General features: G+C 36.3%; 2 protein-coding genes and 2 long non-coding RNA genes across 4 annotated transcripts in view; 3 read left to right on the top strand and 1 right to left on the bottom strand.

Moving 5' to 3' along the window:
• The window catches only part of LOC127984234 (desmocollin-2), an 11,809-nt gene extending 10,852 nt beyond the window's left edge, over positions 1-957 (top strand). Inside the window, exon 16 of the mRNA XM_052586790.1 lies at positions 1-957. This exon is cut by the window's left edge and continues 296 nt beyond it. The gene's annotated coding sequence lies outside the window, so the exon portion shown is untranslated.
• A 2,592-nt stretch (positions 958-3,549) lies between these two features.
• si:dkey-5n18.1 (uncharacterized protein LOC570444 homolog) lies at positions 3,550-5,158 on the bottom strand (the record flags this gene model as incomplete). The annotated part of the gene is made up of 2 exons (XM_052587250.1): positions 3,550-3,845; positions 4,538-5,158. Coding segments are annotated over 2 exons (801 nt in total), but the record flags the coding sequence as incomplete, so codon positions are not given.
• Positions 5,159-28,786: 23,628 nt separating this feature from the next.
• LOC127983583 (uncharacterized) lies at positions 28,787-66,229 on the top strand. The gene is made up of 3 exons (XR_008160456.1): positions 28,787-29,072; positions 63,405-63,504; positions 65,884-66,229. It is a non-coding gene; the product is annotated as an uncharacterized LOC127983583 (long non-coding RNA).
• Positions 59,648-61,212, top strand: LOC127983582 (uncharacterized). Its single transcript, XR_008160455.1, has 3 exons — positions 59,648-59,702; positions 59,831-59,895; positions 60,604-61,212. It is a non-coding gene; the product is annotated as an uncharacterized LOC127983582 (long non-coding RNA).
• Positions 66,230-72,089: the final 5,860 nt, after the last annotated feature.

Below are 72,089 nucleotides of genomic sequence, written 5' to 3'. Positions count from 1 at the left end.
TATCAAAATGTCCTTAAAATTAAGCAAGTCTATTTTATGATTGTTTCAATGTAAGTCTCACTAAATATTATATAATCATGTTTCACAATAACCTTAAGATCCATGATACATATTCTCTAAAATGAGTCTTAGCATCTCAGTTTTGCTTCTTATGTAAATTTACCAAGGACATTTTGAGGATATTAAGCTATTTTTACTGGAAAAACGAGACAGAAATGCTGATTTAGAAAACTATTTTAGCAGTACGTGCCTTTCTGATGGATTAATCAAGTGCCTGCGTTTGTTTGTGTCTGTTAACTTTTGTAAGTTGAGTTTTTAAGTGTTTGAACGATGCAAATAAGCTTTTCTGTGATTGTTTTGCTTTGCTTTGCAAACCTCTTCCTCACAGAGCTGAGGAAGGACAGTTTCAATATAAGTATACAGAAGAGACATTATTTCCTCCCCGATCGATTGTAATTCTCAGCCGTGTGAAGTATTAACTGAGTCTATATTTACCAGACCATGATGAAGTGTGCTCATAAACATTTTTTTTTGAGGGCGTGTGGAATTTAGAGCGCTCTTCAGCTCCAAAAGCACTTACACATGACATCAACTCTGGACATTGAACTCATCCTTAGGCCATGATGTATTACTGAGATTTTGTGTTATTTTCTTACAACATTTAACAGTATAGTTGCTGAAGGGATTTTTCATTTCAGTTGAAAGAAACCAAATATTTTGTATGTAAGTCACTTTATGCTTTAAATGAAGATAGAGGTGAAAGGGTGAAAGAACAGGTAAATTTGGGGAAAAATATGTTTTGATATTAGTTTTGGTCTGACAGCACATTTTTGTTTAGGTTTTTTTTTTGTATTTTTGGTAAATATTACCAAAATAGATGTTTAGAGGATTGTTCTGATTTTACACTTAAAGGGATGCTCTTTGTAAATATTTGAATAAAAGTGATTACAGACCCTACTTTGTCATTTTGTGAGTTTGTATGAACTGGAACGCCGTCTTAAGCTGGAGTTCCAACTCAGAATCTCCAAGGAATCACAACAACTCCCAACTTCAGAATCCAGTATGGCTGCTCATCGCATCAGCAGAGGAGAAACAATAGAAATACATTGTAAATTAGCACATGTTGTTGTTGTTGTCTCAAAGTGAGTGATGCACACAGTTCTATCAATTTGTATGGCCTGCATGGTCCTGTGGCGTTATCTGTGCAAAATAACACTTTTTATGTGCTTTTATGTTGTTGCTAACAATGGACACGTCTATCTTGGTTTTATGACTTCTCTACGGGAACATGGTACACTTGGGTGAGTTTTCATTCACAGCTCTGGCATCCGACTTACCCAACACTGACCTGGTCTGAACAAGTCTCCAGTTAACCCTCTCTAGGGCCCAAAAACACCCTCAGATCTCAGAGGGTTAGTGAATTAGTTAGTGAACTCTGCTTCCAAATGAGCCATAAACCGGAAGCAATTATAACAAATGCACACAGGAAATGAGAGATCCAATTGCAGTGTTTCAATGGGGTAATCCAAAATCAAAATACCAAAAACACGCTAGAGGTCAATAACAAGAAAAGCAGTCCAAAAACAAAAACGGTGACTTGACCTTGCCCATGAAGAACACTGGTGACTTGACTCCTGAGGTCTAACTGTGGTAGTACTTGACTCATGAGTGTAAATGGTGACTTGACCTGACTAGACTCTGGAGGGTCCACGGGGACCTGACTCGACTTGAGGGTCACCTGTGGCTGCCATCTTGTGCAGTGGCGCTGTGCCGACGGCCACCTTGTGCTGTGGCGCCGGGCTGGCGGCCACCTTGTGCTGTGGCGGCGGGCCGGTGGCCACCTTGTGCAGTGGTTGCCACTGGCCCGGCGGCCAACTTGTGCAGTGGTGCCGGGCTGGCGCCCAAATTGTGCTGTGGAGCTGGGCTGGCGGCCACCTAGTGCTGTGGCGTTGGGCTGGTGACCATATTGTGCAGTGGAGATGGGCTGGCGGCTATCGTGTCTGGAGAGATGGGTGTGGTCAGTGTATCCCTTTGACTCTGATTGTGAAGGTAACTGGTGAACCCCCAAAAGTCCAGGACCTCCAGCCCCTTCATCTCCCACCCAGGCACAGGATCATCCAGACCATTGTTAAACAGGTCCTTTAGTGCTTCCTCATTATACCCCAGCCCTACTGCCATTGTCCAAAAGATCTGCGCAAACTCACCCACCTCACTCCCCTTTTGACAGAGGTTGATTAGGTTCAGGAACCTCCCCCTCCGCTCCTCCATGCTGGCTGGGGAATGGATACGAAATCCCACACTGCTGGATTTGGGCATGATGGAGTCCTTCTTTAACGAATGTACACAGGAAACGAGAGATCCAATTGCAGCGTTTTAATGGGGTAATCCAAAATCAAAATCCAGGCTAGAGGTCAAAAACAAGAAAAGCAGTCCAAAAACAAGAAACATAAAAAAAAAATACAAGGGAGCACGAGAAAGCTGGGTGACGGAAAACAAGGACTCCATGAAACAGATAGAAACAGAGCGGTTTATATAGACAGGTGAAAACGCTGAAAGTCGAGACATCTGAGTGCAATTAACAGATGTGCAATTAACCGTGATGAAAGGGACACAGGCTTTGTAGGAAATGTAGTGCCTGCAGTGGGTTGACTATGGGGAAGTGAGACCACTACTGGACACCCAGGGAAACACAGACCAGACACTGTGACAGGAATATCTGTAATATAATAAATAAATATCTTATAATAAAGTTATAAGGCTGATTTTTAACCATGTGTAAGAAAATATCTTTTGTTTTCACGTGTATACTGCCAGTCTTTTTTTTTTAATTATCTAAAAATAGGCTATTAGGCAGCTATAAATGATAATTGATGATAATCAGAAATGTTTCTTGAGCGCCAAATCAGCATCAGGATCATGAGGCACTGCAGACCACAGTAAAGGCAGCTGAAAATTCAGCTTTTTATTCTAGGAATAAATAACATTTTGAAGTATATTAATATATAGAACATTTTTATTTTACTCTTGAACTATTTGAACTATTTCACAATATTACTGATTTTGTCTTTGTGTAAGACTTCTTTCAAAAACATAAAAAAAAAATATATAATTATCATTAAAACTTTTGACCGATAGTTTAATAGTTAGGGAACAAAAAAAAAAAAAAAAACTTAGATTTAATTATATTTGTCTGTAGTGCATTGCACTTCATTTTTATTTAGCGGTTAAAGGATGTAAAAGTATTAAGTGTATTACTTCCTGCCTGCTGTAGGTTAAGTGAAATCAATAATCCAGGGCTGGATTTGGTCCCACTAGTCTCTTACAGTGAATCTGATCTGAAGCCCTTAGCTTTGTGTGAGACAGGGCTGTTAAAGCGCTGTGACTGAGCTGCTGTTGCTGAGTGTATATGTCTGTTGTGTCATTCTCAATCTCCCTGAAGTCCAAGTCTAATATTTGTGCCAGTGCCCTGTGAAGTATCTCGCCAAGGTCTCGGCCTTTGAAAATGGAAGAATTAATTTGATATTCAATGAAAAGTCATAGGCAGGCAAATTGCCAGAGAATTAATTCTTTATTCAAGGAAACGCCCACAGTCTGAATGCAAAGAGGCCTCTTTAAACTAACAGAAAGAGGTTGAAGCAGCAAGAAATTATGTTTGTCTGTTGGTATCAGATCTCGTAGAGCAGGTAACCAGAGAAGATACTGAAGCGGCTTTGTGACTCCCTCTTGCTTAGTTCACTGTTGCTCAGCCGAATAAACAGCCGATCTCCAGCTTTAAGCTGCAGGACTACATTGTTGCTTGCGGTGTCTGTATGAAGAACATCCACTGCCACCGCACTAGCCACAATCTACAACACACGACAGTGGAAATGAGCAGATTTATCAGACTTAAAGTATAATGCTGCAAAAGATGTGAGTCCTTAATATTTTATTATGTAGCAGCTGTTTTATTAAAGCAAAAAAGCAGTTGTTTATTTATTTATTTTAATCAAATCTTATTTATTTATTTATCTTGATCAAATCTATGAAATTGTAAGGCTTACAAATTAATGTGTTAATTTAAAATTTAATTAAATATATTCAATCCAACAATTTCTGCCTGGTTTCATAAAACCAATTATAAAGGTTTACTTTTAAAATTATTGAATAAATAAACTTTCAGTTGATGGATGTATTGTTATCATATATAGATACAATAGATACATCTATTAAAAAATCTGGAACTTTTTTTTTTTTTTTTTTTGCTGGCTTTGTGGTCCAGAATCACATAAATAAATAAATAAATAAATAAATAAATAAATAAATAAATAAATAAATAAATAATGTTTCCTTTTATATTCTTGTCAAAAATTAAGGGATTAATTACAGTTATACTAATCCCAGTTAGCTTTATTTTTTTTTTTTGCAGAAATAAATACATCTGCATAAGCTTTTGTAAAAAAAAAGAAAAAAAGAAAAAGAACAAAAAGAAAAAGTCATCATACTTAGATGTTTTTGTTTGAAAATCCTTGCAAAAAACATCATTTTGAGGTAAACTCACCGTTTGGTCATTAAGAATCAAGTCCCCTCGTAGGTTTTGGCCGGTCTTCACAATGCTAAAGATGAAGTAGTACACTCCCGCTGTCTTACAGGTGAAAGTCCCGGTCGAGGGCTCATAACCTCCTCCCAGATTAGTAATCACGTCGTTAAACTTTATCACATCATTCCTGCTGGAGGCGTCCTGCACCGCAGCACTGAACGCGACACCTCCCTTACTCGACGAGCCTATACCTGAGGGGCCGGCTGGGCCAGGAGGACCTGCTTTACCTGGAGGTCCAGGTGGACCAGGAGGTCCTGCTGCAGATGAGGTGAGAGGGATGACTAAGCCATTGCTCTGGTCTTTAGAACGATCTGAGGAAGGGTCACACACGATCCTGCAGGAGCCAGGGAGGGTCTCGCAGATGCCTGCCCTGGTCAGAGACAGAAGTGTGAGGAGAACTGCTATCCAGTGCTTGGTCATGGTGAAGTACCAGTTCAGAGAGGTGAAGGGACTCAAATGTAAAGCCCATGGTAAGAAGTCACACAGATTTTGGGCTGTGATTGGTTGAGTTAGCTGGTAACGTGATGAAGTTGAGAAATTGTTTGTCACCTGACATTTTAAAGCATCAGCAAAAAAATAATATCATGCTTCTTTAAAATGAACTTATGCTTCCCTATGAGTCTTACGAAACTGTTGTTGTGCAACTATGCTGTCAGAATATTAGACCCCTGAACTTCATGTGATCAACCAACAAATATTAAAATAATGTGAGTGGGTAAAAGCTTTGCAACAATCCAAAAGTAATCGATGAAAAGACTTGAAAATGGATTGTTTTTCTTACAAACATGCAGCTTTTCATTTCATAAGGCGTTAACTGATGAACTGGAGTCGTGTGGATTACTTTTGGATTATTGTGATGTTTTTATCAGCTGTTTGGACTGTTTGACGGCACCCATTCACCGCATCCATCCATCCAATGCTAAATTTCTCCAAATCTAATCTTGGATGGCCTGAGGGCGATACATTATTATATAGGTACATATGTTGCACAAGTGTCAGACTATTGCAGTGATAATTTTGTCAGGGATGTAAATGTTGAGAATCCTTACGCTCAGATTCACAGGATATACCCTCAACACATCTTTCAGGAAATGTCACTGCAAATAAAAATTCCCCAAATGTCAACTTGAATGTCAAGATCTACAGTTAACGTATTCAAACACCTCCGCACACACACAAACCAACACAGTTACGTCTATGTCTATTACAGCTGCATGGGTTATGTATATGAATGAAAGGTGCCTTAGACCTACCAGGGTGTCTCTTTATGACCAGCAGTCCCACGCACAACCACCAGAGGTCTGACAGGCCTCATCATCAGTTACCCTGAACACACACACACACACACGCACACACACACACACACACACACACACACACACACACACACAACTCCATTTTGAATGAGTTAACAGCTTGTTTTGTTTTTTTCCTGGGGAACAAAAAGTGTCCTCACAAGGGATTTGGATATTGCCATCGTTGTTTAACGTTCAGAACAAAACTTAAGGTTGGGGTTAGGGTTGAAGTTGTGTTCATTTTCCACTAAGGGTTTTAAAGTGCCTGACATTATTTGGATCATGTTTGCATTATTTATTTATTTATTTATTTATTTACCGGTTGCAAAGTTTTTGAAGTAGATTATAGGCTTGCAATTTATAATATACATAAAACTAAAGCTTTTTGAGCTTAGCTTTGTCTAAAAAAAAAATGTATGAGAAAAAAAGAATACGCCAGTGGGTCAAGAAATATAACATAACAATTGTAATATAATAAATATAATATAATATAATATAATATAATATAATATAATATAATATAATATAATATATACAAATTTACACTTATTTGGTAACAAATTAATTATTTAATAATTCCTTTCACAAAAAAAAAATCTGCTCTGCTTTCAAAGAAATAAAACTATACATCCATACATAATCTTTTTTTTTTCACCCATATTTAATTCACTAGGGAAGCAAAATTGTTTTGGAAAGTTAAACCTATTTATCTTGAATTAAATCAATTTTTAACCCATTGAAAAAAAAATGTTTTCATTTTAAATATTACTATGTTGTAATAAATAAATAAATACATTATAATAATACTAAAAATAATAATAATAATAGTAGTAGTAATAATAATAATAATAATATAATAATACTAGGGACTTTAAGCAACAGCTGCAAATGGAACGGCTACAGCAACCGGAAGTTTGCTGTCACACCATTGTAGCCAAGAACGTAAAAATCACTAAGCAGCGGTAAACAGGACAGCGCAACGCGGCATTAATTCACTTATTGGGATACAAAAAAAAAAAAATGCAATTTAAAAAGCAAGAGAAGGATTGCTTTTGGCGTTAATTGACAATCTTTTGTCAGAAGAGGAGTTTCTAATATTGTATGATGTAAATAAGTATAAAAACCTAGATTTACCATGTAAGCAATACTTGCCTTTTAAGCTTGAGTACATGGAGGAAGACGAATGCTTAAATGAATTTCATGTCAGAAAATGTGACCTACCAATTCTGGTAGATGTTCTCGGTATTCCCAATGAGATCGTTTGTGATCAGACAATCATAAACTGATGCAAATTACAGTGTCATATGCAGAGGTGGGTAGAGTACCCAAAAACTTTACTCAAGTAAAAGTAAAAGTAATTCTAGAAATATTTACTCAAGTAAAAGTAAAAGTACTAGTCTTGAATAGTTACTTGAGTAAGAGTAAAAGAGTATTGGATAAAAAATCTACTCAAGTAGTTAGTTACTAGTTACTTTGGGTCATATATACGGAGCCTTTTTTTATTTAGATATATAGATAAAATGTATGTAATGTATGTGTGTGTGTATACATGTATATATTTCATCAGCCTTTACTCCAATTTATTATAAAACCGTCTGTTTACTTAAGTATCAGTTTTCATGCCATAACATATTTTTAATACGACTGACTTTATATTAAATGTGAATTTAACATTGAAAGTTAATGTGATATAAATATTGCTACTAATCTTTTATTGTTCAGAAAGAGAGCAAATAACATTTAAATTATTAAAGATGATTTTCACTGACAGTGTAGATTTCAATCACTCTCAGAAACTCCCATTAAAATCACTGAAACTGTTAACACTGTGAAATCAATATCTTAATTATAGATTCGTGCACACATCTGCACTTTGTTGTTTCTGATGAGAGAATTCGCCAGAAAGAGGTATTCAGTCAGTGAGCGAGTGAAGGAAGTACCGACATTTCAGCGATGACTCATCGGAACACCTCTGATTGGCCATTGCATTCAAAAGAATCGTGTGTAATTGGTTATAATGCGCAGCGCTGTAAAAACGCATCTATCTCTGGCTCAGCGCCAGCAAGCGATCACAGATCTGAATTTAACAGCTGATGATATGACTTGCTGAACGTACTCGCACCGTTGTGATTGTATTAAAATTAATAAAATTTTAATCGGCTATTTTTTGTCTTTTGGAAGCTGCATTCAACTTGACTCTCCTCTGTTATAAGCCACACACGTACAACAAACTACTGTCACAGTGGTATCGTGTACTGTAATCGAATGTAGCCCAAGTTATTAGCCTACCTGTTAAACAGTAGACAGCACACGCGGTGCTCATCTAATAAGGATCTCCATCACAAGCAAATAATAGCCTTTGCAGATTTGCTTTCAATTCAGTGCAGTTCCATATCCACGTTTTCAACGCTGCAGATATTCTTAAACGTTACAACTCTGAGTGAACCGCTTCAGACGCTCAGCGCGTGCAGCAGGGAACTGAACGACTCATTCAAACTGATTCATGAACCAATTCACTCGTTTGCCAATTGGTTTGATCAAGCCTTTGAACAGAATTGACTCAAAGAATGAATCATAAGCGAATGGGCATCGCTCATTGCCCAGAGAAAAGTAGATGGCGCGTTTGGAATAAACTTAAGCATTTCTAACATTTATTGCATTAAAATAAAGTAACGAGAGGAGCGTCGCCCACAGTAACGAAGTAAAAGTACAGATTTTCCCCAAAAAATTTACTCAAGTAAGAGTTTAAAGTACCCATCTTTAAATATACTCCGAAAAGTATTAGTTACCCAGAAAAATTACTCAAGTAGCTAAATGTAACGAAGTAAATGTAACTCGTTACTACCCACCTCTGGTCATATGCCATGAAACATAACATTTATTTACCTAACCTCTCACGTTGTAGCGACTCCGGCAAATCAGCTGTTCTCCCGTAGTACACCGTTAAAGTAGAACGTCACAAAGTAGCAGTTAAATTTGCGCATGCGCAATACAACGCCAGACTGGCGTTGCCGTTCCACCAGAGGCTGTTGCTTAAAGTCCCTAATATCTCTTAAATTAAATGCACTGACAGTTAGGGCTACTTCTGCTTCCAAAACCCCCTCAAGCTTTCAGTTCTGTATTGCTTAATGCATTCTGTTGTATTAACTTCTCTTTGTGAGCCAAAACGGCTAAGAAATGCTACATTAGGAGAACATGCCCTTAAATATTTTCACAATTAATACATGGAATAAAAAACTAAATAAACCCAGTGCTTTGTATACATATAACAATCACCACGATTCTGAATTTTGTTTCAACAGCATTTCTCCATAAGATTTAATTATCTGCCATCGATTAAAGGCCGTTTTTGTAAAGAGTGCTTTAGGGATGACGAATTAAACGTGATCACTTTAACAAAACAGATCTTTAGTGAGGAAGAGTTTTCTGCTACTTTAGACTCCCAAAGGATCTCATTAAGAGCTTTGAAGAAGGTACTTTTAACATTCACTAAAACGTCCTGAGACAACGTGGCAGGAGAGGGAAAGTAAAAGATAGAACCTGTTTTAAAAAAGTCTTTTTGCACAGAATGTATAGTTATGTTTAATAAAATGGATATGCAGTATTGGGTCTGACAGAAAAAGCTGCAAGTTTGTCAGTAATAAAATCCATCATTAATACCATTTTATGTATTGATTGTGGATTATTGTGAAGTTTTTATCAGCTGTTTGGACTCTCATTCTGACGGCACCCATTCACTGCAGAGGATCCATGCAATGTTAAATTTCTCCAAATCTGTTCCAGTTAAGATACAAACCCATCTACATCTTCGAAGGCCTGAGGGTGATACATTTTCATGACCTTTTCGTTCATAAAAAGTAAAAAAAAAAAAATTGTGGCCATTTTGCACCTCGACCCAATTGCACCTCAATTTGGCACGAGAGTAGGGACGCATCCAGTTAAAATGGTCCTGTGAATGTCCCCTCAGTGGGATGCTTTCAAATCCCTCAGTGGGACGGCTGGATTTGTCTATAAATCTGATTTAATCATGTTCCTCTCCATCCACCCTTAGCACAGCGAGACACATCATTTTCTTTTTACTGCCATGTGCAAACATTCAAAAACATCTCCAATGGCGGCTGTTCATGCCAAAGAAATATCTGCTTCATTGAGATGATTTACACAGACACTGGGAATAAATTTGAGCGGGATGGCAACTAACTAGCATTTTATTCTCGAAAGAAGATCTTTTTTGCAGTCCATAATAAAAATGATGTAATCGATGAAACCCTTATTTAATGTGCTATTTCCGCCCCTAATGACTAAAGAGTCTTCATGGCAGCGATGCGCCTTATTAAAACAGAAATGTTACCAGAAATCTTTATTGCTTTGAGACTATGAGAGATGTTTTTCTGCATTAAAGGGAGCGAGGGAGGCTGGTGTGAGCTGTACGGAGGCATCATCAGATGAAGATCACATTATCGCTCTGCTAGTCTGAACAGTCTGCTTCAGCCTGTAGGCCTCTACTGCTGTAGGCTACAAGCTCTGGATAAATGCAAATGTTTAACCAGATTCTGGAGTCTCAGGTGTAAAGAAAGTGTTTATAAGCTTACATCTTGTTCTATAAATTGTGCAATCCTTCATAATGCTTTATTTGCACCTGAGACTCTAAAATCATATTGAACATTACACTGTGGAGTTCACTAGGTTTGTTTTTGTGTACAGTTAACAAGTAAGCTAACAAAGTACCATGGTATGTTACAGTTTTATTTTAGTATCATTTATATGCTATTATGGTTTTTATAAAATTTTTGAATTAGATTATATTTTTATATTATCTGTTGTTTTTTTGTTTTTTTTTTTAGAAATGTTATGTTTCTCTATTCATTTGTTTGCCTCTGTGAACAGTTACAGCATATGATGATGATGATGATGATGATGATGATTATTTTTTTATCTTCTTTAAACGTTGACACGAACATTACTTTTTATTTCTAAGTATTGTATTGTAATGTGACATTCAACCTTAGGAATTTTGCTGCCACTGTAAAACAAACAAACAAACAAACAAATAAACAAACAATAAATGATATTCTTTGAGGAAAACAGGCATGTTACCAATGTTGTTTTCACTGCCAGTTGTCCTATATTAAGGTTTATCAGTTCAGCACCTTAATATTAAAACCACTTTTTACTGTATAGGGCTTTGGAGTTGACTGTGATTTTTATTTTTAAAGTATTGGTTACATTATATGTTCACCAGATCTGTGTATTAGGGTGCTTTAAAACACTTGTACACTGATGGCTTCTGACTACATAAAAAAATAAATAATAAAAAATAAGTCGACACTCCTGATCTTCGTTATTATCAAGTGGCAATTGTGTGTTTTGGAGACAGATGTTTTTCCTTGTATGGCCACCTGATGGCACTGTTGTTCCTTCCTGCGTTTTTTTGTCAAACTGTAGTTACTGCTGTGAAAAACAGATCAGATGTGTCATGGTATGATATATTTTCACAAATAGGTGCTATAGGCTATTTATTTGATTGCGAATGAGCTTGACGTAGCACCAATGATGAAATCCAAAAACAAACCCTTCTTCCCAGCATGTGCGTCATTTGCTGTCCCTATATTCATTCTCCGTTATGCATTTCTTAATATATTGGATAAAATATTAACCATACACTTTTTAAATATGGAATTCATATTACTTAACTTTCTTTTTTAACAACTTAACCATTTTTAATGAGAAAATAATATGTGTAAGTATAGTATGGGTTTAATAAAACCTGTGATGTACTACTTAATTGGTTTGTCTCAATGTAAAACATTTTATCCTGTTTTAAAATGAAATTACAGACAACTGCTTTACATTAACATTTCAAAAGATGGTTAAAAATACATAATTGGATTAAAATCGACCTCCTTGTGTAAAATTACTCTAAATTCATTACAGACTTAATGTAGATCTTCTTTCCATCCAGGTTATAATCCTGTTAAAAGGTGTATTTCCATTTTCCTGGCAGGAATTAAATTCATTTTTTATTATCAATGTGGAAAAAAAAACACAAAACAAAACAAAACCCTCTTTTACACATACACACACAACAAAGAAAAACACAAAACAAAAAGAAGTCTGATTAAAGCATTTCTTTTAAATCTTTTAAAATATGAAATGACAACGCAAACATTCCTTTTTAAAAGTTACCATTTTCAGAAAGATAACATAACAGAAATGGCATGACTTCATCCTCATACACATCCCATACACAACATGTATCTCTCTCTCTCTCTCTCTCTCTCTCTCTCACATACCACTGTTTGATTGAGTACTCACATTACAAAAGCTAGGATGACTCTCTACCTAAGATGTCTGTTTAAACATAGCCATTTATTAAAATCAGTAGGACTGAATATGTTATTAAGTGATATCAATCAAGGTGACATCAGTCTGAAACCAAGGTACGATAAAGGCTTCCTCTGATGCTCTGTCAAGTCTATGGGATGATCTCTGCATGCGGTATTAGGATGGAGAAAGACAGTTGGCAGCACCCGGACTGCTGCCGGTGTTCACACACCATAGTTGTACATCAGATGCTTTCTCGCTACTTGAGAAACTCAGGGAGTTTATTACTCTCACTGGCTGTTCTTTTGTTTGTGTGTGTGACAGTGAGAGAGTGAGAGCATACAAGTGCTTGAAGTCACAGCACAGAATCTGTTTACTTGAATGTGTGTTTGCACAATGACACTCTATGGCAAGAATCCACAGTCAGAAACAGAAACAGTCAGAGAAAAAGACCAGCTTCAGTCTGTGCCTGTGAGCGCTGGCAACAAGGTCATGTGCTGGAATACACATTTACTATAGGAGTTCTTTATATTCTGTATGTCTCATATGCTCACCAAGGCTGCATTTAATACAATAATAATAATAATAATAATAATAATAATAATAATATATATATATATATATATATATATATATATATATATATATATATATATATATATATATATATATATATATATATAATAAAATAATAATAATAATAATAATAATAATAATAATAATAATAAACTTAATTTTTATTAAAATAAATAAATGCACACAAAAACACACAAACTCTGCATTGTTACTGTAATTACATATGCACAATATGGATTTAAACAAGATGAAATGAAACTTTAGAATTGCACTTATATTATGAATATATGCTATTTAACTCATTTGTGAGATGTGTCTAAATGAACTACTTAAATGGCTATAGTAAAGCATTAAGTTAAGTTTAGTTTAAACTAAACTAAACATTTTCCACCTACTTTCTACTACATAGTTCAGTTCAAGTTAAGTTGCTGCCTTAAATTTTTAAATAAAATCAAATTGGCTGTGCATGTTAATTCTTCTTAAATTATATTAAATTGGCTCAGGAAATTTATCTAAACCTGTATAGCATTACAATATTACATCACTCCATAAAAATTTACTAATTGCATTTGTTATTTATTTTTGTGAAAGTAATGCATTTGAAAAATAAAAAAGTAATCTGATTACGTAACTCACGTTACTTGTAATGCGTTACCTCCAACACTGCTAACCACAGACTGAGCACTGTCTCTAATTAAAAACCTGACATGTTTTGTAGTTAGTAAGCATTTGTTGCATTTATGCATTGATATTACAAGTGGATGATATCCCTAAGTGTCCCCAAAAGAGCTTTTGTCAGATTTAGCTAACTTCTAGTGACAATTTTATTTTGCCCTCACTAAAGTAACATTCACACAGTGAGGTCCACTTCATTCCTGTAAACACTGGCACTAGGACAACACTAGACAGGCCTTCAGGGACACATCTGAGAAAATAAACTGCACACACTTAACAGCATATTTAACCAGTAGAGGCTTAAAACTGGAGATTCATTTGGAAATAGCACAGGTTGGGTCGACTTTGGAAACAGTGTGTCAGTCACATGTGCACTTAAATGTTAAATCATTGCAATCTGTCCCCTTTTTTTCCAGAGTCTGACAGAGTTCTACATTATGGTCTCTGCGAGACAAATGGCAGAGAGAGCAAATCAGCAGATGAGCAAGTTTCATCGCTTGGAAAATCAGTGTGAGTAAAATGTCAAACATTTAAATCGACAGGGCAAATGTAGCCTACATCAGAAGGACCCTATAAAACCACACAATGCAAGCTACACATGTCTGGCAACAGAAATATGGGATATAGACATGTCATTTAAATCTGAATAGTCTTAGGGTACTGAACATGTTTAAAATATGAAACATTATGTAATGTAATTCATTTTCTTTCCTTGCTTATCCAATAAGCACATTTATGCCGTGACTCTTTATGTATAGAGTCAGATATTTTTGCTTACATAGATGCACAAGATGCTCTTTAGATCATTTCAGAACATGCCGGTGAACAAGATCATCAGGTGGATCTCAAACGCTGGGCCCATCAAAGAAATAGATTTAATCATTTTAACTTTTCTTATTTAAATGTTCAATATATGGGGGATATTGATAATAAACAATCTGTTGATTACTGAAGATGAAAATTCAGCAAAATAACAATGAAAAACCTTTTATTCAACAAAAATACAGAAATTCACATTTGTGTCTTTATGCACTCTTTGGCAGAAATAGCCTCTTAGGTGTTTCTAAAAGCCATGAAAGTAACCAAATGTACAGTATGTGAGATATGATTAAATATTACAGTGAATATTTTTCCCCTTGCGTTTGAGATTAATTAGTTTTATGATGTTTTTTGTCATTTTTATACCTTAACAGCCTTGTCATCCACTTTAATTGTAAGGCTATAACAATACATCATGTCACAATATATTGTTTCAAACAAATCAAATGGAATATTTATAACTTCTCAGATGCATTTAGTCAGGGACAGAGTGCAAGCACATGTATTTTTAGTTAAGCACATGAATATTTCATGTTCTGCTGTAAATCATTAACCTGTGCTTGAAGAAGGACCAGATCCAAACACATTCAAGTTTGCAGCTTTTGTAAAATCAAATTTAGCATCTAAAATCTTGTTAACTGTTTCACACACGTTGGAAATAATAATTGTAAGAATTACTCTACTTACTTAACTTTGTATTATTTGCTTTGTTCAAAGTTTCGTCAATCGTATCGTGAGATCAGTATTGTGACTTTAGTGTATTGTTACACTGTATGGAAAAAAAAAAGTGGCATGAACATTTGGCTAAACTTGTTCTAAACTTCAAACTTTCAAGAAAAAAAGTAATTTGCATTTGCAACAAACATGAGGGAGGTTAAATGAAGACAAGCAAAAGCATTACTCATACTCTCAAAACGGATCAGGGTGCGCACACAATCTCAAATACACCATGAAATCTCTCCATCAAAAACAGACATGTATGGATAAACACATGTGCAGATCCAGGGTCTACATGTAAAAAATAATTTATCTTAACACAACTTTTGAGTCCAATAGGCAAAGTCCATATTAACGATTGCAGTGCTTCTTTCCAATCCCTCACCCGCATGACAATAGGCTGACTAAATTGATTGCATTGTAAACAAGTGAACTTAATGAAAAATCTCTTATCAGGGCCAATGCACTTGCCAGCGGGGACCCCGCACCCTTAATATAGCAATTAAATTTTTGCAAATGAATTATTCCAGGCAATATTTTCTCCCAGCTCAGTGGTACATCCATTATGTGTCTGATAGCAGACGTGCTGATGCTGAGGCCACTACCTCTCTCAGTGCAGCAAAGTCAGAGAGAGCCCACACAAATTAACACAATGTAAGATTAATTAATCAAATGAAATTCTAAACACAAACATAACGACTTTAACTAAAGCAAAACTCCACAGGCTCATGCGGATACCACAGATACTGGTATATCCAACTATTGATCAGCAAATCATTTTTCATTTTATATCTTACATTCATTTGAAAGTGTACAAAGGGGAAAAGAACAACAAGGTTGGTGGCTATTTTTCTGACTCAGTATCTGTGGTAAGTGAGGAAGTCGTGGCATAATGGTTAGAGATTTTGACTCCTAAGGTTGTGGGTTCGAGTCTCAGGCCGGCAATACTACGACTGAGGTGCCCTTGAGCAAGGCACCGAGCCCCAAACTGCTCAGCGGGCACCGCAGCATAAATGGCTGCCCACTGCTCTGGGTGTGTGTTCACTGCTGTGTGTGTGTGTGTGTGTGTGTGCACTTTGGATGGGTTAAATGCAGAGCACGAATTCTGAGTATGGGTCACCATACTTGCCTGTATGTCATGTGGCTTTCACTTTATTTCTGTGAAATAATGAACACTACTTTTAGATGAACAGAAACTGAAAATAAAGACCAAATATTTATTTATTTATTTTTTATGTACATTGATCATTATTTTACGGTGAATGGGTTTCTCATAATTATGATGAACTTTCTTGTAACTATGACCAACTATCTAATCATAATGAGACATATTCTTGTAAAGTCGCATAATACTGTATATCAAAAATACCTTTCATTTTAACTTTGTCTCTCATAATATTGAGACATTCTTGCAGAATCTCAAAATATTAAGACGCATTCTTATAAAAATGAATGTCATAATAAAGAAACGTTGTCATAATGATGTAGAGTATGATCTCATGTTGACATTTTTTTTCTCACAGTAAACTTTATATCTCATAATACTGAATAAAGGTTCTTCTTATTATAACAGTATGCAAATGGAGTGCGGCCATGCAAGAATATTTATCTGCATTACAAATATGATATTAATCTTACGTATAAATAACTCTACAGAAACAGCTAAATTACTCTGAGAAGAGCAGAATCATCTAACATATGTATTTATACATTGCAAATAGAGATCTGTCTCCAAAATCCATGTAATTTCTATTCTGAGAACAGATTGCATATAGATTGCACCAGAAAACAAAACAAAGTCAGTTATTTGTCATCTGTCTTGGAGTGTAGAAGCCGTCAGTCGAGTTATTGATTTCCGCTGCTTGGTCCAAAGTTGACACAAGTCGAGTTGTGATGTCTTCCATCACGCAGAAATTTATGCATCTCTATGACATAAACATCTCTATTGCAAGATCCAGTTTCACTATAATTCGAGATCATTTAAGATTCTGAAAAGGATAGGATAACAACTACATATACAGTGTCAAGAAAAAGTATGTGAACCCAATGGAATTGGTTGGTTTTCTGCATGAATTAGTCATACAATATAATTTGATCTTTATGACAGTCACAATGTAACAACAAACAGCTATCATTTTTTTATATCTTGCATTCACAGAGTTGTGGAAAAGTAAGTAACTTTACCTGATCGTTGTTACCAGGATGATCCACAGCTGTGTTTGTGATGAGATTCATGAGTTGTTCATGAGTCCCTAGTTTGGCCTAAGCGTAAACTGCCCACCGGTCTTTCAGAAAAATCCTTGATTTTCCAGCATATTTGAAACCTTTATAACAGTATGATTTTGAGATCCTTCTTTTCACACTTTCACACTGAAAACAACAGATGGACAATGGACATTCACTGATGCTCAAGAAAGAAACACAATGCATTTAGAAAGGGGGGGGGGGGTACCTTTTGAATACTTCTGTGTGAACAATTGTGACTTTGAGAAGAATGGGAATGCTAACAGACAGCTTTCTCCAGGTATTATAGAGCTCCTGGCACACACAGATATATATGCTGCCACAGAAAATAAAAGAGCATGTCAGATGAATAGAAAGAGAGGACAGAAGCATTGCTTTCCATTTTCACCCTTCACATGCAGTAAATGGTGGGAAAAGCTTGAATAATGTATGCAGAACAGCACAACTATCCAACTGAACATGTACTTGATTAAATGTATGACAGCCCTTCACCCACACTTACTCTCTATCCTTGAATGATTAGAAGTTCCTTAAGCTATCCTGGCAAGTGAAATTTATTTTTGTTGTGACAAAAGGTGAAATGAAAATCTCACGGCTTCATTAGGCAATAGAAACATGGGGCGAAAAAAATATATATAATGGAATGTCAAAAAAAAAAAGAAAGTCTAACAATGTGACAGTCAACCATGAGATCATATCTGCCGGCCGCTCTTTTGTTTGGATTTCTTGACTTAAAAACATAAATGGTGGTGGCCTAAAGCAACAGAGAGCTGTGGTTAAGAATAAAGAAACAACAGATAATTCTCACCATTTTTCTGCATATTTAAACACCAGAGAAGATGTAGAGAAAACAACCTTGACTCAAAAACATCTATACAGGTTGTGTTCAGTGGCAAATGAAGCTTCAAGTAGCATACTACTATGGTATTAAGTGAAGTTGTACCTAAAGTGGGCCAGCAGTCACCTAAAAACACCTAAAAAAAAAAAAAAAAAAAAAAAATATATATATATATATATATATATATATATATATATATATATATATATATACAGTATTGTTCAAAATAATAGCAGTACAATGTGACTAACCAGAATAATCAAGGTTTTTTGTATATATTTTTTTATTGCTACGTGTCAAACAAGTTACCAGTAGGTTCAGTAGATTCTCAGAAAACAAATGAGACCCAGCATTCATGATATGCACGCTCTTAAGGCTGTGCAATTGGGCAATTAGTTGAATTAGTTGAAAGGGGTGTGTTCAAAAAAATAGCAGTGTGGCATTCAATCACTGAGGTCATCAATTTTGTGAAGAAACAGGTGGGAATCAGGTGGCCCCTATTTAAGGATGAAGCCAACACTTGTTGAACATGCATTTGAAAGCTGAGGAAAATGGGTCGTTCAAGACATTGTTCAGAAGAACAGCGTACTTTGATTAAAAAGTTGATTAGAGAGGGGAAAACCTATAAAGAGGTGCAAAAAATGATAGGCTGTTCAGCTAAAATGATCTCCAGTGCCTTAAAATGGAGAGCAAAACCAGAGAGACGTGGAAGAAAACGGAAGACAACCATCAAAATGGATAGAAGAATAACCAGAATGGCAAAGGCTCAGCCAATGATCACCTCCAGGATGATCAAAGACAGTCTGGAGTTACCTGTAAGTACTGTGACAGTTAGAAGACGTCTGTGTGAAGATAATCTATTTTCAAGAATCCCCCGCAAAGTCCCTCTGTTAAAAAAAAGGCATGTGCAGAAGAGGTTACAATTTGCCAAAGAACACATCAACTGGCCTAAAGAGAAATGGAGGAACATTTTGTGGACTGATGAGAGTAAAATTGTTCTTTTTGGGTCCAAGGGCCACAGGCAGTTTGTGAGACGACCCCCAAACTCTGAATTCAAGCCACAGTACACAGTGAAGACAGTGAAGCATGGAGGTGCAAGCATCATGATATGGGCATGTTTCTCCTACTATGGTGTTGGGCCTATTTATCGCATACCAGGGATCATGGATCAGTTTGCATATGTTAAAATACTTGAAGAGGTCATGTTGCCCTATGCTGAAGAGGACATGCCCTTGAAATGGTTGTTTCAACAAGACAATGACCCAAAACACACTAGTAAACGGGCAAAGTCTTGGTTCCAAACCAACAAAATTAATGTTATGGAGTGGCCAGCCCAATCTCCAGACCTTAATCCAATTGAGAACTTGTGGGGTGATATCAAAAATGCTGTTTCTAACAATGTTTAAATCCAGAGAAATAGCAGTTTTAAAAAGTGGCTAGTCCCTGGTCATTGTGTCGCTTTGTGTGCTTTTTTCCCCCAGCGGTCGACTGTGGCATAATAAAATCGTTGCTGCTTTAGAGCCATGTGTCACACTCACTCAAGCTTGTTTCGCTTCGACAGCTTTCAGCCTCACCCTGCTTCATACTACGACGTTATTAAATATTTAATACATTAGCTCATCCATAAACATGATTTCTGCCCGAGTCCCGTTGGATTGCATTGGCTGTGGGGATGAAGACCACAACTCCCATGATTCCACACTCTTCCATACATTCTCACGGCGTCATCAAACTATGCCTTTGTTTCTTTTTTCTTTTTTTTGAATACGCGCCCTCTAGCAGAGAAAACTTAAATATTATGCCTTTAAATCTTAAATTGCTAAATATTATTGTGTTGCCATGAGCATTGTCATGATGTCATGGCATTTGCAGTAGGTTCAAGTGTTGAGCTCTAAAACTGCCAGCAGAACAAAGTGCATATAAGCAAAGATGGCAGACTTCAAATCACATTTTTGGGAAGTTCTGCGCCAGTTGAGCATGTGCCATTGAGAAGAATGGGAATGCTAACAGACAGCTTTCTGCAGGTATTATAGAGCTCCTGGCACACACAGATATATATGCTGCCACAGAAAATAAAAGAGCATGTCAGATGAATAGAAAGAGAGGACAGAAGCATTGCTTTCCATTTTCACCCTTCACATGCAGTAAATGGTGGGAAAAACTTGAATAATGTATGCAGAACAGCACAACTATCCAACTGAACATGTACTTGATTAAATGTATGACAGCCCTTCACCCACACTTACTCTCTATCCTTGAATGATTAGAAGTTCCTTAAGCTATCCTGGCAAGTGAAATGTATTTTTGTTGTGACAAAAGGTGAAATGAAAATCTCACGGCTTCATTAGGCAATAGAAACACGGGGCGAAAAAAAATATATATAATGGAATGTCAAAAAAAAAAAAAGAAAGTGTAACAGTGTGACAGTCAACCATGAGATCATATCTGCCGGCCGCTCTTGTGTTTGGATTTCTTGACTTAAAAACATAAATGGTGGTGGCCTAAAGCAACAGAGAGCTGTGGTTAAGAATAAAGAAACAACAGATAATCCTCACCATTTTTCTGCATGTTTAAACACCAGAGAAGAAGAAAAAAAAAAAAAAAAAAAAAAAAAAATATATATATATATATATATATATATATATATATATATATATTGGTATTTAGATGTCTTTAACGTTAGCTGAATTTGTTCACTAACTGCAGGTGTTGAATTTAGTGAATGAACAGACATCTCTTCCACCCTCAACATCCACGGCTTAAGTGCGCTTGAGCATATATATAAATGTTATATGTTTTATTATGTTATATGTTATATAAGCCGTTTGCTCAATCCATAAAAATGAATTGAATCAAAATAGTCATTCACGAATTGAGCATTGCTAGTTCTGATTCTACACAGAAGGCGTAAACATGGGACATAAAAAAAAAAATGATTCTCAGGTCAGTAAATGGTGGAATCCTTTCTTTCATCAACTTGAAATTCTGCATGTCACCACTGTTGGATTAAAGAACTATGAGATACAGCTAGGAAATATTGCATTTACTTGTGACTGTGTCTTATGTTCAACAACATTTACAGTCTATACATCTGAAGGTAAAATAGGCATTCAGGTGTTGTCCTCAACATGCTACAAGTTTGCAAAGTAGTCTTGTTTCCATGCTTCAAGTTTTTCACCAGGCCTTTAGGTCAGTCTTGCTCTTTATTTATCATTCACTTTCTCCCATCTTTTTTTTTTTTGGTACATTTTTAAAAACTTTGCACAGCATTGTTGTCCTTGTACTGTGTGTCCATTAATGTTAAGAGTGATGGTTTGAACATGGAACCTTTTCAAACAACAGCCTTGAGCAACAAACAAATTTATCTTTGTGTGCTTGGCTCAAAGAGAGAGCACTTATCCTCTTAACACTGTGTGCAAACACACACACAAACAGATACAGCACCTTCAAAACCATGCTGTAACCACATAGACATGTGAATACACACACTATTTTTACTAGGGAAAAACCCTAAAGGTTTTTCAGTCAAGAGTGCTTTCAGCTTGTTTATTTTCATATAACAAATATGAAATGCAGTTCATCATTGGATGTAAATTGTGATAATTGTAATTAATAATTAGGATTACAATTTTGAGGGAATAATTGTCAATTATGATTTTTTGCTATAATCGTGCAGTCCTAGAACACACACACTTTCATGGTTCAAACAGAGCTGTTCAGTTTGAAGTTCCAAAAACTGAAAGAGCATTAGTTGTTTTTCATCATGAGTTCTGATTCACGATGTAAATGATTTTGTTCTAAATTAACAAACTTTAAATAATGAGCTAGTACATTATAAATCCATATTCTAAACTTTATTTTAATTTTATTTTTTTTGCCTTTCACTTAGTCAGTCAGGATAGATTCTGTGGGAAACTTAAAGTGTTAGTTCACCCAAAAATGAAAATGATGTCATTAATGACTTAATGTCATTATACTTAATCTCATTATACTGTCCATGTCCAGAAAGGTAATAAAAACATCATCAAAGTAGTCAATGTGACATAGTGTTGGGCGATATGGTCATTTCTAAAATCGTCATATCTTCAGCCCGTGAGATCGATGATACACTATATTATCGTGCATGGGTGGCAAAAGAGACTCTTATATATACTTTAGTATAAATAGTATAAATATATATAAATAGTATAAATATATAAAAAGTATAAATATATACTTTCAGACATACTGATAAACTAACGATAAATATGAATTTATTAATACGCATGGAAGTTATCAGTCTTAATGTCAAAGGTTCGTTTAAAGTCCAACAGTTTAACACGAATATTGGACACAATTGAAGACGTTAAATATAGTTATAATATAAAGTATTCAAAAGTTCAATTGAACTGATGCATTAAGCCTGAATTATTACACATCTGGCTGTCTTTATATTCTTTTATTGACGGATTGCACAGGTTCAAATAGCAATGGATTTCTTCACATTGCCTGCACATGTGCAATTGTGCTTTTGAAGCCTACTTACCGCGCGGACAAAAATGGGAGGCTTTATGGGGCGGTCACACTGCACTTTTCTCTCCATTGACTTCCATTCATACGCATGCGAATGCGTCAGACCGGAAACGCAAGCTTATGCGAAAAATTTAATATTTTGCTTCGTTCCAAATATCAAGTTTGGTGAACTCTGACCTGTGAATTCGCATCACGTGAAGATGTGGGACCAGTAGAAGATCGATACCTCACTGCGTGACATCTCTGTACAGAAATTCAAAAATGAAGGAAAAGCTATAACTTTAGCTGTAGCGCAACATCCTATTTTATATAATACATATTTAAAAGATTATAAAGCTGCATGGTTTGTAGTGTCAACAGGAAACAGGAACAGATGGTACTTTTGAATAAGGACATTTTATAATTTTTTATTGCTTAGGGTGTATATATTTATATAGAGAGAGATACAGAGAGTACAATATAATAAGACGCTTTCTACACCGTCGCAAAAGACACAGTACAAGCACATATTAATCGATGTTGTGATAATTGAGGAAAGACCGTTTTATCTTGCTCCCGCCCATATTCGCAGTGGCGTCTGAAATAATTTCGCACATTTAAAGTCTAGTGTGACCCCCCCTTTAGTCATTCAGCGCTCCGGACCATGCACCCCATGACGAGCCCGATGCACCGCCACAGAAACAAGAAGGAGATACATTCTAACATAACTGTGGCTTTAAACTCAGTTAGTGAGGGCTCGTTTAAAATATTGCGCATATATAGGCCATTCAGATTACTTGTTAAAGTGCAATGAAATACCTTATATCTGCAGACGATGTATGTCTGTTAGTGGATGGAGACTTCTTCACCGCATTCAGGCTCATGCTCTTTTGCGCGCGTGTGTGTGCGTGCATGCGTGTGTGAAATGCGGTGCTAAAGTGAAAAAGCTGGGCAGTTTGAGAGCCGAATTATAATAGGCCGCCTAATAAAAAGTTAAAAAATAGTTTTTGTTGTTATTATTATTATAATTGAATACATTAATAGGAGAATGAGCCTATTATTGTCTTGACATTTGCTATCGTCTCGCAACAGAACACACTCACAACAGACCCAGAAGAGAAGGCAATGCTGAATAAAGTCATAATTTTTTTAGTTTTAGGACCAAAATGTATTTTCGATGCTTCAACAAATTCTAACTGACCCTCTGATGTCACATGGATTACTTTGAAGATGTTTTTTATTACCTTTCTGGACATGGACAGTATACATGAAAATGGTCTCAGTAGAGATGTGCAATAATGATGTTAAACATACATTTTAAATGGAGGGACAGAAAGCTCTCGACTAAATCTAAAATATCTTAAACTGTGTTACGAAGATGAACAGAGGTCATGAGAGTCATTAATGACATAATTTCCCAGCTAACCCTTTAACACTGGCATTTTTTTGTCTATGCATGTTTTAACCTCATATTTATGAATAAAGAAAAGAAGTCAGGCTATTGACATAAACTCAAAATTGTTAGACTAGCTTGAAGTAACAAATCTCAAACAAAAATTATTTTGCAAGCAAAAAGGAAAGCGGCAGTGCTGTAATAAAACATGAATATCTTTGGAGTTAAATGTAATCTACATAATTATAATTATTTGTAAAAGAAAAAAAAAAAGGAAAAAAAATGGCCTGAGATTTTTGTGCCTACATCGCTGAGCTTAATCAGAGAAATGTAAATCTTTCCATGAATTTTTTATAATCTTTAACATCTTATTGCATTTGCATTTACAGTCATGCCTGTAAAGCACAACTGAAAAATTCCCTGATTTTCCTAAAGGTTTCCCATGACTGTTGAACCTTGTATAGGGGATGAAGCATGTTCATTGAAAAGTTTTACAAACAGATTTTACTAATAAATAATAATAATAAAAAGCAAAAACAAACAAAAAAACATTATTATAAAATCCACAGGGAACCAAATGGTGAATTAGTTTTCCGAATTGGCCTACAAAGTAACATCATTATTGCACATCTCTACTGAGACCATTTTCATGCTAAAAACTGATTTCAGATGTTTTGGAACAGCCCTTTAATTTTCATGCATTGTGTGTAGCAGCATATTGATGTGTCAAAGTAAGAGCGTGTTTGATTGGGGAGGTTTTGAGGAGCTCCCACTGCGAGTTGGGATGAGTCTGTCGATCAGTCTGGCTGAGGGGAGTCTGATGTTTTTGATGTCATTTGTGTCTAAGCTCTGAACAACAAGAAGAAACATGCACAGCAAAGACTCCATCAGTGACACCACCCTTTGTTTTGTTCACCAGTCACAGGAGAATCAAACACCAAGACATGATCCTTGTCACTTTGCAGCTTTCTGTCATCTCGCTCTCTTTGTTTATCCTGAAGCCCCTTTAGGACAGTGTTGTAAGGTTTTTGAACCCTCTACCAATCTCTGCCTCTGTCTTTCTTCTTCATCCTCATTCTTCCTCCGCTTCACTCTTTCTCACATGTAGCTGGAAGGCCTCGCTTTGTAGCTGTTGCACAGATTTTTGCCCTGTTTACTTTTCAGTGGAATCATAGAAAGTAGAAATCAAAAGTGGTTTAAAACAACTCCAAATTTCAACTCCTGAAGAACAGAGAAAAGTTCATTTTGTTATACAAATGTTCATATTGAGACCTCTTTTCAAATTGTGTATTTTGAACTTTTATTGCAGTCTTGGCAGACAATATTGAGATTTCTGCAGAACCTCCAGTTCAGGCACATGTGAGATTACTGTGGCCTTTTTCTTAATATGAAAAAAAGAGAAAAAAAAATGTAATTTGCGGCAGGCTACAGCAGACATCTCCATTGGCTTTCCATTTATTTTCATAGCTGTGTAGGAGAAACAGTTGAGCTATTAAGAGATCTCATTTGTGGTTTTATATGGTGCCATTAGATAGGGCTCAACAATAAGGAATGGTTATCTGATATATATATTTGAAACTGCAAGAGTGACTTGTAATGCTCTTAGCAGAGGCAGATTGTATAATTGACACTCTGTTACTGTAAATTTTTCCCTTGGAAAATTTTTTTGTGTATATTAATAATACAAAAAAAAATAATACATGTAAAGAATATTTGTTTTTATATTTTAAATGATAATCATATAAGTAAAATGATAAAACTAGATGTATAATTTTACATTTGCAGTTTTAACAAACTTGGCTATTCATTTCCAAATTCAGTTTATTAATTAATTTATTAAGTAACGTATCTACAGGTCACCTTTTATGTTTAGATGGCTCTTAAAAGCATGGAATAGACTTACATATTTCAATTTCACCTGATCTAACCTTAAATTTAATGTAATATTACAGTAGAAAACTGTTAAATGTTATTTTGGAAGTAAAAAAGAACAAGTCCGATTTTTTTCAATGGCACATTTGTGCTTTTTAAATGTCTTAAGTATCAATTTATTTAATTATTCATTGACTGCCAATTACAATTTTTAAACTGTAAATCTACAGTTCTAAGTAAATCTAATCTCTGTAAATATGTTAACATTTTTACTGTATTTTTACAGAATTATTATGGCAACCACAGCTCATTTCAAATTATGTATTGTATTGATCAAATTACAGCAAATTGCATAGCAAATACAGAGTTCTGTCATGAAGGTCTGATGCAGTCCAATAGGTCTAACTCAATCTGACGTAATGACATCATTTTTCACATGGTACAGCCGATTGGTTCTCTCCTGTATTGGTAACCAACAAGCTCAACGCTCAACTTTCAAACATGTGACTAGAGCTCACCACAGCAGTGCAGCTAGCTTCAGAAACCCTCCACCTTCCCCAGCTCCACCTGTATGCTGCCCTACAAAGGCAAAAGACGTTAACTCGCTAGAGTATGAAAATGAAAAAAAGGGCCTTTAAAGTTTTCTACTTGTCCAGCCAAATTAATCATAGGTAAGACACTGGATATTTGTTTTAATTATTAAATGTTTTAATAATGAAAATGATCTACATAAACAAATTGTGAGCTCAAACAAAATTTTTGCCCCTATTTTAAAGTTAATGTATTTGCATTGTCTCCAAAACGTGAGAAGTCACACCAAGGCAAAATGAAGTAACTTCCATAATATCAATATCTGGTTGAAGATCACCATTTACAAAATTGTTATAGTAACACCTATATAAAATCTAGTGATCATGGGCTGTCTCATATAGGCTGTTGCATGTATTAATGTGACTGTATTAAGTTTTTTTTTTTTTTTTTTGACCGTAACAAGCAGACTAAAAGTTAAACATGAGTAGATACCGTGGATACCATTTTTTTTCTTTTGCTTTGCTCAGTAATGTTAAATAAGCATAATTGCTTTTATATTGACTTGTATGAAATAGCCTAACCTACAAGAATGACTTGAGGATTGATGCGAACACCATCAAGTAGGAATAATGCTCAGAATGCATAAGGATTTAACATCTCCGATGACGTTCATTGCCATGGACTGATTTTATCGGGTTACAATAAAAGGTAGGATATTGATTTAATTGCGAACTGTTAGTAGGCTACTGATTTTATGATTGATCATGCTAGCAATGGCATTCGAGTCTACACATGTCCAACTAGAAGTGACAGCCTGGTGAATAATCTGAATTACGAAAAGAAAAAGAAAAATCTTCAAAGGTTATTCACAATTACATATTGCTGACAAGGTATCTAGTCTTTACAGTGCTTTGTTATATGGAGTGGTTTGTTAGATCACAATCTAATTCATTTGTTTACACTGTAAATAAAATGCGGCAAACTTTAATAGAAAGTAAAACAAAGGCAGAACACCGTGTAACTCCAAACCCGACACTGTAACTTCATACTGACACGTGGCTAAACAAAGTAAGAATGTCGTAACTCGTTTTGAGCATTCCAAACAAAGTGAAAGAACGGTAACTGGTGTTACACTGTGTTCTACCTTGGCATCTCCGGGGCTTATGGAAGTTACAGTTGATATGACCCATTATTTTCTCAAAAAAAAAAAAAAAAAAAATTCTAAATTGACTCAAGATACTTATACACATGATAAAGGATGTCTTGAATGTCCCAAAAATATCATTAACTCATTTTGGACAAAAATCAAAGTTACGGTCTTTTGCCTTTGCACGGCGGTATAGATGTAATAATAAGTAATTCATGTATGGTATATGGGGTTATTTCATGTGTTATATTTGCAGCAGCAATAGTTCTTACACGCTCACAGCAGCATATTGTGGATGTATTGGTAGTAGCAAGTCTCAGTACTATTCCAATATCTATTCCACCAAGACCAAATCCATTAACATTGTCATATACATTACCATGCCAATCCCTCCGAGATATGTCATGAGAGAACTAATATTATTGAGATCATTGGGAATGCTAATGGATAGTTTCTCTATCTATTCTCTATCTATCTACTCATCTTTAAGACAAGTCTAGCAAAACAAATAAAGGGAATCTGTGAACATACTGTTACTGTATGTAACTTTTATCAACTTGTTTGAGAAAAAGACTGTTCTTGCCAAGACAGCTGAATGAAAGCAAAGCTAAATCAATCAATAAAACAGCAAAAATGTTGAGCTCTTTATACCCTTTGTGTTTATTATTTTTTCATCTTTAAAAATACATTCTTGCATGTGTCCTCTCTCCTTTATCACACATTTCAAGCAGCTTTATTAACGTTCACAAACTCGTTCCCCTGGATTCTGATCATTTCAAAGAAAGCACTATTTCCAAACATATTTTGCAATCTTACATACAGGATGCCAGTTGGATATTTGTCACGCTCAAAAAAATCTTGGAAAGAAAATAAACCCCACACCCCACCGGTGTCTGTCATCTCTATCTCTGTTTCCGCATATCTTGGCGCTCTCCATTCCTGTTGTTTTGACAGGCATCTTTGTTACTTTAAATTATAGCTGCTGTTCTCCTGAAGTTCATTTGCTTTCTGTCACCTGTCAATCATTTTTCAATCTCTGAGGAGTCATTCAGTTAAATAACAATGCAGCAAACGCAATAAAACCCAGCGGGGCACCTGTCTGCAGGGTCGGTGTAGAGTTGTCAACCCTGTAACCTCTGCACTGTGAACGGAGCCTCACTTCCTGTGCTATTGTCAGCAGACAATGCATCTAGGAAAGAAAGCAAGACTGTAGGATGAGTTCACTGATGGCAAGCCAAGTTTGTCTTTGTCTCAGTGTCTGGCATCTGTCCATGTCGGACTTGTGATGGTGAAAGAGCCGTCCTTTTCCTTGCTTCCGTTTCCATCCAATCAGCAAGTCTTTGCCGGTCTCTCTGGCCTCCAGGCACATCTGCTCTCAAAGACACTTCAATCCCTTGATGCAGCAGTCAGCATGTGTGTGTCCCCAGTACTCCATCAAACGGCTCGTTTCTGCCCCGAGAGCACTGATGGCTGCTTCCACGGTGCACAGACTATTAATTTGCACCAAATACATGCAGAATCTGCTGAGAAACAGACTGAATGTACTTGAGTGAGTGCATCTGCTGCAAAAAAAGGTCTTTTCTCTGTTTTGCGGTTTCTTACATAAACTGAATGATTATGCTAGTTGAGAAATGCTATTGATTATGAACTGATAGGATGTTTTTTTAAACAATTGTTTAAAAATTAAGATTTAATTATTATTATTATTATTATTATTATTATTATTATTATTATTATTATTATTATTATTATTTGTTTAACCCCCAATTTCACAGACTAGGTTTAAGCCTAGTCCTAGACTAAAATGCAAATCTTAGCTGTTTCAGATGAAATAAACTTGCACTTACTGATCTTAAAACATGCCAATGCCTTTGTTTTGTCTTAAGATCAACATCAGTTATGCTTTTTCTAAGGCATGCTTAAAAAAATTACTTCAATGACCTAATTGAAGTATGGCTTAATTCTGTTTAAGGCTAAGCCCTGTCTATGTATTTATCTCTCTCTCTCTCTCTCTCTCTCTCTCTCTCTATATATATATAAATATATATATATATATATATATATATATATATATATATATATATATATATATACACATATATATATATATATATATATATATATATATATATATACACACATATATATATATATATATATATATATACACATATATATATATATATATATATATACACACATATATATATATATATATATATATATATATATATATATATATATATATATATATATATATATATATATATATGCAAATAATGAAATTAGAAATTTCATGAAAAAATTAAATTTTTTTTTGCCGAATTTTATTTTTGTAAAATAATGACTTTTTTTAAGAATATTAAATCTATTTTTAACAATAATAAATGTTTGTGTAAATGATAAAATAATTTTATTGTATAATTTCTTTCTTTTTGTCTTTTGTAAAATAAATAATTATAAATTGCAGACTGTATCTGTAAAAGTAGGAAGTTTTGCGTAAATTATTTAATGGAGTATTTGTGTTTTGCTTTTTATTTTAAAAGTAAACATCCATAAGCTTAAATGTATGTTTTAAAATAGAACATGCCTGAAAAACTCAGTCTGTCAAAGTGATGCATTATGATCATTTGTAGGGAAGCCTCTGAGTGAGTGCTCTTATTCTCACGGTGTTATAAACTAAGCTATTTATGATTTTCAATCATTTTGCAACTATAATAAACATTTGTAGAAGGTTGACATGTGAAAGTGTGGGTGTGCCAAGCTTTTAATTACAAGTAGTCATTTTCCTTTTGATGAGCTGGGTTGTAAGTTTTCCATCTTATGAATTTTTCTCCTCTCTCCGTAAAAAATAACCATTATTATTGTTAATACCCCCCCCCCCCCCCGACATTTATTCGATAAAGAATAATAAGGAATCAGATTAAGAAAAAACACTGTAACAATTAGATAATCTTTAAGAATGATTCATGATTCACATGACAGTGACAGAGTTATCTGATAACAGCCAAGCCTAATGAGAACACTTGCTAAATTAGCCAACAGTGAGATTAATTACACCAACAAACTAATTCATGCTTTCCGCCTAAAGTCTCTCTGTTTGTGTACATGTGAGTGTTTGCATCTGTCTGTGTGATGTCTCAATCATCTCTGATTGATCTTAAGAATGTTGTAGAATGTGATACTGAATGCTGCTAATGCTCAAAGTGTCCGGAAGTGGGTGAGAGATGAAACTGTTATGGACTCGCAAACATTTATAAATACTGTAAATTAAGCACTCCCATTGACTCAAATTAAATTACAATGATGAAGTTAGTTGAGTTTTCACATGGAACTGTCAATCATGTTTTCCCCTGCTCACAGATCTGTCCGTTGAGATCTGCCTCTTTCATATAACATTGGGTTCTATAGAGGCCTGTCAGTTATTAATAGTAACAAATCTGTTTAATGTTAAATTGCTTTCTAACCATGCCATCAGTAGCACAACACGTCTAAGCTGAAGCATGTCTGACTGTCTCGCCATGTTGGCTGCTTGTTCATTTTGTCAGTCTTTTTAGATTTAGCACTAAAAGGTTTTTTTTTTTTTAGGAGTTTTAATAGTGTGTAATAGCTTTTATTGTGTTAAAGGAATATTCCACTTTTTTTTTTTTTTTTTTTTTTTCTAATAGGCTCATTTTCCAACTTTTTAGAGTTAATCAGTTAAGTTTTATGGTTTTCAAATCCATTCAACCGATCTCCAGGTCTGGCGGTAGCACTTTTAGCTTAGCTTAGACCATTGAATCAGATTAGACCGTTAGCATCTCGCTGAAAAATGGCCAAAGAGATTCTATATTTTTTCTATATAAAACGTGACTCTTCTGTAGTTACATCGTGCACTAAGACAGTGATATTAGAAAATCACAACTTTTCCTTTTCCGTCAGTCTTAGTACACGATGTAAGGAAAAATATACATTTGAGTGAGATGCTAATGGTCTAATCAGATTCAATGATCTATGCTAAGCTAAGCTAAAAGTTATACCGCCAGACCCAGAGATCGGATGAATGGATTTGAAACCAGTAAAACTCAAACATTTAACTCTAGGTGAGTTGGAAAATTTGCCTATTCATTTATTTATTTTTTAAAAGTGGAGAGTTCCTTTAAAGGTTTTTTCTTTCAATAAAATATAAATAATAAATACAAAATTTAAAATAAAATATAGGAATAGTTCACCCCCAAAAATTAACTTTTGCTGAATAATTTGTTTGTTTGTTTAGTGATTTATTATTATTATTATTATTATTATTATTATTATTTTTTTTTACTAACTGTTAAAAATCTGATTTAAATACTAACTATTAGAACGATATCTTAAAGGGGGGGGGGGGGGGGGGGTGAAATGCTCATTTTCACTCAATCTCCTGTTAATCTTGAGAGTAGTACTGCATCCTTCATATCTCCAAAAAGTCTTTAGTTTTATTATATTTATAAGAGAAAAATAGTCTGTGCCGATTTTTTTCGGAAAAACACGAGCGTCTGGAGACGTGACGTGTGGGCGGAGCTAAAGAATCACGAGCGCGAGTAGGCTTTTGCGTTGAGAGCGTTTGGAAGTTGTGACATTACCATGAGGAAAAAAAAAACATCATCCAAAGCAAACCATGGCTAACAGTCAGATTCAGCCGTTTATTTATGATCCAGAATCAGATCCAGAGGCTGAAACTGAACGAGAGCAGCAGCAGCAACGACTACAACAGCGTCTCTATGTGTTATGTATTGAAACTGTATATATTTGCTTATGTATCCCCTCTCTCCCGGGTCCTTTCTGAGACTTCTCGCACTCGCTCCGAGCGGGGCTCGAACCCGGGTCTCCTCTAACAAGGAGGCTAAATGGCTACAGCCACTAGGGTCTGTTGCTAGTGCATCTCTTGAGATCGGGGAGGTTTACCTGCACAGCACTACTCGCTGGCCTCCGTTACACTTTTGACTAAGTTCCACTTTATGTCGTCTTTTTTTTTTCTTTAAAGGTGTACAAGGTTTACTTGATGTGCTTACGCGCCGATAGCTAAGTTAACAACACAGAGATATTTGAAGCAGTTTTACTCACCGCATGCGGTTCCAACACACGATCGTGACCCTTTTTGTTGGGACTGCATTATCCTTAAGAAATAAACGATATGCAAATCAGGCGTCAAACAGGGCCTTGTTTGTAAAACAAGCATCTTCGAAATGCAGGGAACAAACAAAAACACTTGCACAACTCCGTCGATGCTCTTTAAAAATAAACTCTGTCCACTGGTCCCTTGATGTTTTTTTTTGGTAATCTGTGCAGGGTTGTCTTGCCCTCGCAACCAAAAACACACTTCTTTTGTGACATTTCGCTCTCGCTCTGGTCAGTGAATGTCATCTCTGCTCTGCTATACAGAAAGCGCGCGCTCTTCTGGCAGAAGTGCCTCATGACCCATATAAGGAAATTCCGCACCATCTAACGTCACACAGACCCATACTTGAAAAAAACTTTCCGAAACTTGTGACAAACCGGAAGGAGTATTTTTGGAACAGAAATACTCCTTCAAATGTACGACTTAATTTTTGAAACTTTGTCCATGTTTAGCATGGGAATCCAACTCTTTAACAGTGTAAAAAACTCAGTATGCATGAAATAGCATTTCATCCCCCCTTTAAAGGAATAGTTCTCCCAAAAATGAAAATTTGCTTAAAAATTACTCTGCCTCAGGCCATCCAAGATGTAGATGAGTTTGCGGCTTCTTTAAAACAGATTTGTAGAAAATTAGCATTACATCACACGCTTATCAATGGATCCTCTGCAGTGAATGGGTGCCGTCAGAATGAGAGTTGATAAGTGAAGTGAAGTGACATTCAGCCAAGTATGGTGACCCATACTCAGAATTTGTGCTCTCCATTTAACCCATCATAAAGTGCAGACACACAGAGCAGTGAACACACACACACACACTGTGAACACACACCCAGAGCAGTGGGCAGCCATTTATGTTGCAGCGCCCGGGGTGCAGTTGGGGGTTCAGTGCCTTGCTCAAGAGCACCTAAGTCGTGGTATTGAGGGTGGAGAGAGAACTGTACATGCACTCCCCCCACCTACAATTCCTGCTGGCCCAAGACTCGAACTCACAACCTTTCGATTGCAAGTCTGACTATCTAAATGACTAGTAATCCACATGACTCCAGTCCATCAATTGATGTCTTTTGAAGAAAAATACACCATAAATGTTTATTATATATATACACACACACACACACACACACACACACACACATCAAACCATTTTATCTAGCTGAAATACAATTCCTTTATCCATAATTATTTCTTCAGTTAAATTTCTTTGCTTTCTCATCTGCAAAAATGAGTCTAAATAGTTCTAAACAAGTATGTGGTTGATTTTAATATGAAAGGACAACAGGAAAAGCACTTTTCCACCATTGGTTTGGATTATTGCTATTTTAGAGAGAAGTGATGGTAGTTCTAGATTTTTGTTTTTACAAGCACTCAGCTTTATCCTTTGTAAGATGTTAATTGATGTACTGGAGTTGTGTGTGTGTATATAATTGTGTGTGAATTATTCTGATGTTTATATCAGCTGTTTGGACTCTCATTCTGACACAGCACCCATTCACTGCATTAGAGAGCAAGTGATAATCCTAAACATAATGTAGAATGGCCCAAAGGTTTTCAGCTAATGCTGAACTATTCTTTTAAAGGTAATATGTGATTTTAGCCATACGCCTAATAGCAGTTCATCTGTGGCCTTCCTGACTGCATTCATAGATGATACTCCATTTTTATTTTTATTTTTGTTTTGAAGATAATAAAATTCTGCCATGCAGAGGCTATCATTTGGGTGTCTTTAATAAATATATTTGGCATTCAAAAGGTCTTTCTCTGAGAAATTTTCTCCATATTGAACAGAGACTGGTGCAGTTGTGCTCTCTCTAAAGTTCAGACTGTTCTGAACAGGTTTTAAAAGAGAACAGAACAAAATATAGCAGTTTTAACATTGTAGTCTGACTTTGTACTCCAGTGAATATTTCTCAGGGTGAGTATATTTTTGGAAGTCAATCTTTGTAACTTAAAAGTCTCTGCTACAAAAGGGCTATTGAACATTTCCACCATTATTGCTCAGGATAAAAGAGAGCTATATCCCCATCTCTTCTTCCTCATGAACATTCAGGAGAGTATTTTGATTGGCATTTGGTCCGCTGCGAACCAGGTACACTGCTCATGACAGATGTTGTGTTCAAGCTTTCTCTAATAGAGAAACAAATAAATGAATGTTTTCAGAGCAATGAAGCAAATCAGAGAAGCAAAGTACTACAGACAATTCAAGTCTAACACTGCAGCAATTATACTATTTTAATGAATACCTGCGGGAGTTTTAAAACGGAACGTTTATCTTTGAAGACACAGATTCATTCAGTGTTAAACTCATACCATTTCATACCAAGTGAAAAAATATTATTACCTTATGTGAAGAATCGTTAGATTTCTACCTAATTGTTACAATGGATGTTTTGCAGTCACAGCTAGAACTGAATTGACTGGCAACCTTCTTTTTTTTCTTCTTTTTTTCTCACTGTACATATTATTAATGTTGTGTGAGAAGTTTGTGGCTAGTGTAAGGTGAGTACTACAATAAAAGATACATTTTCTAGCACTGTTCATTTGTGTAGTATTGTTTTATGTGCTTGCCCTATTACGTAAGCATACTATATGACATTACCTATGATAAACTTATTGATTTTGCGGTATTAATTCCATTTATTTATTTTTTGTAAATAAATATGTAAATAGGAAAATTTAGAAGCTTCCATTTAAATGTTTACTGCAATGGTAACTGAATTAGTAAAACTTAAAACAAGACTACTTAAAACAACTTGTAAAAATATGTAAACATTTTTTTTTCTTTCTCCAATTCCAAAAGACAAATAAATAAATAAATTAATAAATGTTGTTTCAGCGATTACATGGCATACCATACTATATATATATATATATATATATATATATATATTTTATTAAATGTATTTATTTTCTTCATTTTCAGATTGTTTATTTTTACTTTTAACCATAAATTTAACTAAATGTAGTGAGGGTTGTGCTTAAAACAAGAAAAATCAAGAAGAAGAAAACAGAAAACGTGCGAAAACATGATAAATGGTGATTTTCATTCTTCTCAAGCAGAAAAGTTAACAAATTTCACTGAGGCTCATTGAACAAGTTGATAAGTACGTTTCACTTCATCTCCTCCCCCTGGCAAAGGTGAAGCCCCCGACACCTACACACACACACACACACACACATGTGCAAACACACCAATTCCAGCCCTATGCATGAACGCCTCTTGACACGAGCACCATGTGCCACAGAGGCACAATGACAGCAGCTTTAAGTGCAGAGCTAATTAAAGCACTGAAAATAGAGGAGGTGATGAATGTGCTGTCAAAACCTGCGTGTGTGTACGTGCTTGAGAGAGAGAGAGAGAGAGAGAGAGAGAGAGAAAGAGAGAGAGAGAGAGAGAGCGTATGAAGGTAGAGGTGGTGTGAGCTGAAGGAGAGAACAAGGCAGCAGAAATGTGAGAAGCGTGTTCAAGGGAATCGTGTGAGTGTGTGTGTGTGTGTGTGTGTGTGTGTGTGTGTGTGTGTGTGTGTGTGTGTGTGTGTGTGTGTGTGTGTGTGAGTGAGTGCATCTGTTGGGGCGTGTGGCAGCGGTGATCAATAGCGGACATCAGGAGCATGACACAGCATTTTTCAGTAATGAGGCAGACATTGTTATCAGTTTAATTAACTAGACTCCTGCTGCAGCTATTCCTGTCCATCAGTGCTAAAGCCCTCTGCGGGAACATCCTGATGATGACACAAATTCCATCCTGTTTATGTTTTAACTTATTAGATTAAAACAAGCTAATAAGATTTGTATGATGCTTCATTGTGGTGATTCAGGAGACTTCAAAGACTTCTAATAGTAATGCAAGAGTCATTGTTTTCGTCTTGTTTTCCAGTAAAAAATATCTTAACATCATTAAAACAAGATAGAATTTGGTAGAGAAGCAACACTGTGCGAGATATTAAGAGCTGTTTTTAGAGAATGAATATTAAGCACAGCTTTTTGTATTATTGTTTTAACCTTTGGCCATCAATTAGAAAACTTACACAGTCAAAAATATTCTATATTTATATTATATGTATATATATATATATATATATATATATATATATATATATATATATATGTATATGTATATATATATTTATATTTTTGATTTCACTTTGTTTTCCAATATTAAGTTTGATAATAGCAACCAAAACAAGATTTTAATGCTTTAAATGTCAGTATTGTTTACACAATGCCACTGTTGATTTTACAAAGAAAAAATTCAATTATTAGCCATATTAATTTTGATGCATTATAGGTTCTGAGTGTAACTATTTTTTTATTTTTTTTTGTATCAAGTGAAAAATAGATTTATGAAAGGAAATTATGGTGAAATATAACAAAAAAATCCAATAAAAATACACATTTTATGGTGGTCAGTATTGTTTTAAAGAAATTATTTTAATTGAAGGAAGCATTAAACTGATCCAAAGTGACAGTGAAGGCATGTTAGTTACTGTTACAAAAAGTAATAATATACTTTTATCATAGAATGGTAAAAAAGAAAGAAAGAAAAAATTATATTAAACATTTCTTGACAAATGAATCATTAATGTATTGTGATGTTGCAAAAAGTTCTGATTTGCATCAGAGGAATAAATTTTACAATGAATGAAAATAGAAAACAGTTATTTTAAAATGTAATAATTTCTACAGTTTGTACTGCATTTTTGATCAAATGAATGCAGTCTCTGTGAACATAATATATGTTTAAAAAATGTACAGACAATAATCTTTTAAATGGTAGATTATTTCTGTATAGAAATATTTTCCACCACAGCTAATGTACTTTAGTTTAATGTCAAAAGGCCAAGTGTATCTGCAGCTCTGATAACAGTGCATCGTGATCTATTTTAAAGGCCAGACTCATTACTGAGTCTTTATATAACTGTTACTTCCATATCACATTTGCTGAGGTCACTCCAAGGATTCGCAAATTGAATTTCCAAATTTGATCCGGCCTTTATCACTTCAGCCTTAAAATGATTATACGCATTAAATCTTGTAGATTTGTTTTAGCAATGCCAAGTGGCAACACTACAAAAAAGTCTAATGTTCCATGTTTTTTGTATGTGGCATCACAGTATTAACATGTTAGTATGGATATGTTTCACAATAATGCCTTTTTATCCTTTAAAGTTTCTTGCGAGCATCTGATATTATATGCTAAAAGAAATAGTAAACAATGGCCCAGTGACAGCTTTTCTATTTTTTATTTTTATTTTTTAGAAATATTGTTTGGTTTGTCCAAAAGCTATGATATAATATCATGTCTAGAAAGCCATGTTATTCTCAATCTGGTCTTATGAGAAACATATATATTTTTTTGAAATACAAAAAGATAAACATGAGGTTAGCATGAAGCTTCAGAGGTGTTAACAGATCATGTAAAACATATAAATGAGATGATATAGTATGTTGGGTGCATTTCTGTTAGTAACATGTCAATGAATTGCTTTGACAGTGCACACAAATTAAGGTCATAGTGTTTCAACTACTTAATAAGGCTTTAAGTGCTATTAAAGTGTAAGAGGGTACAAGAATTGCACTAGAAACCACCATCATCCACTGCAGAGTAGAGAGTCCCTCAATAGACCTTGCTAAGAGTGTGTGTGCATGTGTGTGTGTGTGAGAAGCATGACAGCTAACTCCCCATTGTACTGCGAACAGTATTTTTAGTCATTATCACACTTTTAATGGAACTGGTGGTATCAGACTGTGGAACTGCCACACAAAAGGCCACATTCTGCAATAGACAAAGTGAAAGTTATTTGTGTTCATTCTCTGTAAAAGCCTGATGTTCTTTTAATTCACCTCCAGACAGTTAGATGTTCTTTTAGCTTTCATTTCCTTCCTCCTCAATCAGCGAGACACATTTGGAGATAATTGGGGGTGCAGGAATCAACTCGGGAAGTATCTGAGGTGGCCACGTAACACTAAAGTCCCACATCAATATGCATCAGCGCTGGGTTTACATTATGCATCCCTAATCAAACCTCCACTTCAGGTTCCGAGACCTTTCCTGCTCCAGAACCGTCATCTAATTATGATGGCAGACGGAAAGCTTGAATGCAGCGGGCATTTGCAGTTCCCCTCTAATCACGAAATGATATTCTCCAGCAGCGCAATAACAGTATTTATGGGGGTTAATATGGTGGTATACTTCATGTTAATTTCACTTCTCATTAGGTTTGTTGTATGCGACTGTTTATCAGTGTAGTCTGGTGGATGTATTAGGATGTGGCCAGTGTGCCAGGCTTTCATAAATATCAAAATATGATGTTATGATTGAAAAGAAAGTGTATATGTGTGGAGTATACGTTATTACCCTGAAGGTAGTCGTATCCCGAGCTGTACGAAGTTTGACCTGCACTGCTTGACTTCAGATGTGGTTGGGTACGGCTGCAGTAACTGACTGACTGCATTAATGAAGCGGAAGGAGAGAGGATGGCCTCTTTATTTGTCTCTCTCACTTTCTCTCTACTGTATCTCTCTGTCCTAGATATTGAATTAGTTTATACTGTACAGTGTAATGTATGTTAGTGCCCTACATTGTTTCTGTGAGCAATATAAACTGGATAGATGTCTAAAAAACAAGTTAAATCTGTAGTTAATCAGTAAGGCAGGTCATTTTAGTTGGTTTTGAAAGGGTCTTGGACACTTGGACACCAGCCGGTGATTTAAAGTTTGAAGTGTGAACTGCTATTTACAATCCTATTTACTTCTGTGACATGACACATTTCAGAGTGAAAAGAGACATTCAATGAGAAAAAAATGTAGGGCACGACGTGATGCATCAGGTATTGATTGGATGGTGAAAAATGAGAGTTACATACCAGAATGGAGGGAGAACAAATGCATGTTTGTGATGATGGTTATTGGATGGTGGTGTAAAAAAAAAAATAATAAAAAAAGAGTAGTAGGATGAGCAGGTTATTATCATGACAAAAAAAGATATTAAAAAAATATCTAAATGTTTAAATGTAATCTGTTTCTTGCTGGTCTCGTAGCTTTATTATTAAGAAGAAGTGTTTTTTTTAAACACTTTCTATAAAAAAAGACTTAAAAAAATATTTGAATACTTTTTAAATATACTGTACGCCTGACCTGAAGGCAGTATAGATTTTCAAATAAATAAAATAAAATAAAATAAAAATCACCAGTTTTAGTCACCAGTTTAATTAATAAATTAATTTTTATGATTCTCTAAAAAAATCTCTTTAGTGCAGAAATTGAAAATGCATTTAAAAGAAATAATTTATTTTATTTATATTTATAGCATTTTTAATTAACTCTTAAAGGTGCTGTATTTGCAGATATTTCAGAAACATGCTAAGTTAACATACTTGTTTATCTGAAAAACAATGCTATAGTCAGTTATTCTTCTTTGAAAATGTGATCTCTGTTTTGGTTTGTGAAACCCTCCCACTGGCAGTTTACCCAATTGTATTTTGGCACCCCTGATAGCCAGTTGGCAGAAAATACAGTGCATTTCATTTCATTCTTCTTCAAGTGTGCTTGTTCCTGTTGTTGTAGTCAATCTGGCATCCTGCATGTGTCAAGTCTGAGGAGAAGGGGCCAGGTGAAAAAAACATCTCCAATATTTTGAATTTGGACTGCAATACCTAGTTCAACCACTCAGTGTCAATCCTACATACAACACCTTTAAATAAATCAAAAATTTAATTAAAATAAAACCCTTGATTGTCAGGCCATTGACCCTGTTATATTTTGATAAAAGAATACACAGACAGACATTTTTGCACCAATGAATCATTCACATTAAATCCAGGGATGTGCGCTGGGAAAATAAAGAGGGTCAAATTTGATTCGATCAAGTTGCTCTCTTCAAAGGGTTTGTGAAACTCTGTTTACATTCACCCCAGTCGAGGTGGAGCGTTCAGTCTGCATGTTTCTTTGTGTGTCTGTTTTCACACAGAGCATCTGCATTTCAATTCTTGATGAAGTTCTTAAGCGTGCACCATGCTGGCACAATCTAAACTCTGCACTTTTAAGGCTGTAGCTGCCATCGTCTTTGAATGCCTCCACCTCACTGTCTGTTGCGTCAGCCTGCGGCGAGGCAGCACGTCTCTGCTTTTGGCATTGTGTGAACAACCCTCCTCCCAGAGCTCTCCGCGTTTTTCTCGCTTTGTCTCCCCTTCTGTTTTGCTCTCTCCCTCTCTGTATCTTTCCACCTCTATTCTTGAACGCCTCGGGAAGCCACTCTGCATTTTGTGGAATGGATACGTGTTTGTGTTCATTTGATTTGAGGAAGAAATTGCCTACATTTCTCATTCTCATATTTCATTTGTACAATAATTGACTGTTTTCGTCCCCATGCAGATGCGTGGCATATTGCAAGTGTTTGTTTTGAGAGCTTAGAGCGGACGAACACACACACTCACACACAAAACCATTACAGAGCGCACACAAGCGGCTCTGTCGTTCAGATGTGCCGTCGTACTTATTGACCTGCTAACTGTGATTTGCGTGCTCTCTTTCTGTTGACACAAAGTGATCATCTTCATTGCACCGCGGGCAGAAAAAGTTGATCTATTCTGTCATTACGGCATTAGTATCCTCTCGCTTCTCCGGTAACAGTCTGTTCTTTCAAATTATGTTTTTTTTTTTGTCTTTTCTTTTTGCGTTTTCTGCCCTGGTTCTCAAGAACCAAGCCTACTCTTTCAATATGGTCTTCTATTATGCACCGTGGTGCTGTGCGCTCTTCTAAAACTGTAGGATTGCAATATGACTAAGCATGAGATCGCTCTTGCTAATTTAATCAAACCACTGTAAATGTACACAAGCTGTCCATCAGTGATTGGTACATTACTGAGCTTATTACATTAGCACTACTGCATGTTCAATCTAAGTCATAGGCGAAGTCATTCGATACATGTGTCTACATTCTACAATAACATGTAAGACTGTGGCAAAAATGTGCCGTATGAGGGTGTTTACTGGCGATCAGATGCATACTGCACATAAAAATGGCAAAAACTTACTTTAATGACCAGTTCCAAACTTATTGGAAGGCTTTAAACAATTGTAGGTGTTTTGCCACTTTTAACACATTATAATAAGGTTTAATTTGTATTAGCTCAATCAGTTTATTGGTGTACATTTGTTAGTTTATACATAAACTTTCTCATTTGTTAATTTATGTTTGTTAATACATTAATGTTCATTTATATTTGCTAAATGGTAATTTGCAACTTGAAGGATTCAAAATATATTAGTTTCCGTAGAAATTAACATTTACCTAGATTTTAAATGTTTACTGATGTTTCACGTTTCACAGAAACTTAATGTTTGGGTGTAAGTTGTATCTTTCTAGAGTATTTCTTCTTGCCATTGTTGCCGTCAACTTTCTCGCTGGCAATATTTTCTGTAAAGGAATAATATTTATTGTGATCATTTAAACTGAATTAAAGGGATTCATTTATATAGTAGCTTTACTTTTTTTTTAAATGGCCATCTGTAATAATGGATTCCAGCAACCAGCATCCAAACCCGAAAAAAAAAAAACAACAAGCTGATGACCAACTATAAACTCTTCAATCAAAAGTTTTATACTGTGAGAAGACTGATGAGGAAAGTCTCAGTGTTTTGTAATTAGGACTGTTAATGAACAGTCTTCATTAAATTTTAAGCACAGAGGAAAACTGAACGAATCGTACAAACATCCATCCACTCCCACATCCATACACACCCACCCCCACACACACATAAACGGAGGCAAAAACTAGCTGATTTAGTCTATTAGCTTTTTCATGGTGCTCTCCAAATTAAAATCTAATTTAGGGGGCTTTTAAATTAAAAAGTAAATTTTTTTCACTGTCCTCTTCGTCGTAGAAAGCTTCCATTCCATTAGGTATCTAATTTTTACCTGTCAGAAATAGAGCTATATAATCTTCCCTGAGGAGAGCTATTGCATGGCCCTGTAATTAGGCTGGGAGTGTTGGGATGTGTTTTCAAAGTATGTGTGTGCGTCTGTGTGTCAGCAAGAGAGCAAAACTGCAGTCAGAATCATCTTTTACTTCATAATTGCTGTCTTTATCTTTTAATGCATCTAAATGCAGTATAGACTTATATTTAGCCTGAGGTAAGTCATTTGAAACTCATTTAAGTTTAGCTAATGTCATGTAATGTTGCTATATCTCAAAACATATAATATCCAACAATCGTTTGGGCTCCAGTGATTAGCATTGCATTTGAAAACATATGTGCAGTGTTGAAATACTATTAACTGCTTCATATGAGGCGTTTAGAGAGTCCTTAATGTCTTCAAATAAAGCTGACTAGCCATTCATGGAAATAATCCCTCCCTGTACTATAATAAACTCAGAGGCAATGAAATCAGGTCTTTATTTGATGTGAAAGTGACTTGCATTATATCCTAATAAGGCAAAACTTGGCAAGATTCAAACCAAGCAATTTGTCTAAATCATACGTGAAAATGAAGAAGATTTTTCTTTAATCAACCACAAAAGACTATCAGATAATTTCTCCTCCATTCTCTTTCAAATAATGACTGAAAAGTGTTCAACTAAAAACACATATCTTTTTTTTTTTTTTCAGAAACTCTGCATTGCTTATCGTTTTCCTTGTGGAACTTGGGGGATTTGTGGTTAATAACTGTAACTCAATCAGTGTCCACTCATCCTTGTTTTCTGATTTATATGTATGAGGCAATGTACATTGTTCCAGTGTGCTTGCTAGGTGTGTGTAGGGTACGGTGGCCGAGAAAGCTCAACACGCTGCAACTTAAGAAAACGCATGCAAATTGAAAAAATGAAGAAAACATCTTCAATCATCACAACACATGCATATAACGAAATGTGTTGCAAATCATCACAACACATGCATATAGCGAAACACACTGCAAATACTTCACAACACATGAAAATTAAGAATCAATTAATGAAGCATTGCAAATTTATTTTCATTAACCTTGCAATTATATTTAGCTGAGGATATTAAAGTTAGCCATCTTAAGTAAAGTTTTACATTTAATCATTTAATTACTTAGCTTATTCAGGCTAATAATATCCCAAAGATAAAGGAATCATTAAAAAAAACACCATGAAAAAAAAGAAAACCTCACCTTTCATTTCACCAACAACTCCACTGACCAGTAGCCACTGCACGATAAGCAAATCCCAGCGGGGTCCGACACTTTTTGAGGTTTCCTCGAAACATTTCCATTGTGGTCAATGCTATTTGCAGCGATTATGTTAATTGCATGTATTGTGATGATTTGCAGCGCGTTTCGCTATATGCATGTGTTGTGATGATTTGCAGCACATTTAGTTATATGCACTTGTTGTGACGATTTGCACCGCGTTTCGTTATATGTACGTGTTGTGATGATTTGCAGCGCATTTCGTTATATGCACGTGTTGTGATGATTTGCAGCGTGTTTTGTTATATGCACGTGTTGTGATGATTTGCAGCGCGTTTCATTATATGCACGTGTTTTGATGATTTGCAGCGCGTTTCGTTATATGCATGTGTTGTGATGATTTGCAGCGCGTTTCGTTATATGCACGTGTTTTGATGATTTGCAGCGCGTTTCGTTATATGCATGTGTTGTGATGATTTGCAGCGCATTTCTGTCATGTTTGGTGATACAGAAAACACGGGAGAGATCCAAATGCGGGTGTGAGACTTTATTAAGGGCAAATCCAAAAGAGTAAACAGTCCAGGCAGGGTCAAAACCAGAAAATAAAATAAACAAAACAAGAACACACGGGAAGAGCAGACTCTGGGCGGTATCACACATAAGACAAGGACTCCGTGACAAAGACTCAGACAGACCGGGTTTTTATACACAGAAGGATAATGGGGAAACAGGAGACAGGTGGGGGAACAATCAATTAACTAAAACAAGGAGGAAGGTGACCAAATAAGGGAACAGGAACTGATAAGATGACAGACACCATGAGAAAGGAGGACATCTAGTGGAACCCCAGGGAACACAACCCAGACACTGTGACAATTTCGTTATATGCACGTGTTGTGATGATTTGCAGCGCGTTTCGTTATATGCATGTGTTGTGATGATTTGTAGCGCATTTTGTTACATGCATGTGTTGTGAGGATTTGCAGCACTTGTGTTTTCAAACTGATGAAGATGTTTTTTTCATTTGCTGGTGTTTTTTCAATTTGCATGTGTTTTCTTAAATTGCAGCGCGTTGAGCTCTCTCGGCTACCGTAGTAGTGGCTATGGCACAACCTGCAGAAATGAAATCCAAACAAGAGACTAAATGTAGTGTTTTTCATTGACGCAGTTGAGGTCAGAGTGTTAGGGTATGTTTACACAACAACAAAACTTTTTCCTTTGTGTTTTTGAGATGTTTTGCATACGGACGGCAGCGTTGTCAAAAACAATCATTCATATAGATCTGCAAAAATGAATAAAAATGCTGTAATGTGCATGACAGGCCAGTAGTTGGCGATATCACTTTATGAAGACACACTATGTACCTGCACACATAACTACATTATATTTTGAACATGAAATAGCCATGAGCACCATTTTCACAAATTATTATTATTATTATTTTAAATTGCATTTAATATTTTAGAATGGCTGACCTCTTTTTCTTGCCAAGGCTAATTTCATAGCATTTAATGTATCTAATTTTAATTCAATAATATTTTCGCATTACTTGCAAAACTTGACAGCTTGATTCAGAATGGCACAAAAATGTTCTGCAATTTTATAAAAAGCTTGTTATTTCATGAATCATACCTCAACTTTTTCTTCTTTGACATGCTTTTCTCACTCACTAACTTAAAATATATTGGGGCAAAAAAAAAAAAAAGAGGTGTAGTAGAAATAATAAATCAGCTATTTTTTTTAAATACAATTGAAAAAAAAAAATACAGAAATTGTATCAAACTTTGTATCATAGTTTTGAACAGATATTTTGTTTTTGTATGATGGATTTTCAAAGTCTGGCTTTGGGATGAGTACATAAAAAATAAAGTGATTTTCCAACGATCAGAAATAAAGGCTAAGTAAAAAAAAAAAAAAAAAAAAAAAAAAGGCACTGTTTTAAACTTACCCCAATTAAAAAGACTGTTAGTTTTAATAAAAATCAACCTATCTGACACAAGCACATTATCACACCCACACACACACACAAAAAAAAAAAAAAAAAAAGGTACAAAAGCTGTTACTGGGGGTGGTACCTTTTCAAAATTATCTATTTGTACATTTTAGGCACCAGTAAGTACACTTTAGGTATTCACATGTATGGACCCTTTAGGCACACAGGTGTAACTGCCCCATTGACAGCTTTCATACCTTTATTTCTTAGACTGCATCTGACAGTGAATTGTTGCACATAACAGAGTAGCTTACCATGTATCTCACGTCATCTTTCATCAGGCTTGTAGGGTTAGTAATTTCCTCTGATTTCACAAGCACACAATTCAAACTTTCATTCCAGGCTCAGGAAACGCTACACAGTGTAATTTTGAAATGTTTTCTACGCCCTTGAAATTGCTTGCCCTTGATTGTCTCTGTCCACTTCCCTCCTCTTCGGCGCAGAAATGGAACTGCCCCCAGATTACGTTGTTTAATTGAATTTGCCTGCGTTTGGTTCCTCGTAGTGAGAAAGAGGAATATTTCTCTGAGCCCCACGCTGACCTTCAGGCACACTGTGATTACATTATGTTCTCATTAGCAGGGTGCACTGACTCGGTGGATGGCACTCTGCCTCCCAATGAGTGAGGCTGCTCTCCATCAGGTCCTCTTTGACCTTCAGTGCGCTGCTTTATCATACTCCTCTCAATACTAATTACTCACTTTAATCGCTAATGAATTATTGAATAATCTATTATGGGTATGCACGATAGGTTCATGAATATGGCATTTGTTGATTTAATTGGACTCTCGTTGTTTAGGCCATCATACTGGAAATGACTGAAAAACTCCACTTTGTAAGCGAGTGTGACTAAAAGGATACATCTGTCATGAACAAAATGAGAATTTCGTTTGAGAAAACAGGCTTTTACAGTGCAACAAATGAAATCAAATATAGTTAATTTACTGGTCGACTGAAATATCGCCAGTGCCAATATTTGCCACTTGTATATTATTTTTCATCTGCCAAAATTTCTTTGTGGAAAATACTATAATAGAATTATATAATCACGCAGTTTCCATTTAAATAAATCTATTTAATTTTACAGATTTATTTATTTTCTATCAAGTTCTTTTTTTCATATTTATTCATTGACTATATAATTAAGGTTAATATGTTGCTGTATACTGTTGTTGTTCTCTTGTTAATCTGATTGCTTCTATTGTTGTCATTTGTAAGTCGCTTTGGATAACAGCATCTGCTAAATGATTAAATGTAAATATGTAAAATCAATATACATTTTATTTCAGCAATTGTTATTATACAATGTGCATATTGGCTTTACGTCAGCCCCCCTTCTCTCTAAGAGACTGTATTGGTATCAACCATTAAAAACCTATGTATCAGTTGACCACTAATAATTAAAACTCTGAAATTGCATCAATATCTGCATCTTGGTGATAGCATCTTTCCTGCAGTTGAAGTTTCCTTTATTTAAATGCCCCCTGACAAGGCCAGAGAAAATGAAATCAGAGCACCTCCTCCTCGTACTGACTCAAATTAGAGCGCTGCCTTCCTATCATAACTAATGCAATCAGAAACACAAGATTATGCTGCGTTTGAAGTAATGCAGGAGCGACAGAGAGAAGGAGGGAGAGGGAAGGGGAAGGATGGAGAGGGAGGGGTTTGGGGATTAAGCTGTGGAAAAATTTGTTATTAAGAGAAAAGGTCACCGAATGATATTACCCACAACCTGATTAGCGAAAGGGCCTTAGGCCAATGCATCAATGCCTTCTTCCCAAAAGCCCCTTGGTTGTACAAACCCACGCATGCGAAGACAAAAACAGTGACAATGAGGGAGTTGCAGAGTCAGTTGTGATTTGGTATTTCAATGTGTCGTTCTCGACAGTCTTTACAGATCAATTACCGCAGTGTCAGCCATGTGGCGGGCCGGGGGCTACATTAGCTGTATCTGACACAGAGAGGCAGACAGTTCAGCTGCAGCACCGAACCATTCCCAGCATGCTCTCCGGCCAACACGGGCCACTGCCACCCGCTCCCTCAAGCCAGCTGAACTGACAGACCACACAAACGTGCTAGTGTAGATTAAGACTACAAGCAGCTCATTTACTCTGACACTGCTCGATCCCTTTAAACTGTGAAAGACTGGTGGAGACACACTGGTGCTAATAAAGTCAGCTGCAAGGAAATACCAGCACAGCTGATGTCTCTCAAACTAGTTCTATTACTGTGTTTCGGTAGTGACAAATTTGGAGAGAAAAACTTTCAGAAAATACAATATGAGATTTAAATACACAGTTACTAAAAATGTGTATCTTGGATCAAAATCACAAACTGGAATAAGTACATTTCTAATAAGTTTTTACAATATTTTTTCTATTCTTTATTGAACACACTCTTATGCATAACTCCTGTTCTAGTAAAGAAGACTGTGGTCGATTGTTTTGGAAACAGGTAAACTGCTCAACTTGCCTTTGAACTGTTCTCTGTCTTTAGTCTCCATAGATTTCGGCGAGACCCCTCTCTTCAGTCCCCTTCTGTTTGAAACAGATGTGAATCCTGACCCAGTTCTATCTCGCCTGCTTCTCTTAGGCATCCATTGTATCTACAGACAGACAGACAGATGCACAGACACACAGACAGACAGAAGTTATAAAACTTTTATTCCGTCTGCAAGCAGGGAGAACAAACAGCAAGAACAAAGCAAAGCCACAAAAGGGAATAATAGACAAAGAAGAGACTGCGTGAGAGAAAAGACAGCATGCTCCTTTACGACTGACTGATGTGCTGTCCAACAGAGCCTTTCAGTCTTTTGCCTCAGAACAGATTTGTCGCCAGCCTATTGCAGTTACTGGTGGAGACAGACACAGAGAGACCGTCCTGTTGTTAAGGCTGCATATGTTTGTTCCTGTGAGTTAAAATGCTGAAAACCGTCTCTGCTGTTGTCCTGTTAAGCTATGGCTAATGAAGTGGTAAATTAAAGCGGATATGTCACACTCTGACACAAAACTCATTTTCGGATGATGTAGGACTGAAGTGTTTTACATTGAAAATGTCTGTCAGAGTCGTGGCCTGTTTAGCACAAATTCTCTGAGGAAACGTGCTTTTTTTGTTTGAGGGAACACCACTGATTACTTTTGGCACAGATGGTGTCCCAGACAAGTTAAGGCATGATAAAACAACACTTTTTAGTAGTATGATTTTTGTACTTTGGTGCGTTTAAAGTTTTTGGATAGCCTCTGAGTTCAATTCCGGTATCCTGACATTTTATCCAACCCTTTCAAAAAAAGCTGTAAACTTTAATAAAAACGCAATCTAATTGGTATAAAAGAATATTAATTGTTGGTTTCCTGTAGTTGTTTCCCTTCTAGCTACAACCGCAAATATAACACATAATTACTGTATTTGCAGTACTGTAAGGTTAGGTTTAGGGTTGTGGTAGGTGTAGACGTTAATAAACCATAACTTTACAGTAGCAATTTTTAGTTGTCGAATTGTACTACCCACTGTTTTAGTGGAAGGTAGGAAAATCTGACAGCGTAGGACAAATCAACAGAACACCGGATCTGATATATAATTTGTTTTCAAACTCACCAAGCAAAAATTGCCTGAGCGAGACAGCCATACATCACCATGCATTTTCAAATGTATGGAAAAGAGCTTTGACATTTCGATAATGGCTCCTTTGCTGTACAGAAAAAAGTCATAGGAAATTTGAGTGACACAAGGGTGGATGATGATAGAAGAAACTGCAAATGATCTTTGGAAGGTGTGACAAAGGTGTGATAAATTTAGACTTGCACTTTTAAACTATTTTCTGTCAGATGTAGCATCTGGACCAATCAGACACACTTATATATATATTTAACAAATACTCAAGTAAAAGTAACAAGTAAAATCCCTCATTTAACAGACCAACTATGAATATAGTCAATGGACCCTTTCCCCAAAATGCATCTAACACCTCAGAAAGGCAGAACAGTCCCTGGTTCTATAGCAACTAATGTTATACTTTTTGTCCAAAGTATTTTTGGCAAAGCACAAATAGCAATTAAATTACCCTTAGTAAAGACACACAATGCTCATAAAAATGGACTCTTTCCTAATTAGTTCATAGGAAAACCTTACTTTGAATGAACACACTAATCCTTCATGCGTGAATCTTCTCAGACCTTAAAGGCCTCACATCAGTGACCCACCTTTGGTCTGCGGTTCTTTTAGATCCTAAGAGAATGAGGAGGATGAGCCTACAACTCTCTTGGACTTCTAAGCACGTACCAGGCCCTTGGCCTTGACTTTCCATTCACCAAAGATCCTAGGATCTCAGCTGATGTCTCTCTTAGCTCTTTTTCACTTTGCACTGCGAAGAAATTCCCAATCACCATCGAGTCAGAACATCTTTGGAATTTATCACTCTTCAAACTCGGAAGAAAGTGATCATGACTCCTACATCACCGAACCTCCAAACCATCAAGACTTTCATCCAAGACTTCTGCATCCCGACGCTCGTTCCAGGCTAAGGCAATGCAGGTATCATACATTTAACTAAATTAAACAGATGTTTAGTATAACCTGTAGACCCCTTTCTAAAACAGCAATGGTGGTTTTACTCTTGGGGTTAACTGACTCTTTTCATGGCTTAATTCTGTTTTTCCTGATGATTTCATGAGTGCATGTATGTTTGTTTGTTTGTTAGCCTAGTTTGTATTAGTGTTTAGTTAATAAAACCCTTGTGCACAAATTGCATGAGTTTCTGATTCTGCCTTGCAAATTAATTGTCCCTTTACAATTTGATCCTTACTACATGCTCTAATGCATTATTAGGCTACTGTAAGAAGGTTGTTTTTCTGTGGCCACAAATATATCCTTTCTTAGAGTTTATATGAAATTACGCTAAATGTTTGCTGGACAAACAGATAAGTTGATGGCAATTTAGTTCTGCTACAGCTACTACAGGCAGCTCATATAAATAATTTTAATTAATCATAATTAATTGTAATTATTTATATACATGCCTCTTTTGAGCTTAATTTACTACACAGAAATTGCTATTCAATTTCACAAATGATTGCAAAAAAATATCAAGTAACACACTGTAATAAATGTGTTATTAATGAATACTGAAACAGTATTTAGGCTTCTTGTAAAATATACATATTCTTTGTTTCAATGGGTGATTTATTAGGCTGTGTTGGTCAAGTGGATAATCTGAGTTTGAATCTTGCTTGCAACATTCTCATTCTTTTATCTTTTTGGTCTTGTTTCCTAAATCATTTATATTGCGTTCCAAAGAGCTCCGTTATAAGCTCCACAGTGTAAAGTGAAACTGTATCCGTGCTGACTGGCCCAAATTTGGTATGGAATGGAGCGGTTAAGCAAAGAGAACTGTTCGGCCCGATTGTAGAAAGGCTGCTTATGAATCATTTATGATTGAACGTCATGATTCAGTTCATCTGGAAGAGAAGACAAAAATACTGAAGACCTCAGCTGTGTGGGAGCACTTTAAATTGAGTGAGAACAAGGCAAAGTCAGTGTGTCAGATATGCGTCAGAAACTGGCCTTCCACAACAGCACATCAAGTTTGAAAAATCACCCAAGTTCTGTAAGTAGTTTGCCTATAGTATATTGTTGTTGTAAAAAAAAAAATAAAAGAGCTGCATTTATCCGCCATGTTAATCTGTAATTTTACACATGATAAAAATGTGAACTTAATTTGCTTGGAAAATACTTGCGAATATGGCAGCCATAAAAAAAAAAGAAAAAAGAAAAAAGAAAGAAAAAAAGTACAGCCCAGCCTAATAATAGTTTGTCTATATTAAAAGTATTGCTCTTAACAGACCTATGTGTTTTGTATTATTAGTGCAATGTCCGTTCTCGGAGCATAAGCCCTGTCCCTGTGAGGCGCTGCTCTGTAGTTTATTAAAAGTTTATTAATTCTGAACGTGTCGCGTGTTCATACTGCACCAAAATGCGACATTGCACTCCCTTGGGACCACAGCAACATAACCCGCCATGCGTGGAGTCGATCGGATGAATGCTTCTCGACATAATAAAAATGCAAACAGACAGACAGACACACAGATTCCTGTCTTTATTAGAGGGAATAATATGTTCAGCTCCCTGAACATGTATGATGTATTGCTAAAAAAAAGGTATTCGGACCAGCCCTGATTTGTAGCAATAGCCAACAATACAGTATGTGGGTCAAAATGATCAATATCGATTTTCTCAATATATTCCAGATTTAGTTATATTTAATCCAAATATTGTCCTATCGTAACAGATCATACATCGTTGGAAAGCTTATTTATTGTCTTAGAACTGGTTTTGTGGTCTAGGGTCACAAATGAAGATATTCAGAAAATAAAATATTGGGTTTTGACTATACAGTGAAAGACAGTGAGTTCCAACTGGCTTTTTGATCTGTCCCATCCAAGACAGATACTAAAGTCAGGTTTTATTACATGATAACAATTGATGGCAGTGTGATAGAGGCTTCAAGTGAGAGTTGGGGATGAGTTAGTGAAAAAAAATATTTTCAGTTTTTGACTAATACAAGGTAGAAACTATGAAATATTGAAACACACAAGGAGTTAATGATTTTATGCAGGTTTTACTAATGTGCCAGTGTGCATGAGGCCTTTATGTGTGTGTGTGTGTGTGTGTGTGTATGTGTGTGCGTGCACTTCAGCAAGAGTCCTCCCTCTGGATTTGATATGATGAAGCAGCACAATGAGGACACTGATATTAGAGAAGAAATCCTAGGATGCACAAAAAAGCATTTATCTTAAATTTATTTGAAGATTTTTTGCTCCTTTCTCTAAGGACATCTCTAGGGAAATAACAATTTTTAATGAGCCATGTTTAGATTTGTGAGGGGAAAAAAAGTTTATCTGTCATAAAAATAGACCCACTTTTTTCTTAAAGACTTTTTTGTCTCTCAACGATAGCAGAAAAATGAGCAGTATTAAATTGCACCAAGCTATGAAAGGAAAAATGATACAGCACATAAGAGAAGCAAGATTGGTACTGTGAGAGCCTGATAACGGTTTTGTACCAGGGCAAGAGCTCTTATTTTTATTTCTCTTTTTAGTACAACTTAAATGTAGGGCTTAAATATTTTCAATGAAGTGTTGAGGAATAACTAACTAAAAGTAGAAAACCTTATAGAATTATTTTAATTTTTTTTACTCAGATCCACTTTCTAATTTTTTTTTTTTTTTTTTTTTTTTTAACTACATTATTTTCATCATTGAATTCAATGATGTCATCATCTCAGTTCAAGTTTAAATAGTGTCTGTGCAATCATTTTCAATCAAGTCAACAATATCGCTGTAAATGAAGTGACCCCAAATAAGCAACCCAGAGGCGACAGCGGCAAGGAACCGAAACTCCATCAGTGACAGAATGGAGAAAAGTCCTTGGGAGAAACCAGGCTCAGTCGGGGGCCAGTTCTCCTCTAACCAGATTAATCCAGCAGTTCAATTCCAGGCTGCAGCAAAGTCTTGTCCAGGTGGTCGTCTTAGACAAGGTCTTTACAGGGGATCTGTATCTGGGGCTCTAGTTCTCCTGGTCTCCGCTGTCTTTCAGGGCAGTAGAGGTCCTTTCTGGGTGCTGATCCATGATCTGGTCTGGATACGTACTGGATCCGGGTGACTGCAGTGACCCTCTGATCTAGATACAGACTGGATCTGGTAGCTATGGTGACCTCGGAATAAGAGAGAAACAGACTAATATTAGCGTAGATGCCATTCTTCTAATGATGTACATATCTAATCTAATCAAGTACATCTTGTGTTATGGGAAGTGTTGCCGGTTCCGGTTCACCTAATTAATGCACCCTAAAAATCCTTTAACAGATTTGGATATTAGAAGCACATTAGTGTTTTATTTGTAAGCCAGGTTAAAGAGATGGGTCTTTAATCTAGTTTAAAATTGCAAGAGTGTGTCTGCCTCCCAAACAATGTCAGGCAGTTTATTCCAGAGTTTAGGCGCCAAATAGGAAAAGGATCTGTAAAAGGAAAAGGAGCCAGTGCAGTGTTGACAGGACCGGGCTAATACGGTCATACTTCCTGGTGCTGCATTTTTGAACTATAGTTTGTTTACTAAGCGTGCAGAACAATCACCCAATAAAGCATTACAATAATCTAACCTTGAGGTCATAAATGCATGGATTAACATTCGACATTGAGAGCATAGGCTGTAATTTGGATATATTTTTGATATGAAAAATGCAGTTTTACAAATGCTAGAAATGTGGCTTTCTAAGGAAAGATTGCTAACAAATAGCACACCTAGTTTCCTAACTGATGACGAAGAATTGATGAAGCAGCCATCAAGTCTTAGACAGTGTTCTAGGTTATTACAGGCAGAGTTTTTAGGTCCTATAATTAACAATTAATCAAATTCAACAATTAATCAAAATTTGTTTATCTTTTTAATCTGTTAACAGTATTTCATGGACTTGTATGGAGTCAAAATAACGCCATACATACACAAAAAATTACGTTTTGCAAACGAAAATTAAAGTATTGAGGAAAATAAATTTGCTCTTTGCACACAAAAATTAAGAATTACAAAACATAAATGAAACAGCGCGAAAGCAATGATTTTGCAATACATATTTTCCATGGTCATATCTATTAATTTATCTGCAACGCTGCTTTTATTTTGCGTGTCAGTCTAGTTTGAGCTTGCAATACCGTTTTTCCTTTGCACTTCATTTTTCTGCACACCTCTCTTTGTGGCACTGTTTTGATGTGGGGGTGGAGTCAAGGGATGGGGGCGTGTACAACATGCCTCCCTGGAAGTGACGTCATCGGCCCGAGAAACAGCTCACTGATCCAGGTCCTGTCATGATGAGCAGAGACTTTCGAGTGGATCGTTTCTTTTTATTCAATAGCATTAAAACATTCATGTTTTCGTTTTATTAACTTTATTAACAAATTTATCTGTATTAGCATTACTCAAGTTAAAGAATTTATTACCGTGAACATCTGCTGTTTATTTCTCTCGATGTGCACACTTTTATAGCATTAAAATGTGTATTGTTTCATTTGGTTAACTGCAAGTGTTTGTTTAAAATCTCTTAATTTGTGGAGGACGCCAGCGCACAGAAGCGTTCTTTGTTTACATTAGTTAAGAGCAAAATGCAGCCCTGCAGAGTTTTGTAAATAATAGCCTATAAAAGCCCGATATGCCAATAAAGCTTTGATTAGATGATAGAGCTTTATTGTGTATTGTTGTCCACCCAAAGCACTGTACAGTCATGTGTGTCTCTCCTCAAACACCAGCAGTGTGCAGTATCCACTTGGATATATTATATATACCTTATTTTCCCGACTATAAGTCTAATTTTTTTTATAGTTTGGCTGGTCCTGCGACTTATAGTCAGGTGCGACTTATTTATCAAAATTAATTTGACATGAACCAAGAGAAATGAACCAAGAGAAAACATTACCGTCTACAGTCACGGCTGTAGACGGTAACGTTTTCTCTTGGTTCTTGGTTCTAAATAAATATGATTTATAGTCCAGTGCGACTTATGTTTTTTCCCTCATCATGACATATTTTTGGACTGATGCGATTTATACTTAGGTGCGACTTATAGTCCGAAAAATAATAATAGCCTTATATGAACATATATTACATAAAAAGACACAATCAATGGACAGTGGGATTTTATTAATCTCTGATAATCTCAGGTTGTTCTGGTCACCCTGGTTTGTTTATTCATTAAGACATTATCACGTTCCCAAGATTTATCCTCTTGGCCACGACAAAACTAAAAAAAACATTTTTTATCTTACAATGACAGTCATTTATTAATTTATGCCAGTAGTTATGTAAATGAAAAACGAATTCGCAATCGATATGAAACTTGAGTCGTAGACCTCTTTAATGATGTAAGTTATAGTTTATGAAGTGAACTGCATAATTTTACATTAAAACTAGCTGTAACTCTGAACTAATGTAAGCAAAGAACGCTTCTGTGCGCTGGCGTCCTCCACAAGTTAAGAGATTTTGCAGTTAACCAAATGAAACAATACACATTTTCAGGCGCGCTGGAAGCTGTTTCATGCGGGGGGGGGGGGGGGGGGGGGGGGGGGCTGAGGGCTGGGTTGGAAAATATGTGACGTCATTATGTTGTGACTGACGACATGAAATTTCTCTACTAGTCTTCTCCCCTGGCGTGATTGTTACTGTTTTATACACAAAAATTGTAATTGATGTACTTGTACTTTGATGTTTAATAAAAATAAATAAATAAAAAAATAATAATAAAAAATCTCTGTACTGTTTAGGCTATGTGTTGTAGCCATTAAAGAAAACATATTTGGTTTCATATTTGTTTAAATATTATAGGCTAATGTAATTTTTTTATTTATTTAATCAATGTTTATTATGAAAGTGAGCATGCAGCATGAGAAAGATATGATACATCATGCGCAATAGCCTATGAGACATGGAGTGGGTAAGACATGATTTTGACCACTTTATTGAGTTTTGTTTTGTAGAAAGACTCTGTTTAAAAGATTTTCGTTTTGTATAAATTGTATCTTAATTTTGATCAATATTTTATCAACCCATTGCCTGTATTTAATAAACAAGCAAATATATTAGCAGACAATGTAATAAGGTGCCGGCACATCACTTGTATTGCACGTGAACTGGAGGGCGCAGAAACTCAGCTTGTGCCTCACAGACAGTTTTGAGAAATATAGGCTATCTATTATAGAAAGCTTAAAAATGTCTACTTTTAAACGAAAATATTCAAAACGAAAAGAAATAGGCTACTCTCTGAATATGTAGGCCTAATCCAAATGTGCATTTCTCTCTGGCGTTCATGGCGAGTCCACATCATCTTTGCAGCGACACAGAAAACACCATTTTATTAATAAACAATTAAATGTCTCCTTGCTATTTTTGACAAATTCATAATCAGTTAGTTATTTAGCCGGTTCTTTGTGGCAAAATTATGCATGCGGTCATGCGCTTGAGAACGGCTAGTAAACGCCCATTATTCTGATCGGAACAAAGCATGACAAATTCTAAATTTATTTCATTTTCTCCATAGAAATGAGAGGCCATGTCACAATCGAAGGGTTGTGAGTTCTAGTCTCGTGCCGGACGGAATTGTGGGTGGGGGTAGTGCATGAACAGCTCTCTCTCCACCTTCAATACCACAACTTAGGTGCCCTTGAGCAAGGCATCGAACCCCCAACTGCTCCCCGGGCGCCGCAGCATAAATGGCTGCCCACTGCTCCGTGTGTGCTCACAGTGTGTGTGTGTGTGTGTTCACTGCTCTGTGTGTGTGCATTTCGGATGGGTTAAATGCAGAGCACAAATTCTGAGTATGGGTCACCATACTTGGCTGAATGTCACTTCACTTTCACTTTCACTCACTTTCAAGTCAAATATTTTTTTTTATTTACAATAATAGTGATTGTCGGAAGAGATGGCTTCCCTTGGCTTCAGGGAGAAAACGCAACTGAGAACGAGGATGGTCATGACATCCTTTGTTTGAGAAGAATTCCCATCACTATTTTTACTTTTCTTAACTGTGTTACCCGAAAAAAAGTCCGAAATACGTTTCTGCTGCTTATTGCTAGCCATGACCAAACAAGTGTGAGGTGACGGAACCATTCCTGAGGAGGCTAGGTTAGTCTTTTATCAACGAAATATTAAAATAATTAATCATTAGTTTATATCTTATACACTACACTCTAAAAAACGCTGGGTTGTTTTTTCAACCCAACTGCTGGGTTGAGGCCGTTGGATAGGACTTTGGGATGTTTTAACCCAAGTTTGGGTTGAAAATAACTCTCTTTTTTAACCCAGCGGGGTGGGTTGAGGACGCGGACGTGAAGGAGAGCACGCACGTCACGTCAAAATCGTACGTCTCCAGTGCGAGCAGCCGCCATTTTCTCAGCGTGATGGAAGCGAGAAGCGAGTGAAAGACTATGGCAAGTAACGTTAAATATTCAAAATGTAAAGTTATCTTTTATTGTTTACCCGGTTGTATGAAAGGCGGAAGGTTTTATGAAAGGCGGAAACAAAGGAGCTTAACGTTATATATATAAAAAAAAAACGGACGCGGTTTTCGCCTCAGACACGGAGGTCTTAACTGCCTCATGTAACGTTACTGAACGGAGGATGTACTTTTAATATAACGTCTGTGAATGTATTTTGTCATATTTACATAAGATTTTACATTATCTGTTCTCTTTGAGGCGTTAACAGACGGTTATGGTCACGGTTACGCTCATGTGAATTTGTCTTTTTTTTTCGCGGTTAAACTGAATGTATGTTTGTCTCCTAAAGGAAACGGCATTGTGTAGTAAAGACTAGCATAATTATTTTGAGGCTGTTGAAGTGGTAACTGTTAAAAGTATGTTTTACATGTAATATTTCAGACTTGTCCAGCTCCTGTCTTCATTGTCCTCGCGCTGAGAGTTAAAGACACAGAAGCTGTTTGTGTGAGGAGTCACAGACCTGTGTGAGGATGAGGAGGAGGTGTTCTTCTGAAGAGAGGGACAGACGGTTTAAGGAGAGTAAACTTCAGAATAACATCAAGTTATCTTTATTTTTACTAAGACTAAAATAATGTGTGTGTTTTTTTTAGATGTTGAAATCCAGAGACAAGATAACTTCATTCTTTTGAGACTGATGTAAGTTAAATTATTATTACTTTTTTTTTTAGAAAATTAATGTTTCTGTTGTGTCCTGCCTGTTTACTTCACATTTTGATGCAAAAACAGTGTGATTTTATATATGTATGTATGTATTAGGGGTGTGACGGTTAGTATATAACCGTGAGACCGGCGGTTATAGTTGAACACCGTCATTAGAACTCTATAACCGCCAAAACCGTGTCATTAAAATATTTTTTACAAACATTTTTTATCAAAAATTATTTTAATTTTTTAGATAGGATCATAAGATGCGCAATATATTGGGAGACATGGTTTTTACCACTTAATAAAGTTTTGTAAATCGTCAGACATGATATTTACAACTTCATAAAATTTTGCTTTGTAGAAAACCTTTCTTAAAAACGAATTTCGTTTTGTACAAATTTTATCTTAATTTTAATAAATGTTTCATCAACCAATTGCATGTATTTTAATAAATAAAAAGCAAATATAGCAGACAATGATAACCGTGACATGGAAGCACCAGCGCGCCGCGTTCACTTGCACTGCACTGTGAACTAGAGCGCATCTCATTGTAAATGAAACTCAGCGTAGGCCTATGCTTCATACATTAGCATTAAATATCTTTGCTGCATCCTTTCTAGAACAGACAATGGCTTTTTTTGCGGCTCGCATCAGCAAAGCATTGCATCGCAAAACAATCAGCGGATGGCGGGTGGGTGCGGCTTTGAAATTTGCTCAAAAACCGTTGGTGCGGATGATGAGTTTTGTGACAGATCTCCTTAATAAACGGAGGTCTGAAATCTCTGCCCCTTTACCGATCAGAGTGGCGCTGATACGGAGTTAACCCGCTATCTCCAAGAACAACCAATTGACTCTACGGCAGATCCCCCCCCCCCCCCCCCCCCCCCCCGACGGTTATGTTATGAACCGTCACATTTGACTCACGTCATAACCGTCATCACCAATTATGAAACCGGCACACCTCTAGTATGTATATGTTAATATTTTATTGAAACCATTGATGCCCCTCTTTGCAGAACTCAAACTAACTGGAGTTAAGGACACACAAGTCTGCTTGTGTGAGGAATTGGTTTTCTCAGCTTCTTCTGAAGAGAGGGAAAGATAGTTTAAGGCAAGTAAACTTCATAATTTCATGTTATCAGTTGTTGTTTTTTTTACTAAGAGTAAAATAATGTTTGTTTTTTGTTTTTGTAGATGTTAAAAGCAAGAGACATGGGAGAGCATCATTCCTTTGAGATTTTATGTAAGTTATTTTTAGAAAATAAATTTTTCTGTTGTCTCCTGCCAGTTTACTTCACATTTTGATGCAACAACAGTGTGATTACGTGCTCATTTCATTAAGACCATTGATGTCTGTGTTTTTTATTGCAGAACTCAAACCAACTTTGGAGTTGTCTGATTTGGAGAGTCATTATTCTTGGTCTTCGCTCTTAGAGGTAAAGTTCACACAAAAAAAATAATTTACTTGCCCTCAAGTCATTCCAAACCTATAAGACTTTTGTCTGTCTTTACAACATAAATTAATATATTTTTAGTTTTCTCATAATATTTGTTAATCCATTTATAGTTTAGATAATCAGTATTTTCAAGCTTCATGAATATAGAGTTATTGTAGAAGTAAATTCTGATATTTATATATGAATACATCTTAAATTATATGATAGCAAACATGTATGTTCAAAATAAAATACTGGTCTCCCAGACCAGCAATGGAGGACACAAAAAGAGAATATTAAATATATTCATACGTTTTCCAAAAAATTAGCAGATTTTGTATGAGTCTGGAAAAGCATGAGGAGAGTAAATTATCAACATTTTAATTATTTGGTGAACTAACGGTTTGAAGAGCAGCCCTCCATGTACGTGAATATTGTGAGGTATGTGAATGTCATGTCTGTTTTAATGTTTCAGTAAAGAAGCTTTCTGAAAGCAATATTTATTCAAACAATATCGCATGTCCTCACACTAGTGCTGCCATTATAGCATTCTGGAGCGCTGTGGTGGACTGAGACATTAAACAACCGCACAAAGTGTTGAAACTTTAAAACCGATTATTTACCTATCCTTACGGATGTGAATACACCTCTACCTGAAAATGGATAGTTTAATTAAATGTTTAATTTTTTCAAATGTGTTTCTCTTAGGCCACTGATGAAGAGCAGGCGGTGACTGGGATGAATGCTGGTCAGAGAGTAGAATCTTCTTTCCCCTAAACAGCGGTGGTTTTAAAGAAGGACGCTGCCCTGGATGATGTAGAAGATGTCAGATGCTGTGCTGATGGGGTTTTTTTATGATTACATTAGTTATGCTAAAGAGATCATGAAAATTGGACTATGAAACAAACTGTAAGTGTATAATTTATTAAAAAAAAAAAGTTAAATGCTTTTTCTGTGTTGTTTAGTCGAAGAGTTTACACTCTGTCATTCATACACCTGCTCACATTCTTTCACACACACACACATGCGTCTGTTAAATGTTATAATATCAAAGTTAATGTTGTGATTTATTTGTGTACTGTCATGCCAGAATAGTTGGAAAAAAACCTAACTAATTGTAAATTTATTGTATGTGTTTTCGTATATTTTTATACAATTGAACAAAGTCCAATTTGATCTTAAGTTATATTCATCAAATGTTCAATGCTTTGTTTATGAACTCTGTAGCTGTTAATGCCATCCTTTTCTGCATTTCTTCTAACATGTTACTTTTTGACTTTTCTCTTGTTTTTAATAAATATTTTCCTTTTGGTAATTTTTATTTGTGTGTAAAAGTGATATTTAAAATGAACAACATTTGTAGGTTTAATGCCTAGCTCAATTTGGGTTAATTTTAACGTAGAAATGCATTGTTTCCCCACATGGCTGCACTCTGCGAGTTTATTTTCTGCCAGCAGGAGGCGCTAAGAGCGGGAGAGGTAGGTTTCTCCGGTAACGGCTGCAGAGCGGTACTGAGCTCACAAACGATGCATTATCAAGCACATGCGAAATGATATCGAACATTTTCTAAATACAGTAGTTTTCCTTCTGAAGTACAGTGATAAAAAAAACACCCGCTCTGTTTTTTTAAACCCTGCAATATAGTCATTTTAAACCATAAAAAAGGCAACCCAGCAGGCTGGGTTAAATATGATAACCCAACTGGTTGGGTTAAAACAACCCAGCGCTGGATTCGTCCCTTTTTGACCCAGCGCTGGGTTGTCAAAATAACCCAAATTGGGTTGTTTTCAACCCAGCAGTTTTTAGAGTGTATATCTTAACCCCACATTAAACGCATTGTTATGTCTGCTTTTTATTATTATTATTTTTTTTCAGGTTTTTAAGTACAATAATAGGTTAGTCCACAGCCCCCCACAAGGGGGGGCTGATGCTATGACGGGGGGGGGGGGGGGGGGGGGGGGGGCTGCAACCCCCGCAGCACCCCCCTTCCCGCGCCATTGCACATTTTAATGCTATAAAAGTGTGCACATCGAGAGAAATAAACAGCAGATGTTCACGTTAACAACTTCTTTAATTTGAGCAAATGCAGCTAATACACATAAATTTGTTAATAAAGTAAATAAAACGAAAACATGAATGTTTTAATGCTACTGAATAAAAAGAAATGATCCACTCGAAAGTCTCTTCTCATCATGACAGGACCTGGATCAGTGAGCTGTGTCGGGCCGATGACGTCACTTCCAGGGAGGTATGTTGTACACGCCCCCATCCCTTGACTTCACCCCCACGTCAAAACAGTGCCACAAAGAGAGGTGTGCAGAAAAGTGAAGCACAAAGGGAAAACGGTATTGAAAGCTCAAACTAGACTGACACGCAAAATAAAAGCAGCGCTGCAGATAAATGAATAGATATGACCATAGAAAATATGTATTGCAAAATCATTGCTTTCGCGCTGTTTCATTTATGTTTTGCAATTCTTTAGTTTTGTTTGCAAAAAGAACATTTATTTTCCTCAACACTTTAATTTTCCTTTAATTTTTGCAAAACATTTTTTTTTGCGTATATATAAGGCGTTAAATTGACTCCATAGACTTGAGCTAGCATGAATTAACAATGAACAGTTATATTTTTATTAGCTAACATTTAATAACAATAAATAAATAATATAATAATTTTAATGAATGCATAAGCTAACATTATTGAGACCTTATTGTAAAGTGTAACCACATTTTCTTTTTCAATGTACATTTATGTAGGTTTAATGCATTAACTTATAGACCCTCATAGATTTTTGCAACAGAAAAATACTGTTTTAATTCAGTTAAAATTGATATAACCCAATAGTTATACATTTCCCCCTTTGAATAGATGTGTATGTTAGAAAATGTTTATTTATTTATTTATTTATTTATGTGATACAAACAGTGAAAAGTGCTTTAGGACTGCATATTAGCACTAATGCCATTCAGCCAATCCGATTCGAGGACCAGAATTAATTGGTGTATAATTCTAAGGATTTGGAAAGGTTTTGGGTTGTTTTGTTCATAGGCCTTTTCCCTTTTGTCATGATTAGTGTAGTTTTATGTCCTTTTATTTTTATAGTTTAGTTTCTAGTTCATGTCATGTTCTTGTTCATTGCGACCTCCTTGATAGTTCCCAGATGTGTCAGGTTATTATGCTTCCTTCAAGTGCACCGTGGAAACTCGCACCTCCGAGTCAGGCATTTGTCATTACAACAGGTCACTCATTTAAGTGGGATGCATAACATTGCAGTAGCTTTAACATCCAAAATAATGAAAATATTATTTATTTATAAGGAGTATCAACTAAATGCTTGATAAATAAAGCAAGATGAAGATGGACCATTGCAGAAACTTTCTGCATTAAAATCTCTCTCTCTCCTTCCATCCATGTAATTAAGGTTTTAAGAGTAATGTTAGGGGAGCAGTGGTGATTTCTAGCAACTTGGTCTAACTACTTCATCTTGATGCAGTGATTTTGTCATTTAGGCAGACATATGCCCTCCTGAGAGTTGTGGACTGTGCCTGGATGTGTGGAGTACCGGAGCTGATCAGACTGTGTCAGAGACCTGCTGAGAAATAGATTACAGTGAGTCAATGCAGCGAAGACTGCTGTGAGTCAAGATGTCGAGTATGAGAGGATGTCAGTTAGTGTAAATGTGTATGTGTGTGTTTAACGCTAGAAAGAGAGGGGAAGCACGCACACAGCCTATGGCGAGGATTACAAGGTTGGAGTTTTCCAGTAACCTTGTATGAAAGCATTTTCAATCAAATTTTCTTTTTCAACGGGCTAAAGAATATTGTGCGCATTGCTAAATGTTATAACAATCTCTTAAAGGAATAGTTCACCCCAAAATTAAGAAATAAATAAAAAAACCCTCATGCCATCTGAAATGTAGAAGTGTTTGTTTGTTAATTGGAAATATGAAGCACTTGCTCAGTAATGGATCCTCTGCAGTGAATGGGTGCCATCAGAATGAGAGTCTAAACAGCTGCTAAAAGCATCATCACAATAATAAAGTATAATCCACACCACTCCAGTCCACCAATTAGTCTTGTGAAGTGAAATGCAGCAAGTTCATTATACATTTCTCATTATGATATATTATCATTTCAAACCATTGCTCCAGCTCTTATGCATAATTTTGCATAAATTAATTTATGCATGAATTAATTCCAATGGTGAAAATAACAAACTTTTGTGAAATGAATCAATAAAGAAATATGCAAGAAAAAAAATACTATTTACAAGCAATAACAACCCAAACCGTTTTTTAGTTAATATGTTGGTGGATTTTGATGTGAGATGACAACATGGCACTGTTTCAAAGTTAAAATACCTCAATGGTGGATTTTGTTCACAACTTTTCAGTTCACAAGATGGCAATTGATGGACTGGAGTCGTGTGGATTACTTATGGATTATTATGTTTCGAAGCTTTCATTCTGACGGCACCGATCAACTGCAAAGGATCCATTGGTGAGGAAGTGTTGTAATGCTAATTTCTCCAAATCTTGCAATGAAGAAACAAACTCATCTTTATTTTAGATAGACTGAGGGTGAGTAAATTTTCAGCAGATATTTATTTTGGGGGAACTATTCCTTTAAAGTGGCAGTTCATTTAAAAATTATACTCACCCTCGTGTCATTACAAGTGGCAGTTTTTATTTAAAAAAGATCCTAAAATGTGGTGAAGATCTTCCTTTTTATTCTTTTAAAAGTACTGTATGTAGGGCAGTTCTTTAGAAATACAAAATATATTTATCCTCTCTTCCATTGTTAATAGAGCCTTGGATCAAATAATTTTAGAAGATCCTGCATGTAGATCCACTGAAGGCAGTGTATGTGAGTAAGTGGTTGTATGCAAGTGTGTGTCACTGGGCTGTGGGAGTGGGATAGTGGGTGGCAGGTGGATGAAAAGCATTGCATGCTGGTCTATATGGTAATAAGCTATAATTGCACAGTACATTCAGCCTGCCTGTCGCCTCTAAAATTCAAAGGGAATTTGCATCGTTATCTACAGACTTTTCAAATATGCAAATGTTTTTTTTTTCCTCACCGCTCACAGGCATCTTTCAGTACAATTAGATCCTCTCAGCTAACTGTGTAATCACAAGATTTCCAAGCAGAATGGGGAAAAACACTTAATGTTTCTGTTAACTTTAAATTACACATGGTGAAGTGCCCTATACAGAAGTCTCTGACAGATTTTTGTAATCATATCCAGAGGAAATAGTCCCAGGAAATGAATGTCATTATAATTTTGAATTAATTATAATGTGTATTGATTTAAATTGTATGTAACACACATTCAAATTTAACTTTAAACAAAATTCAAGAATGAAAAGAATGAAGTAGCTTAACTCGATTCATAACTTGGTTCATAATTAGTCCAAAAGAGCATTCAATCAATGTTGCAGGCCAAGACCTTCCACTCAGACAGAGACTAACCATATGCTGCCATAAATAATAACTAACTATATTTTATTTTAACATGCCACTCAGTGGTGGCTTTTTCTGAAATAGCTAAGAGCACATTAATAGCCTGTGTGGGAAAAAAATCATTTATCTGATAATATGGCAGTCTCAACAAACATTATTACAGAAGGGTCAATGACAAGACACTGGCATCTTTATTTAACTGGTTCAGAAATACAGGCATAATGAGGCCACTCATATTTATAATGACTTGAGAATGCATCTTTGATGAATGTTTATATTTCTTATTAAAATGGCTAAATTAAAAGGCTGAAATTCAGTGCGTTGAGAACGCTTCAGTTAAAATGCAGTGAAGCTGCTAAGGGGTCAAGAAAAGCATTTTTCCTGAGGTGCACTTATAATCTTTGTATGTTTTTTTTTTTTTTTTTTTCAACAAAATTCTAAGTTAGATATAAATTATTATTATTGTTATTTTCTATACCTCTGATTTAAACACTCTGCTGAGACGTCTGTATAAAAACTCAGGCAGGTCAGACCAAAGGAACCCAAAGCCTGGTAGCAAACCATAGCACAGCAGGTCCCGACAGTGCTGGGAGGGCAACCTCAGCATATTAAGGTTGGGACTCTTCGATTGGTGAGAAGGAGGCAACCCTCGAGAGCGAGAGGTGCACTGTCCACTTACAAGTCACTCGACCAGGAATCCAACACAAGCTTCCTGTAAGGCGCATCAAGATCAAGTGAACAAAGGCAAATATGCAAGAGGACTGATGCACCAAATGACTAGTAAGCCAATTCTCAAAGAACTATTATGATTATTTTTTTCCACACGCTCACATGATAGAAGTAATTGCGCTGTCCAATCTATTAAGACTGTGTCTGTTCCCCGAATAGTGAGGTCAAAATATACATTTAATGTAGAAACTAGAGAAAATCTTTGTGATTAAACCAGAAAAACATGGAGCTAAACGAGTCTCAAAAAAGATAAATGTACACACACTACATTCACATATGCACACACAAGATTCGTACATGCACACACATGATTCATAAATATCTACACAGGATACACAAATGCGCACACAATTCACAAATGCACACACAAAATGTAAAAAGCACAGAAGATTCACAAATGCATACCAAATTCACAAATGTACACAAAATTCATAAATACACACACAATTCAGAAATGCAAAAAACATTTACAAATTTACATTACATTTACATTTAATCATTTAGCAGACGCTTTTATCCAAAGCGACTTACAAATGAGAACAATAGAAGCAGTCAGGTCAACAAGAGAACAACAACAGAATACAAGTGCCATGACAAGTCTCAGTTAGTCTAGTATAGAACGCATAGCCAGGTGTATATAATTTTTTTTTTTTTTTTTTTTTTTTTTATTAAATGAAAAAGACAAGAAAAGGAAAAGTACTGGTGTTAGTAGGTTAAGTGCAGGCGAAAAAGATGAGTCTTTAGATGTTTCTTGAAAGTGAGTAAAGACTCCGCTGTACGAATTGAGATTGGGAGGTCATTCCACCAGCTGGGCACAGTCCAGGAAAAGGTCCGTGAGAGTGATTTTGAATTTCTTTGGGATGGCACCACAAGGCGTTGTTCACTTGCAGAGCGCAAGCTTCTGGAGGGCACATAGGATTTAACCAGTGAGTTTAGGTAAGTTGGTGCCGTGCCAGTGGTTGTCTTGTAGGCAAGCATCAGTACCTTGAATTTGATGCGAGCAGCTACTGGTAGCCAGTGTAACCTGATGAGGAGGGGAGTAACATGAGCTTTTTTTGGCTCATTGAAGACAACCCTCGCTGCTGCATTCTGGATCATTTGCAGAGGCTTGACAGTACATGCAGGAAGGCCCGCCAGGAGAGCATTACAATAGTCCAGTCTGGAGAGAACAAGAGCTTGGACAAGAAGTTGGGTTGCTTGCTCTGACAGGAAGGGTCTAATCTTCCTAATGTTGTATAAGGCAAACCTGCAGGACCGGGTCGTTGTAGCAATGTGGTCAGTGAAGCTTAACTGATGATCCATCACAACTCCTAGGTTTCTGGCTGTCCTCGAAGGAGTTATGGTTGACGAGCCCAGCTGTATAGAGAAGTTGTGATGAATCAATGGGTTAGCTGGAATCACCAGTAGTTCAGTCTTTGTAAGGTTAAGCTGAAGGTGATGGTCATTCATCCAGCGGGAAATGTCACTCAGACAGGCTGAAATGCGAGCAGCTACCGTCGGGTCATCAGGCTGGAATGAGAAGTAGAGTTGGGTGTCATCAGCATAGCAGTTATAAGAAAAGCCATGCTTCTGAATGACAGATCCTAAAGATGTCATGTAGATGGAGAAGAGAAGTGGTCCAAGTACTGAGCCCTGAGGAACCCCAGTAGCAAGGTGGTGTGACTTTGAAACATCACCCCTCCAAGACACACTGAAGGATCTGTCAGAGAGGTAGGACTTAACCCACAGGAGAGCAGTTCCAGAGATCCCCATCTTTCTGAGGGTGGACAGGAGAATCTGGTGATTGACAGTGTCAAAAGCAGCAGACAGGTCCAGTAAGATGAGTACCGAGGATTTTGAAGCTGCTCTTGCTAGTCGCAGGGCTTCAGTAACCGAGAGCAGAGCAGTCTCAGTTGAGTGGCCACTTTTGAAGCCAGATTGGTTGCTGTCCAGGAGGTTGTTCTGTCCAAGGAACATAGAAAGCTGGTTGAACACAGCCCGCTCAAGTGTCTTTGCAATGAATGGAAGAAGGGATACCGGTCTGTAGTTTTCAAGAAGCGCTGGATTTAGAGATGGTTTCTTGAGCAGTGGGCTTACCCGAGCCTGCTTGAATGCTAAGGGAAATGTTCCAGATTGAAGAGAGGAGTTGATAATGTGAGTAAGTGAAGGTATGACTGAAGAAGAGATCGCTTGAAGGAGGTGAGTGGGGATAGGATCAAGTGGACAAGTAGTAGGATGATTGGACAGGAGAATTTTGGAGACGTCCATCTCTGAGAGTGGGGAGAAGGAGGATAAAGAGTGTGCATCAGTCATTGTGAAGTTTTCCTCAGTCTGTGGTGTGGAGAATTGTTCACTGATGGATCTCGTCTTATTTGTGAAGAAAGTTGCAAAGTCGTCCGCTGTAAGGGTCGATGGAGGAGGTGGAGGCGGCGGATTAAGAAGAGAAGAGAAAGTCTTGAATAGTGTCCGAGCGTCACAGCAGCTGTTAATTTTGTTGTGGTAGTAGGATGTTTTCGCTGTTAAGACCTTTGCAGAGAAGGAAGAGAGGAGTGATTGATACACACTGAGGTCCGTAGAGTTTTTTGATTTCTGCCATTTCCTCTCTGCAGCCCTGAGTTTAGAGCGATGTTCACGGAGAACCTCGGACAGCCAGGGGGCAGATGGGGCAGTGCGTGCTGGTCTAGACAACAGTGGGCAAAAGTTGTCCAAGCAAGATGTTAAAGTGGAGCAAAGAGTGTCCGTAGCACTGTTCGTGTCCAGAGCAGAAAACTGAGAGAATGGTGGAAGAGAGGATGAAACCACAGCAGATAGGCGAGATGGAGAGAGTGAGCGTAGGTTCCGTCGAAAGGTGACCTGCGTTGGAGTGTGTGCCACATCAGGAGTAAGTGCTAGGTTAGCAGTAATGAGGAAGTGATCAGAGGTGTGCAGTGGAGCAACTGAAGAGGTGTCCACAGAGCAACCACGCGTGTAGATGAGGTCAAGTTGGTTGCCCGATTTGTGAGTCGCTGTAGTGGACATTAGCTTGAGATCAAATGAGGTGAGCAGAGTTTTGAAGTCAGCAGCCTGGGGTTTATCTAAGTGGATGTTGAAGTCGCCAAGCAGTACCAGAGGAGTACCATCTTCAGGAAAGTTTGATAGCAGCACATCCAACTCCTCCAAGAAGTTTCCCAGTTGACCTGGAGGACGATAAATGACCACAATGTGGATTTTAACAGGGTGGGTTACAGTAATGGCATGTGATTCAAATGAACCAGTACCTGTAGGTGATGGCTGAAGTTCAAATTTCCATTCTTTGGATATAAGGAGACCCGTACCTCCACCCCTCCCAGTTGTACGAGGAGTGTGAGAACAAGTGAAATTAGTAGAGAGGGCTGCAGGGGTGGCAGTATCTTCAGGTTTGATCCAAGTCTCTGTCAGTGCCATGAGGTTGAGACCGGAATGGGTAACAATAGAGGAAATGAAGTCTGCTTTGTTAACTGCAGACTGGCAGTTCCAGAGACCAACTGGAATAGAGAGCATAGTAGTAGAGGTCAGAGGGACATGGCGTAGGTTTGTCAGACAGGCCTTCCTGCGACGTACATAGCGTGCTCTCCGAGTGTTAGTAGTGATAGTAGAGATCTGAAAGCACATAGTGACTACAAGTGTAAGATATATTTGAGAACAAATTATACAAAGAGTGGAAAAAAAGAGAAGCAATACTCAGGTGCCCTGTCAGTGTCCTTGCTCGGTGGATTCGCGCAGGTAGAGTCGATTGTCTTTACACAAAACAAAAACTTTCCTAGCAATGATGATCACACACTAGTAAGCTGCTGTCCTTCTATGTTGCTCGACTGTTTCTTCTGACAAGTGCTTTCCAAACAGCTAATTAAGTACTTTCACTGGCTTTGGCCACGCCTCACTATTTAGCAGATCGAAACCAGGCAGTCCCGCGATAGGCAAACGCAAAACCAAGCGCCACTTTCAGCACGTATTAACCACGGTAAGACACACACAATTTAAACCAAAACAAAAACTTTCCTAGCAATGATGATCACACACTAGTCTGATGAGAAAACAAGACAAAACACTCACAAGCTGCTGTCCTTCTATGTTGCTCGACAAATGCACTCAAGATTTAGAAATGCACAGGACAAGATTCAGAAATGTATTTCTGATGCACACACAAATATACCTTGATTTACAAACTGCTGTATCGTCATACACTAGATTTAATTATATTGCATGGAATCGATCTTACTGATACAGATATCATACCTCAAAGTGATGATGTTACATACCATTTCCTTGTATTGTGCATGCTGCGTATCACTGATATTAACTTTATGGCTCAGCGTTACCATCTGGGCAGAACTATTGTTCCAGCCACCAAAGACAGATTTGCAAATAACCTGCCTGATTTATCTCAACTGCTATTTGTACCCAAAAATACACATGAACTAGATGAAATGACTTGCAACATGGGCACTATTTTCTCTAATACGTTAGAAGCTGTTGCTCCTATCAAATTGAAAAAGGTTAGAGAAAAACGTACTGTGCCATGGTATACCAGTAATACTCACTCTCTCAAGAAAGAAACTCGTAGTCTTAAACGCAAATGGAGAAAAACTAACTTGGAAGTTTTTAGAATTGCGTGGAAAAACAGTATGTCCAGCTATAGATAGGCTCTAAAAACTGCCAAGGTCGAGCATATCCACAAACTCATAGAAAATAACCAAAACAATCCAAGGTTTTTATTTAGCACAGTGGCTAAATTAACAAATAACCTGACACCACCTGATTCAAATATTCCATCAACGTTTAATAGTAATGACTTCAAACTGCAGTGCTTCACAACTATAGGACAGGAAGAGCTAAATAAACTTATCACTGTATCTAAACCAACAACATGTTTATCAGATCCTGTACCCACTAAATTACTGAAAGAGTTGTTACATGCAGCCTAAGAACCACTTCAAATCTTCCATTTATGTCTAAAATTTAATAAAAAGTTGTGCTTGCTCAATTGAGCTCCTTCCTGCAAAAAAAATTATCTGTATGAAGAATTTCAGGTTTCAGACCCCACCATAGTACAGAAACTGCACTTGTTAAAATTACAAATGACCTGCTTCTTGCGTCAGATAAAGGCTGCATCTCATTGCTATTTTTACTTGATCTTAGTGCTGCGTTCGATACTATAGATCATGACATACTCATAGATAGATAACAAAACTATACAGGTATTCAAGGGTAGGCTCTAAGATGGTTTAAATTCTACCTGTCCGATCGCTACCATTTTGTTTATTTAAATGGGGAGTCATCTCATTTAAAACCAGTAAAATATGGAGTGCCACAAGGATCGGTCCTAGGTCCCGTTCTATTTTCAAAATACATATTGCACCTTGGCAATATGTAACAGGTGTTTAAAGAATTTAACAATTAATTAATTAAATTAATTGCTGTTGGTGCAAATATGTTTATCAGAAGATTTTAAGAGTCGTAAAGGAGGTAGCGGGTTGTAGTGAGAAACAACAGACAACACAAGTTAGATGCAAGCTGGTATGTAATTAGATTTCCAGTGAGAATTATAATCAGGTTAAATACAATATCAGGCAATGATACAAATCTCAAGTATGAAAATCCCCTCTTGAGAGTGCACTCTTTTTTTTACCCCAGAAACAGAAAAGTATTGTACAGACGGGTAAATGAAATGACAAAAAGAAATAAAATAAAATAAACAAAAATCCTCAATAAAGGAGTGGTGTCTTTTCTCTTTTAAAACACTTTTCTCAAAATATTACATATCAATTTCAATCAACTTATGGCTATGGGTAACCATACACCAAGAGTGTTCAATGCTCTTCAAAGCACGGATCAGTTTCCTGTCAATCCTTGTATTTGTCAATCTCAAAAAAAAAAAAAAAAAAAAAAAAGTATTCAATAGTCTCTAATAGGAATTGTCTTGCTTAAAGCAAGACTGGAGAATGAAAGAAAGAATATTGTCCTCTTCTTTATGAATTGTAGTATTTTCCTCTCTGTAGCAGATTC

Source organism: Carassius gibelio, chromosome B20, assembly GCF_023724105.1.
Source record: "Carassius gibelio isolate Cgi1373 ecotype wild population from Czech Republic chromosome B20, carGib1.2-hapl.c, whole genome shotgun sequence".
NCBI classification, from domain to species: domain Eukaryota; kingdom Metazoa; phylum Chordata; class Actinopteri; order Cypriniformes; family Cyprinidae; genus Carassius; species Carassius gibelio.
This window is presented reverse-complemented; position numbering and strand designations above follow the sequence as displayed.